This window comes from Cervus elaphus, chromosome 15 (assembly GCF_910594005.1).
Source record: "Cervus elaphus chromosome 15, mCerEla1.1, whole genome shotgun sequence".
Classification (NCBI taxonomy): Eukaryota; Metazoa; Chordata; class Mammalia; order Artiodactyla; family Cervidae; genus Cervus; species Cervus elaphus.
The window spans coordinates 73,424,724-73,496,812 of NC_057829.1; positions in this window are offsets into that span (position 1 = coordinate 73,424,724).

Below are 72,089 nucleotides of genomic sequence, written 5' to 3' on the forward strand. Positions count from 1 at the left end.
CTTCTTTTTTTTACCCCCCCCCCAGGGAAGGGCGGCAACTGGAACTGTAAACATTTTGATTGTGTTTTTTCTAGATTAGAGACTGAAGGAAAATATTAGCCTCAGCGCGGGCCTCCTTAGGGCCTCTGTGATTCTTTTTTCTTGGGGGAAGGGGGCATGGTGCTGGGTCTTCATTGTGGTGGGTAGGCTTCTCTAGTTGCTCTCCAGCATGTGGGGTCTAAGTTCCCCCACCAGGGATGGAATTCAAGTATCCTGCATTGGAAGGCGGATTCTTAATCACTGGACCACCAGGACATCCCAGAGGCTCTGTGATTCTTGATCATGAATGTAGCCTGGTTCCTTGCCGTCTCAGCCTCTCACCTTCTCTTAAGACATCAACCCCCACCTGAGCTATTCTGCCCTTCCTTTCCCTTCTAGGAGAGGCCATGGTCACCCAGTGGTTTCTCAACTGGCTCTAGATTACAGATGAGTATGGAGAGCTTCTCTTTTGTGATCACTGTGGGGCCTTCTCTGCAGGTATACCGCCTAATCATTGTACATTCATGTCAGTTAAGAGTGGCCAGCTCCTACATGGCTGTATCTCTCCCTATGACTCTGATGTCCTTGTAAAGCTCTTTTCTCAGGGTAGCATGAGGTCTTCCCCAGGAGGTGTCAATACAAAGGAATACCAAAGGAAAGAAGATATTCAACCAGCTTTATAATTATTTGGTGTTTAAGCTAAGGGATGTTTATTATATGTTTGTATTTGCATATATTTTCTTATTTCTGTCATGTTGGTTTCTCTCTCTTCCTCAGTTTTTGTCTCATTGCAAAGGAAATTTGGAATAACAGACCAAAGAGGTTAAAACAACAGAGAAGTTATAGCTCAGTACAGATCTTTTATTAAACAGACCCTCCCAATACATGGAAGCAGGCCAACCCCAAAGGCATCATCTTCCTCATCCATCTTGGCTTCCCCCTTTATATACTTCCCATCTCCTTCTTTTGGTTGTGCCTTGTGCAAAATAGGGCTTGTACCCACCACCAGTCAATGAAAGGGAATGCAAATGGGCATGTGCTCAAGGCCAGTTGACAATTGCAAGTTATATAGCAGTAGGCTCTGTTGTGTATGTCTTCCCACAATTCGGTCTGTTGTAATCAGATGTATACATGTGTAGAATATTTATGAAGGAGTTGGTGATGGACAGGGAGGCCTGGCTTGCTGTGATTCATGGGGTCACAAAGAGTCGGACACGACTGAACAGCTGAACTGAACTGAACTGAACTGAACTGAACTGAGTGGGCTCCTAGTTGCCTAAGGTTCCTTGGAGAAGCCCCTGTGGCTAGTTTGTATGCACTGTGTGCCTAGGGCACAGGTGCAGGAGTTGGAAAAGTCTCTGTGGTTATGTGGTAGCATACCTGTGAGAGCTCCGTGGTGTGTCTCGGGTGGGGTTTAGAGATCAGCTTGCATCTCTCACAGCCAGGCCACTCCTTACTCATGTCTAACTTCCCACTTAACATTTCCATGGTACAAAGCAATGGAAGATGAGAAGGAAGGTTAACGATAGGGTCAAGTTCAGGGTGTTGGGCAGGAAAGGGAAGGTATAGCATTGTTGAATTAATCAGCCTTCTGTCTGGCATAAGGTATATTTTGAGTCTCTCCAAAGGCCACAGGAAACAACACTGAAGAAAACATTAATCGAACTGGCGTACTTGAAGCCTGCGGTTCCCAAACTTGGCTGAGTGTTAGAGTCATGGGGAGCTTGCTGATGATATAAGCTCTGGGCCCTGTGCCAGGGAAGTCTGAGCCCCTGGTCTAGGGTGAGAATCTTTATTTTAGAAGTTTCCCCAGGTGGTTCTGATGACAAGTCAGGTTTTGGAACTACTAAGTTGGGCCACGCTTTCAGGGGAGATGGTCACATAGCTTCTACCATTAACAAGGCAGTTCAGGTTTATTTCTAAACCTTTGTTGTTCAGAAAACCACGCAAATCAGAAATGTGGCTCAGAGCAAACACCCCAGTGTTCACTTCTCAGTTGAGAAACAGATTTTTGCCAACATATACATTTTTGGGCAACTCAAAATCTGGAACATTTTTCTATTTCTAAATCATTGGAGCTATTCCATTTCTCTAGCACCTGAATTGTGAGCCTTGGTTTTTAGGTGTGCATCTCTGATATGCCAGGCTTTTCTATGACTCAAGGAGCTTAGTTTTCATCCTTCATAATCTTGCACTTGAAGCATCAGCTGCTCAGTCATGTCCAACTCTTTGAGACACCAGGGATTGTAGCCCACCGGACTTCTCTGTCCGTGGGATTCTCCAGGCAACAATGCTGGAGTGGGTAGCCATCCCCTTTTTCAGGGGATTTTCCCAACCCAGGGATCGAACCCAGGTTTCCTGCATTGCAGGCAGATTCTTTACCATCTGAGCCACCAGGGAAGCTGATCCTGTAATTAATCAGGAGTCAGAATTTTGCTTCAAACTCCAATTACTCTGCTTGCCTGCAGTGTGATCTTGGGCAAGTTACTTTACATCTCTGGCCCTTAGACTTCTCACCTATAAAATAAGAAGAAAAACAATATACACCTCCCAGGATTTTGCGAGCATTAAATTTACTGAGCAAACTCAATATTACCCAGCAATCTACAATTTTTCTTTCAGAACCTGTTTTCACTTTGCTCCTCTCCAAAGCATCTCTTCCCAGAAATTATCTCCCCTCTCCCCTGCATCTGGGCCCTATGCCAGAGGCTTGTGTCATCTCCATCTAGATAGAGACCGGCTCTCTTCTATCCTGACTTAAAAGGAAACAAGCAAACAAACAAAAAAGCCTCCTTGAGCCCCATCTCTGTCTCCTGACATCACCTTATTCTTCTGCTTCCCTTCATGGCAAAGGTTTTGTGATTACCATTACTGCTTCTTCACTCTGTGTTGCCTCCTTTAGGCTTGAATTTGAGCTTCTGTCATCCCTAAGCCACTGAGAACCACACTGGTCCAGATGACCTGTATTGTCTGCGTTGCTCCAGTCCAGTGATGGCAGCTGTGTTCTGAACTTGAGAGACGGAGACAGAACTTTTTAGGCAAGGGAAATCATAAGTGCAAAGGCCCTGAGATAGGGACAAGCTTAGTGGGTTCAAGAAACAGTCTTTTTGTTTGTTTTTTAAAAACGCTGATGTGGCTGGATCATAGAGAGGGAAGGGTGGGAGCTGAGAAGGCAGAGGTGTGCGGGGGCCCAATCACGTGTCAGCAGAAGTGAAGCTTCAGCTCCCAGCCTAGCACAGAACAGGTGCCCCACGTTTATCATTGTTATCATTAAGAGCTTAATAGTGCGGGGATGTCTCTGGTGGTCTAGTGGTTAAGAATCCACCTCGCAATGCAGGGGACTCGGGTTCGATCCCCAGTCAGGGAACTATCAATAAGATCCCTCATGCCGAGGAGCAACTAAGCCCTCGAACCGCAACTAGAGAGTCTGAGACAAAACGAAAGAGCTTGCCTGCCACAACTAAGACCCGAGGCAGCCAGATAAATCTAAAATAAAAAAGATATTAACAGTGCCAAGTGAGGGAGTGGGAAGGGCACTGGGCAGGGAATTGAAAGTCCCAGGTCTTGAAGAGCGTTCCACCAAGCTGACGGTCTCGACTATACTTGTCACATAGGTAATGGGACAAGCGAGCCTGTGAGCTGATTTCTTGAAGGTCAATCTGTGGTCATTGTATTCCCTCCAGCTCCCACCCCTCACACACTTTCTTGGTGAACTGTGTCCCATCCAGTGATTCTGGATAATGAAGGTTTAGTTTTTCACTTGAAAGGGAACAACAGTGGGCCAGGTATGAGTCCCAGTGAAGAAAGAGACGACTAAGAAGATACCAGCCGTGAGACCACAATGTGGACTGGAGACAGAGACCAGCCCTGTGGTCCTCTCTGCTTTCGCAGACTACCAAAGTCATCCCCTCCAGATAAATACTAGCTGGTCTCTGCTGTTTCATTTGGGCCCAGTTTCAGATTACACAAAAGGAATCAGACTCTGCAAGCCGCCGTTTGGACTCCAGATAGAGCACATGTGACCTAAAATAGGTGTGTCTTTATCTTCCTGGTGTCCTTGCCACATGCATCCCTACCATGGGCACATCTACAAGCACACACATACACTCACATACATACACACTTACACACAGAATCCACACACCTATACCCTCAACACCCAGACATCTAATACACACAGACGCTCAACATACACAACATACAAACACAACGCACATACTCAGTATGCACTCAACAGATGCAGACGCTTGATATAATGCACATACTCAACAGATCGCTGTTGCTGTTTAGTAGCTAAGTCATGTCCAACTTTTTTGCAACACTGCCAGGCTCCTCTGTCCATGGGATTTCCCAGGGAAGAATACTGGAGTAGGCTGCCACTTCCTTCTCCAGGGCATCTTCCTGGCCCAGGGATCAAACCTGCATTTTCTGCATTGGCAGGTGGATTCTGTACCGCTGAGCTACGAGGGCAGCCCTACTCAACAGATATACACAGGCAACACACACACTCAGCACACACACATTTAAATACTCATGCAGACATTCATGCACTATTGGAACAGTCATGATCCTAATGGACTATGAAATAATTCCTACTTCTATACCTTTCTTCTTGCCAGCAACTGAAAGTGGGCCAGTGTGGAAAATTAAAGGGAGTCAGGAAGGATTTTCAGTTATGATTTTATGCCACCTATCTGCCAGGTCAGACTCTGGGGGAAAGGAGATCAAGAAAGATGAGCAGGTAATTCTCACATGTGAAGACACAACTGACATAGTGCATTCTCTTTGTCTCTGTCTCTCTGTCTCTGATCATGGAAAAGTTGGCCCAGAAGGATAATCCATTTGGAAATTAGGTCAACAAAAGTGTATGGGTACCATGGATTTTAAAGGGGATGTGTTTGAAAGAGGCCACCCAAGTTTTCTCCCACAAAGCTTGTAGGTTTAGAGACTATTCCAGATAGCATACAGGCAAATTAATTGACATTGGATGATGTGAAACCAAAACTTTAGCTAAGAATCCTGTGAACAAGTGGAACAGATGATTTTGCCTTATCTAACATGAATTTGCTTTCATTTCCACACTCTGACGCTAGCAGAATTCTTCCTCAAAATGATAAGCCCATAGAGCATTCTCGGTTATTGCGTGTGAATGAGTCAGATCACTGTGTTCCCTGGCTTTGATTCTGGTAGACCACTCATATGGCAAGAAGTATGCTAGGGAAGAAAGAATTCCACTCTTAATCAGATTGTTTTCAGACTTTTCTGCCTGAGGACATTTTGTCATTACACTAGCTTTCTAGTGTTCCTCTTTTTCATGTCTGGTAGCTCTTTTTTAAAAAAAATTTATCATGCTCGATTTTCAGCATCCCAGGACAGCGTGATATCTTTATCTTCTCTATTTCTGACTCTAAAGCATCTGTCAAGTGCCTCAATGTGTCTGGCTTAGCCCAGGTGCTTTACTGAGGAAAATCTAAGAGTGCTAAAAGTCAAAGTGACAAAGGAGGACTCAGCAAGATTTCCCTGACAACTGTCCTAGTACTTTTAATGCTCAAATATTTTAAAAATTATATTAATCTTATTTTACTTTAGATCTTATCATATCTATCTGCCACTGATGGAAAACAACAGAAAACTGGTTCATCACTGGTAGATAGTCTGAGAAGCAATGAAATAGGCAACATTAAAACCAAGACATTCAGTTCAGGAAAAGACACATAGGGAGAAACAAGTCCCAGAATGCAGAAAAAAAATGTTTGCAGCACATTAATGGTTAAGGCAGTTATAAGACTCAATTGAAATAAAAATGGGCTGAACAGGTGAACAGGTATTTACAGATATTTAGGGTGAGAAGTCCAAATGCCCAGTGAGCACGTGAGGAGTGGTCAACCTCACTGTCACCAAGGAAGAGAATATTAAAACCACAACAGAAGCCACAGAGCCACCAGATCAACGGAAACAAAGCCTGGTAATTCCAAATGTTGGTGAGGATGCTGAGCAGCAGGAGCCCGCTGGCAGGAGAGTAAACCAGCTAAAGCCTTCGGAACACTCCTTGGCAGCGTTCATTAAAGCTGAGCATAAAAAGCTGGATTTGAGAGCCGCAGTTTCACTCCAAGTTCTAGTCCTAGGAGCTAATGACGTGTGCCCAAACCCAATGACAAAAGCAGCATAATTTGCAATGGTTACAAGATGGAAAGAAGCCCAATGACCACCAACAGTGGACCGGATAAAGAGATGCTGCGCTCTTCACAGCGTGAAACAGTAAACAGCAGCAAAGCCCATCAAGCCGCAGCTTCAGACAATGACGTCAACAAAGCTCATAGGATGCACTGCTGTCCGTCTGGAAATATCAGGGTATCTCAGGGTCAGACGCTCCTATCCATTCAGTAACATCCTCATGCTGGAGACATTCCTGTCTTCAGAGCACCTGCTTAGTACCCAGACGCCGTGGGGGTGAGAAAGTGTCCTTGAAAGGGTCTTGCGTGAGGAGAGTCCACGGCTATGGTGGTTGTGTCACTCCTGTTGAGGCATTTGACCTGCTGGTTCTTGAACCATAGGGGTGGGTTCAGATTGAGTCATTAGGCCTCCTGCTCCTCACAGACTGGCTCCCTGCCCTTCTCGGGGTGTTTTCCCCAGCTTCTACTGCGATTCTCTGCAGAGGGCCCTGAGTTACTGGGGCCACCTGCTCTGGGGCCTGCTGATGGTGAGTGGCCCATGAGACTCTTAGGTTCTTATATCCTTCATTCCTCTGTTTACTCCCTTTGAGCTTACATTTTTTTTGAGTTTAGTACATTTTTAAATGATTTTCCCAATTGTATCTCAAGTCATATACTTGTACAGAATAAGGTCCCCCAGAAGCCTTAGAGAGTGAAGCAGTCATGGCCCTAAACTCTGAAGACAGAGCCCAGGTAGATGATGGGGCAGAAGACACACAGGGCTTCCCAGGTGGCTCAGTGGTAAAAAATCTGCCTGCCAAGGCAGAAAAAACAAGAGAAGCAGTTTCGATCCCTGGGTCAGGAAGATCCCCTGGAGGAGCAAATGGCCACTCACTCGTATTCTTGCCTGGGAAATCCCATGGACAGAGGAGTCTGGAGGGCCGCAGTTCATGGGGTTGCAAAGAGTTGGACATGACTGAGCATAAACAGGGAAGACACACAAGGAGATGCTAATACCCTGCACAGAGGACTCAGGACTTACCTATTCCTCCTCTCTTCCTTCCCAGCTGCAGGTCTCTGTGGATCCACTCCTTAATCTCATCTGTCAGCCTCACTCCAAAGATCTCATTTTAATTTTGCCCAATTACTCTAATAGCTCTGGTGGTTTTTTTTTTCCTTCCAAGAGCTCTCAAAACTGACTCCCACCCTTACTCCTCACCCCTAATCATCATCCCAGCAGAGCAAGCCTCAGCCTCAGCTTTTGGAAGGAACCAAGCCTCAGATCAGCGCAGAACCCTATAGTGACTTCATATTGAAATGGGTGTGTGTTTATGTGTTTAAATGTTGTATTGCTTTTCTTCCCCTCAAGTTAGTTGATCTACTTAAAAAATAGAGAAAACATAAAGCACGTACGTTGTACAAAATTCAAAAAGTAGAAAGGGGGATGCAAAGTGAGAGAAAAGTCTATCCCTTTTATTCCTGTCTCCAGCCTCCCCAGCCCTCTCTTTAGGTCCAATACTGTCACCGGTTTCTGCCAAAGACAGCCTCTGTATGCGAGATCACGTGTGTATATAGCCTTTGTTGTTGTTGTTCAGTCATTCCGTTGTGTCTGACTGTTTGTGACCCCATGGACTGCAGCACCCCAGACTTCCCTGTCCTTAATAATCTTCCAGAGTTTGCTCAAACTCATGTCTTGAGTCACTGATGCCATCCAAGCATCTCATCCTCTACTGCCCTCTTCTCCGCCTGCCTTCAATTTTTCGCAGCATCAGAGTCTTTTCCAATGAGTCGGCTCTTCACATAAGGTGGCCAAAGTATAGGAGCTTCAGCTCCAGCATCAGTCTTTCCAATGAATATTCAGTGTTGATTTCCTTTAGGGTTAACTGGTTTGATCTCCTTGCCATCCAATATATAGTCTTCATCTTTTTCAAAACCTCAAACAATAACATATTACTTACAATGTTTGCCTTTTCACTTGAGAGTTCTTGGCAATTGGATATTTAGCTTTGCCTTGTTAAAGGTGTCATACTCCTCCACTGTCTAGAGATTCTGATTGCTAGACACTAGGGGTTTTTCTGATTTTTGTCTATTATGAGCTGCAGTGAATAACAACCTCTGTTTCAGCCGTCCTTCTCTGGACTGAGTTTCCTTAGGTAGTTATTAACATGCTTAACTTTCCTTGAAAGAGAAGAGGATGTAGGAAGGGAAGGGTCTTCTTCAGGCCTGCTGGGAAGGCATTTCTACTACCATATCCCCTTGAGAGATCATGTCTACTACCAAGTCCCCTTGAGAGAGCTGCTTGTCACGTGAAGGTTATGAGGGAAAACTCCCAGAAGGATCTGGATGCAATGCAATAACACGTTGGTCAAAAATACTTCATGAAACTGAAAACATTGAAAAGGTTCTTTAAATTTAAAAAATAAGTTTAAAAAATGTTAAATAAACATTTAGGACTTCCTTGGTGGTCCAGTGGTTAAGACTCCACTGGTTAAGAGCCCCAGTGTAGGGATTCTTTTTTTTTTTTAATCGTCTCCCTTCCCAGCACCCCCCTGGACCAGTCCCCTCGCCAGCAGGGATTCTGAGTTCAATCTCTAGTTGGGGAACAAAGATTCCACATGCCGCACATCATGGCCTAAAAAAAATTTTTTTTCATAAAATAAATAATTAAAATTTTAAAAATTGAAAACACCACTTAGATATAATATGGTGTGACGACAAAGTAATGGGTCAGATTCTACTGGAATCATAGACTGGAACCAGCCACGTTGCTTTATGCTTGGTTAGGTGAAACGCAGATTGAGAACACCTAATTCAGAATGACTCAGGGGAAACCTGGAAATATATCGTCTCACGTACCAGTCCATAGTATAGGCTTGGCTTTAGGAACCACCAGGCTTGTGTGCTCAGATGGTGTCACAGGACTCAATTTCTTGACCTTGGCTCTGTCTTCTGGCGTGTTGTCTCCAGTCTCAAAGGTCTCCCCCTTGTGGGGACAAGATAGCCCCAGCAGCACAAGCCTCAGGTCCCTTCCAGCTCTCACCCTACAGGAAAGAATCCTCTTTCCTTGCAGCCGAACTTGTCTCCTTGACCCTGACTGACCAGTCTTTGGTCAGGTGGCTGCCCCTGAACCAACCAGAGAATGTCCTCCAACTGCCCCTTCCCAGATGGAATGCCTTTTCTGAGACTCAAGGCAATGTCAACTCCACCGGAATCCCTTGGACTGAAAGAAAAAGAGTGGATATCTGAACATAAACCCTGTGCTATTTTGGCGTTTTACTGTCCATGAGCCTCTGCTTTCAAACTTCTAGCTCAGAGAGCCAAGTTCCCTTCAAGGGTTATCTTCGCATTTTGTTTTTGGTGGTGGTAGAAACAGCAATGGGCTTCCCTGATGGCTCAGAAGGTAAAGAATCTGCCTGCAGATTCAGTCCCTGGGCTGGAAAGACCCCCCTGGAGAAAGGCAGGGTAACCCACTCCAGTATTCTTGCCTGGAATATCCCATGGACAGAGGAGACTGGTGGGCTTACAACTCATGAGATCTCACAGAGTCAGACGTGACTGAGCGACTGACACTAACTTTCAGAAACAGCGATTAGATGCATGTATGGGGCAAGAGGAGCTTTACGTATTGAAATGACCTTTAAAAATGTTTCTTCCCTTATGAAACACAAGAAAAATTCTTCTTCCTGTCAAGTGAAGAAGTTTGCCCCATAAAGAATGAATTTAGTTCTTAATCAGAGTTGCAGGGAGAGCAAACACACACGACTAAGATCAGATGCAGAAAGCCCTGCCGTACATGGAAGGACATTTAAATCAAAGGGAAAAAAGAGCAATAATTTTTCTCTGTACGGCTGCATTTAAGCAGAACTCAGGCATGCCTTTACTGTCACAAAGAGAAAATGAAGGAGATCCCCCAACAAGCTACCCTACCTTCAAGCTTTGAAAGAACAAATAATGGGATGCAAATCACCCAAAATTATGCTAAGAAGTTAATGCTGAAATAACCAGTGAATGCGGACTCTCTGGTGGCTCAGACAGTAAAGAATCCACCTGCAATGCAGGAGATCCAGGTATGATCCCTGGGTTAGGAAGATCCACTGGAAGAGGCCATGGCAACCAGCTCCAGTATTCTTGCCTGGAGAATCCCATGGACAGAGGAGCCTGGCGGGCTACAGTCTATGGGGTTGCAAAGAGTCAGACATGACTGAGCGACTCAAAACAACAAACAAATGAGTGTGTCAATTCTCTCATCTTATTTTCTTGGCTTAGGCATTGATTTTAACTCCTTTCTGCATCTTCCTTCTGCCTATTCACCTGCTGTGTCCTACCCTCGTGTCTTCACATCATGGGAGCTTGCCAGTCTTGCCGAGCACACTGGTGTTTGCCGCCTGTGGACAGGTTGAGCTAAGGATGGCTGCTCAGGGTCTCACCTTTCATGCAAGTCAGCAGTTACCATCCTGCCCTCTCTTCTGCTTTTAGGGAGAGTGCAGTGACTCTGGGGGCAGGTGAGCCCCACCAGGCAAGCAGGCGGGGGCCGCAAGGAGTGCAGGTACAGAGCAGGCAGTCCGACAGCCACCGGGAGGAACCAGGTCCAGAGGGCTGGGTGCCCTTGGCTCTTTTTCTGGCTCTGTGCCCAAGCGGCTCTCAGCTCCCTCTAGCACATTCAGTGTTCCCCTACAATCAAGTACCCCAAGCTGTGTCGACTCTCAGATTTTACTTTGGCCAGTGACAGGTTGTAACATTTTAAACTTAAATGCGTTTGGGTAGGATATGTATATCTGTGCATTTCCTGTAGTTATTCATGCCCCCCCCCACACACACCTCCCTGTGCCTTTCACAGTCCTGCTCCATCATACTTTATCTGACGCTGACCTTCAGCTTGTGGGTGACACGTTAACTTTTCATTTTTTATCACCTTAATCCTCTTGCTTCTTTCTGTCTCCGAAGTAAACTTGAGTGTATACCCCCTCCCATGCCTCCACTGCTTCTCTGGGCCCCACTGGCCCCAGCTCTCCACGTGTACCTTTGTGTCCTCAAACAAGCTACCTCCCTCGGATCTGCACACATTCTGGCCCCACTTCCTGCCATGCCCTCAGCCTCGTCCTAATTAATTCACACTCAGTCTCCAGAGCTGCACCCACATGTCATTTCCCCAGGAAAGCCCTTCCAGACCGGCCCAGGCTGGATCCCATCACATGCTGAGTGCTCTGCAGTTCTGCTTCATTGCACCTACCTCGATTGACCTGTAATAATTGCCCGTGCAATTAGCTATTAACTGAGGTCTGCCTTCCTCCTTCCCCTCCCCCTCCCCCACCTTCTCCTCCCCTCCCCCACCTTCCCCTCCCCCTCCCCCACCTCTACCATCTCCCAAACAGGAGCTACCAGAGGGCGTTGACTCTGTCTTGTTCACAGTTGTGTCTCCACCTCCTGGCACAATCTGAAGGCTCATTGATTAGTGAAGGAGGAAGGGAGTGAATGAATGAAAGGATGGTTAGAACGTCATCAGGCTGAGATGGCATCTCAGGGGAAAGACAGCGTGAACAAAGGGCCCACAGTAGTGCAGCCTGGGGCCCTGTGGGGTCTAGTTTATTCATAAATTCTAGCCTGTGAATGAGCTGGACTTCCCAGAGGCCCCTCAGGGAGCAGGTTCCTTTGTACCATCATTCTTTCCTCCACCTGAGGAAGTGGGTGAAGGATTCCACATGCCCACCAGGTGTCGGCAAAGGAGGATTTCTCAGCTTCTGTGGGCTCTCTCACTTGTCCTCACTCAGTCCCCTTTGGCACCCGCTCTGGTAATCTTTCCTCTTCTCCCCACTCTGTTTAAAGTCCTTATTCTGTTTCCTCTTAAGATAAAGTCCATTCGGTGAGATGGTCCTTGGTTTCTCTATCTTCCATCTCAACTCTGACCCTTGACAGGAACAGTCTTCCCAGGAAAAGTTTTTCTAAACATTTGTGGTTTTACCTGAATTGTTTTTGTTTGAAGTTTAAATGGACCCATTGATTTTTCTGACCCATTCAAGTACTTTGCTATTTTTAAGTAAAAGAGAAATGTGCTAAGTAAAAGCAAGTCAAAACCATCTCCATTGGTGAAAATCACCTTCAAGAAGGACAGACCACCTCTCAGAGGCCGCCTGGTCAAGCAGTGGAGGGGCTCCAATCTGGGTGCGGGAGATGGCGGGGAGAGACCCTGCTGGTGGTCCTGCTCATCATCTGTCCTCTCTGCATTGTGAGGGACCTGGTCGGGGGATGGATCTCAAGCCCCCTCTGACTCTGATGACTCGCCTGGGTCCCTGAGCTCAGGGTCAGTGATGTCACTTTTTCCCCTTCACTGAAGCCCAGGAAAGCCCCAGAGCATGGGTCACCGGGCAGCAGCCGTGGTGGCTTTGCCTGTATCCTTGGACAATCATCTTACCCATCAAGGTAAGCAGTACATTATGAGGTCCAATTTATAGGAGAGGATTCTTGCCTGGAGAATCCCATGGACAGAGGAGCCTGTTGGGCTTCAGTCCATGGGGTCTCAAAGAGTAGAACACAGCTGAGTGACTGAGCATAAGGACATTAGAAAAGTGGCTCTTGGGACTTTTCTGGCAGTCCAGTGGTTAAGACTCTACCTTCCAATGCAAGGGGTGCGGGTTCGATCCATGGCTGGGGAACTAAGATCCCACATGCCACGTGGTGTAGCTTAAAAAGAAAGAAAGAAAAAGGGCTCTTTCTGAGTTCTGTGAAGATTCTAAATGAACCAACCTCTCACTTCCACCTAATGGGCCTGTGACTCAGAAATGTGCCATGTGATTGACGTTATGGATTGCAGTGGATTGTATGTTAATGTCCCCTCTAACAGCCATATGTTGCAATCCTAACCCCATAATGTGATAGTTTTGGGGAAGTGGAGCTTTGGGGTAGTGGCCATGAGAGTAGACCTCTCCTGAGTGAGACCAGTGCCCTTATAAAAGAGACCCCAGAGAGCTGACTCCCTCTCTTTCCACTGTGTAAGGACACAAGAGAAGTTGGCAATCTGCAGCCCAGAGGAGGGTCCTCACCAGAGCCACACCAGGTACGCACCCCTGATCTCGAGCTGTTAGCCTCCAGAACTGTAAGAAACAAATGTGTGTTGTTTAAACCCCCCAGTCTCCAGTAATGTGCTATAGCAGCCTGAGCCAAGTTCAGTTGGAAGAGGGATTCTCTGTATCCACGGGGTCTCCCCATAGTCCCTTCAGGGCTCCCCACATCTTGTCCCTCCTCCAGCTCTGGAACATGCTGACCTGGTCAGGTGGAGAGTGGAAGGAGGCCTCCTCTTCCTCTGCACCCCTAGTCTAAACAGAAAGGCATAATAATCACCAAAAAGATCACAGGCCTGGTCAATCATTAGGTGTTCATTCTCCCCTGGGGAACACATTGTGAAACAGAAGAAATTCCTGGAAAAATCATTGGCTCAGGAACACATGGTCTGGACGTATTAATATTAAAACACTAGGTTAATGCATCCCAGGACTAGAGCAGCTAGGATCCTTACCCCAAGGGCCCAAGAAGCAATGGCAACTGCTCAAAAAATCTGGTGGGTCATATCAGAACTTGCTGTACTTGCTGAGGGGGTCAGTGTTGGGCAGCAGGAAGAGAATGTAGATGGAGGAGGGTGTGAACGAGCTCTGGACTCCACGTGCCAGGTAGCGTAAGCCCTGTCACCAAGTCAGGCTGCCATGCTGGGTCTATGAAATGTGATGGGATTTACAGCTCCAACCATGGGGCTGGCCTTCTGGTTGCAGGTGTGACCCATCTAGAATCTTCTGCTCTTCTTAAGTGCCTTTCATTGGCCTTTCCCTGCTCATAAAATTTTATGAGTCTTGGGTTTTCCAAAGCAAAACAAATACGACCTCCTCTGTCAGGTCAGCACTCAAGGCTGTCCTGATCTTTCATGATGGAGCCCGCCAGCCCTTTCACTTTTGCCCTCCATGAGGCTTCCCCTGTGGCTCAGTGGTAAAAAGTCCACCTGTAATGCAGTAGTTGTGGGTTCAATCCCAGGCTGGAAGATCCCCTGGAGGAAGGCATCACAATCCACTCCAGTACTCTTGCTGGGAAAATCCATGGACAGAAGAGCCTGGCAGGCAATAATCCATAGGGTCTCAGAGATTCGGACACGACCGAGCATTCCATAAGGTAGCTGGCAGCAGTGAGGCACAAGCCTCCATGCCCACCCACTCATTTTCCTCTAGCCCTCACTCCTTTTTCAAGGTCCATGTCGAGGTTATCTTCCTTCTTGAAGACCCTTTTGAAGCTGGTCTCTGTGGGCCTCTTCTCTCTCTTAACTTCATTATAGAAAGAAAATGCTGCATCTCAGTTCCGATATGACCCACCAGATTATAAGCTGCATGACAGCAAGGTCCTCTGTGTTGTATAATTTCCATCATTTAGGACAGTAGCTTGCACATAATAGGTGCTCAATAAACTTTTGCTGATTTAATAATTTCCATTTTTTAATGTTTGTTTTGTTTTGTGGATACAATTTGGTTGCCCCAAGTGTACTGCAGGCTCTTCAAAGCTTAACCCTGGTTCCATAACAGATACCTGCAATATTCTTGACCATTGATGAAAGTGGCCACTGGAGCCCAGAGAGAGTAGTTACCACATCGGATTGGGTAAGGTTGAACATCTTTGCCAATGCTTTTTCTGGAATGCAATTTGAAATATGAATCAAGAGCCTTAAAACTATCCTCATCCTTGGATTTGGGAATAGGACTTCTAGCAATTCACCCTAAGAAAATTAACTGAGATATAATCCATATTAATAAAACAAGAGTGACTGTAGCTTATTAAGTACTTTCATGTGCAGAACAGTCCTCTGCTAGCCAGTTTTCACCTATCCTTTTATCTGATCCTATGAGTCACTTTATGAGATAAGTATTATGATTCTCATTTTACAAACTGAGGCTCAGAAAAGTTTATGAAACTTGACTGTGGTCACACTTGGTAAATGGAAAAGCCAGAATTTGATCTGGGGATATCTGACCCCCCAAATCCACGCATTACATCCTTATCATAATAGTAGAAAATCATGAGCAATCTAAATGCCTAGCAACAGGAAACAGATTGAGTTAATTACGGTATATCTACAATATGGAAAGTTAATAGCTATCAAAATAGTTCTTGGGGGACTTCCTTAGTGGTCCAGTGGCTAAGACTACATGCCCCCAATGCAAGAAGCCCTGGTTTCGATCTCTGGTTGGGGAACTAGATTTCACATGTTGCAACTAAAGATCCTACATGCCACGACTAAGATTCAGAGCAGCCAAATAAATAAATAAGGGAGGAAGGGACAGTTAGGGAGTTTGTGATAGACATGTATACACTGCTATATTTAAAACAGGTAACCAACAAGGACCTACTGCATAGCACGTGGAACTCTGCTCAATGTTATGTGCCAGGGTGGGATGGGAGTTTGGGGGAGAATGGATACAATGGATATGGCTGAGTGCCTACATTGTTCACATGAAACTATCATAACATTGTTTTTTTTTTTTTTTTTTTTATGACAAAACCCACTGCAATGTTGTGAAGTGATTAGCCTCCAACTAATAAAAATAAATGAAAAAAAAATTAAAAAAAAAACAAACTAAAAAAAAAAAAGAAACTATCATAACATTGTTAATCGGCTATACCCCAATACAAAATAAAAAGTTTAAAATAAAGACTGTACAAGTATATAAATGATTTTTTAAAGTTCTTGGGAGACTATTCAATGCATAGGAAATACTTTTGATAAAAAGTTAAGTGACATTAGGATACTGTGGTGGGTGGAATGGTGGTCTCTAAAAGATATGTCCACATCTAAATCCTTGGAGCCTGTGATGGTGACCTTATTTCAGAAGTCTTTTCAGGTGTAATTAAGGATCTTAAGATAAGATCATCCTAGATTAACCAAGCAGGTCCTAAATGAAAGGACAAGCATCCTTATATGAGACAGAAGAGGCAAAGACACAAAGGAATGTAGACTGTGATGTGCAAGAAGACGGAGGAAAAGATTGGAGTAATGTGGCTATAAGCCAAGGAATGCCAACAATCATAAGAAGGTAGAAGAGGCAAGGAAAAAAGTCATTCCCCACAACTTTGTATGGAGGGCGGCCCTGCTGACACCCCAATTTCAGACATCTTGCCTTCAGGACTGAGAGAATACATTTCTGTTGCTTTAAGCCACCAAATTTGTGGTGACTTCTTGTATCAGCCGCAGGAAACTAATACATATTTTAAGCCATATGTGCCTTTGGAAGCCTTCCTCTCTGTCATGACAATCCAGACCTGCTACACTGTGACTCCCACCTAGATGTCAAGTCAACAAGCATTCTGTTGATTCTGCCCCAGGAAATGCTGCCCTTTCTCTCCTGGGCCTGTATCCTTTGACACAGGGACTTCTGGCCACAGAGATCAGTACACATAGAGACACGTACCATACGCCTGACATAACAATCTGTACTGAATATCACCCCTGGGATCTGGTGCAGTCATCACTGAACAAGTGCTGAGCCCTGAGCTGAGCACCAGGGACACCCCCAAGACCCTTTTGCATTGTTTGGTGCTTTGGGGTTCGCAGGTCACATCCCTGTGCACTGGGCTATTTGATCTTCACATCACCCTAAAGGTAAAACATTTTATACCTGTTTTGCAGATGAGTAAACTGAGGCTACAGAGAGATTAAATGCATTGCTCAAAGTTACATAGAAAGGCAGAGCTTAAACCCAGATTGCCTGCCTATCCTTTCTGGGATACTAATCTCCCCCCACAAACTCAGTGTTTTGAAAGTCCAGGGAGAGAAAAGTGAAATATCATAGCAGAGAGACAGGCAGGGTTCTTAAAAGAGGTAGAATCAGAGGAGAGTCTTATAAGATGGTAGAATTCTGATAGATCAGGGGCAGGCAAATTACAGCCGGCAGGCTAAATATGCCCAGCCTCCTAGTTTTATAAAGTCTTATTAGAACACAGCTTCATTCACTTGTTTACATAATTGTCTGTGCTACAATAGCAGATGTGAGTATTTGCAACAAGGACTGTGCGACCAGGAGTCACTAAAATATTTACTATTTGGCTGTTAATAGAAAAATCATTCTGACCTCTGCAATAAACAGTTCCATGTGTGTGAGATGAGCCTGTAGGGGTGGAGGTGAATGCCTCCAAGATAAGAAAACCCACAGTTTCTGCTTAAAAGTGATTTTAATTCCTTGGAGTAACTATCTTTCAGGCTGTAATTATAACAGACACTGGTGGTGCCTATTATGTGCCAGGCAGTATTTTAACTGCTTTACACACAGCACCTCTTCATTATTATGAGTTATTGTTGTTCAGTTAAGTTGTGTCCTACTCTTTGCCACCCCATGAACTGTAGCTCGCCAGGCTTCCCTGTCCTTCACTATCTCCTGGAGTTTGCTCAAACTTGTGTTCATTGAGTCCGTGATGTCATCCAACCATCTCACCCTCTGCCGTCTCCTTCTCCTTCTGCCTTTAATCTTTCCCAGCATCAGGGTCTTTTCCAGTGAGTCTTCACATCAGGTAGCCAAAGTATTGGAGCTTCAGCTTCAGCCTCGGTCCCTCCAGTGAATATTCAGGGTTGATTTCCTTTAGGACTGATTGGTTTGATCATTATTATGATGCCCATTTTATAGATGAGGAAACAGAGACCCAGAGATCAACCTGCAGGCCCCAGCTTGCAGAGCTAGCAAGTGGCAGAGCTCGTATTCAAAGCTGGGCAGTCCCTGCCAGAGGCTGTGTGCAGAAACACCTGTATCTTACTTCTCACGCCCTTAGGAATCTTGGGCATTCATTAATTCACCCAGCAAGAATGCACAGGGTCCTGTTGGGCTGCAGGCCCAACGCTCAACGCCGTAAGGAGAGCTAGCTGTTTGTTTCTGCTCAGGCATCTCCCACCAGTTTCCTGACAGCACCCCGCACCCTGCCGCTCACCTGAGAGCAGACACACCATTCCCAGGATGGTGACTCTGTTTTGATGCACTGGCCTTGGGAGGTCAGGGAAGCTATGACAGAGTGGGTGCAAAGGCTTTTCTGGAACGGAGACAAAGTACAAAAGCCACGATGCTGTGATCAAAGACGGAGTCACCGGCTGAGTAAGGAAGGGAGGGAAGCTGTGGCAAGGGGAGGGAGGGTGGCTGTCATGACGCCCAGAGACTAGTCACCCGGCCTCAAGGGTGTCTTACATCCACTGAGGCTGCGGGACTCTGCCGAAAGCCGCACTGTGATTGACTGGAGAGGATGAGGGTGTTGGGCGAGTCAGCAGCTCCAGCCCTGTCAGCACCCGGCATCTTTGTTTGTCTTTGTTTGTCTGCCTAAATAGCCTATCATGGTTTATTTCTCATCCCTCTGCAAAGGTGATTGGTGCCAGAAAATGAAGTATCTGGCATCTTGTCCGGAGACACAAAACTTCATACTGATTGCATCTGAGGTCATGGAAGGGAGCGGGAAGAAGGAGGCTGCTCTGTGGGAGCGTGTTTAAAGGGAAACGAGCACAGTGCAGCAGACACCCACCTGCAGAGGTGAATTCACCTGTCCCTGGCCTCCTGCCACTCCACCCCGGGCTGCTGGGGAGACAGGAGGGGGAAGAGAAACTGATGGCTGAGGGGACTTCGTCTCCAGTCTTTATCAGCCCTCTCCACCCACACCCTTGCTCCCCAGGCAGAGAGCCTGGCAGGAGAAAAACAGGCTGTACTTTGAGCTTCTCTGTCACATACGCCTTTCCCCTACCCACCTCACTGGCCCAACACCAAGAAGAAGAAAGAAGAATTGATCAAGGCTCCCCGGCCCTTGGGAGGCATCACACACAGCATCAGTCATGCAGTCGTGGGTGTTAAGTTAAAAAAAAAATGACTCTCCACCCCAAACTAAATGGAATGAAAGAAGGAAATACTTGGGTATGAATAGCAGGCTGCCCTCTCAAGATAGCTCCACCATCTGGAGGCGAGCCCAGGAGGCAGGAGAGGGAACTGTTCCTGAGTTTCTTAATCACAGCTCTCAGGGGGCATCTGCTGCAGCCAGCTGCCCACGACCACAGCACACAGCTCCTGGCACAACTGCTGCTAATCAAGGCCCCAGAGGCTGCTCAAACGGAGCTTAATGTCTGCTGGGGGATGGGGGCGGTATAGAGCTGAAACAAATACAGAACCATAAACGACACTGTGCTCCTAAAGAGAAGAGCCAGGTGCTGGAAGTGTGGAGGCCACTTTGCGGTGGGTAGGATGCAGCTGAGGCTAGGGGTGGGGTGGGAGGGCAAGCTGTGTGGGCAGAAGAGACCGTACCTGCCAAGCCCACGGCTTTAGGCCAAGCAACAACCCAAGCTGGGTCCAAGGGTAGATGGTGGCATGAGAGGCAAAGCAGGGGCTTGGGTAGGCCCTGATCAGATGTGACTTTTGCTGGGATTTCCCCGGGGCTCGGGACTCCAGGTACCAAACACCATGGTCCCTAGTTCTTTCTCAGAAGATTTGCATATTGTTTGCTAGGTATCCCTCAGCTTTGTATTTTTCATTGCTTTTAAACCCAAACCCTGCAGCCTTTTTCCCCTGTCTGTGTTCATGTTTCACTGCCATCATTTCTTCTTTCCTTGAGTTATATTAGGCAGAAGTATATGTCTAGGGAGGAAGCCAGAAGACATGAGAGAGACTCTCGGAGGGACCCTAACTTGGGGTCTCCCTGGAGACCCCATCCTCTGTCCAGTGCCAAAGGACACATTCCCGACTCTGCTCCCAGCTGATTGTGTGACCTTGAACAAGTCACTCACCCCTCTAGGTATCTGCTGCCTCATCTGTGAAGTGAATGCATCACTTTAGGTCACAGGTACCCCACCTGGGATGCACAGGTACCCCACCTGGGATGCACAGGTAGGCTTTAAGAGAGTCCAAGACTCCTTGGAATTGTATGTAAAATTTAGTGGACAAAAGAGCTGTGCACTTTTCCTGCAGAGAGTCCAAGCTGCTCTCACTCAATTCTCAAATAGGATCCAGAACCCCTGCACCCCAAAATGAAGAATCTCTGCCCTGAGTGATGTCTGTGCAACCGCAGCTTTCCCGATCATTCAGTTATCAACTCCGAAGTCTCATTAGACATGGACTTACTGTAAAGCCCATGAGATGTGAGTTTCTGGGGCCCCGTGAGAGCAGGGAGATGCTGAGAGTGTTCTAGGCAGGGAGGGAAGCCCGTTACAAACAGGAAACATTTCTACACGTGCATTTCCGATAAACCACCTAAGGAGATCACTGAGGAAACAGACCCGAATCTGCAGAGTGTCAGCAATTTGCTGTGAGCTCTGTCCCCCACCCCCAAGCTAAAGAAATATTCACTTGGTACTTAGCTTTGTTCTCAGTTTTGTGTTCTTTTTGTCGAGGAGTGAGCCTGAATTATTAAGTCTTTGGACATCATACAACCTGAATTCATTCCTGGGTCTGGAATGTAACCAAGGCTGTGATGATCCAGTGGGCTCAAGCACTGGCCAGGCTGGTGGCAGTCAGACACCCAGAGTGGGAGTGGGGATCCCACACCACATGCTGCTCCAAGTGGCCGGCTCTCCTCTTACTTGGGAGCTTAGCCATTCTGGTTTCTGCTTCTTTCTCTTTCCTTTCCTTTTCCCTTTAACAGGGATTCCAGGGAGTGGGTTGAACTGACCCAAGCGAGGGGCCAACCTCCCTGGGACAAAGGCCCAGTATTTTTGACGTGGAAGTGGCGTCGGCTGTGACTCAACTCCATACTGGCCCAGGGACAACACCTCCTTCAGAGTAGCCGCTGCGTTTCGTTTCAGGCAGCCCAGCTGTGTTCTGCATGACCGAATCGGACACCTCTCACTTCCTCTGCGAACGGAACTTGGTGTTTGGATGACGTGCGGGCAAGTCGTTTGTACAAAATAGCACATCTCTATCGTTGGTCTCCCACCCCAACCCCCAGGCCTAAAAAAAGACAAGAAACAGAAAAAAAAGCAACCCCTGAGAGGAACCCGGCTTCCACGAGTACAGACATTCTTAAGAGCCCTGAGCGTTGCCTGCAGGGCTGGAGAGTGACCATGGTCACTCCTGACTGCTGCTCAAATCTCACATCAACGTCTTCCAGGCTGTGTGACCCAGGCCAGAAGGTCACTGAAATAACACTGGGCTTAACTGACTCAGCAAGGAGCACTTCCTCTGAGCCTTCATCTTCTTCATCTTCTCGGGACAACACGAGGCATACCAAATGGGGTGGCACAGGTGGCGTCCAGCACCCAGTAGGTACCTCCTCCAGGGCGACAAGAAGAGCTGGCCCTGCTGGAGGGTGAGATGATACAGCACCTCCCCCCTTAACAGTCCATCCTGCCCACCCCTTCTCCCACCCCGCGAGCAGGGAGGACACCACTAGGCTTTGGGCCATTCGAGGGGTGGCCCCACCCTCCAAGTTGGAGGGAAGCCTGGTCTCCACGTGGGTTGCAGGCGTCCCAGTGACCCAACCTGACACAACACACCCGGGACAGATGTGTGATCTCTGAACCTGCCCCTTTCCTTCCTGCTAGTAGGCTCAGTGGCTGGACTGTGACCCACAGTGATGAACGAATCCTCCAGGAATGAGACTCCTTTGGAGTTCTTGGCTGGTGAAAATAAGCAAAGGACTGCAGAGATCCACGGGTCATGTGAGGCAGTCTGGTCTGCGGCAGCTGACAGCAGAGATTCCGGGAGGTCGAGGAAGGCACCCACTCTCCTCCCACAGGTCTGGTGGGTCTGATTTGCCTGAAGCCAGTGGAAGATAAACAGGCAGTGGGTATGGTGTGTGAAGCCAGAGGCCCGCAGCCTGAGAACTGGGGTGTCACTGACGCTCTCTGGGCCTCCCCTTCCTGTCTGGGGGTGACTTTAACGCCCACGTCAGAGTGATGTTTGGAGGATTAAAGGAACATGATTTAGCACAGTGACTGGCACACAGTGGGTGCTCAGTGCGTGTTCATGCCCACCCCCCCTTCCTCTGAGCCCCTTCCCTTTCCTCTGGCTGCACTGCCTCCAGGATGAGGCTGTCACCTCAGGGACTTGCCAGCACTTGAGGTCTTATTCTCCCTCCCCGCCTTCCTCAGCAGTCACAGAGCACTGCAGATGCTCCTGCCCTTGCATCTGGCTTCCCAGCTTCTTCCCCAAGTGCGCTACTGTGCCAGGTCTCTTGTCTCTGGTCTGGATTCCAGCAGCAACTGCTCGCCTGCCTTGGGGTGGTTCTGTGCTCTCAGGCAAGATGCTCTTCTGCCAGCTCATGGGCTTTGTCTCCTTTGGATACATATCTACCCTCCTCCCTCCCACTCAGACCTCACCTGGGGTCCTTCCCAGCTCAGGATTACAGACCTTGCAAGGGATCAGCTCCACGTGGCAGCAGCCACCAAGAGTCCCCAGCTGAAGGATCCAGCCTCTGCCCACCTGCCCATCATACATGGAGGATCCAGGAATTGTCATCATAGGAAAGGCCAAGAGTCAGAAAGATCAGCTGAGCCCCACCCCCCCCCCCCCCCACCCCAGGCAGCTTCCTCATAACAAAGAAGAGGAGGAGCAGGAGGATGAAGTCATGGCTTCTAGAGGCCCATCCCTAGGATGTCCTAGTGGAAGGAGCCAGAGCTCTGTCTCCAGGGGCTTTGTGCAAGACCTGGGGTGGAATGGGGTCACCACCAGCCCCTATCCTTGGCCCCTCCCCTTTCCCCTAACTCTCTCTGCCTCAAGGTGGCCAGGAGCAGTCTCTAAGTCTCGTGCCACTCCATATTATCATCAGGTTGAGTTTGCAACATAAACCTCAGGTTTGCTGTTCTGGAATGTCTTCTGAATCTGCCCGAGTAATGTCTTCCTCTGGTTTTGACGTTTCTGCCAAGGAGGAGTGTCGCTGGAATGCATCCTCTACTGACACCCAGGCTACTGGTCCTCAGCTGTGAGGCTGACCAAGCTGGCTTACCCACTGGATAGTGCAGTTTGCCAGGTATGGGCCAGGGACCCTCTGATGAACCAGCCACATTCTTCCAATGAGCACGTCTCCAAAACAAGCAGCACAATTAGGGACACAGTCTGTGACCAGAATGATTACAACAGAAATGAACAAGTAGCTAGTTTCTTAAAGCTTGTCCCATATACTCAGCTCTGAGCCAATGGAAACCCATGCAGGATCTTATCTCATCATCTCAGGCAATCCAATTAGTTACCAATATTCCCATTTTACAGATGAGAAAAATGAAAGCTCTAAAATTGAGAAAACTTGAGGGAGAACAAGATGGTGGAGGAGTAGGTGGATGTGAAGTACATCTCTCTCCACGGACACACACCTTCAGACACAGAAGTGCATGCAGAACACCAGCTGAGAGTGGACAGGAGTACCTGACCAGAGGAAAAGAACATATAGACCATTCCAAACTCAGGATCAAGCCCTGAGCCCTTGGAGTGGGAGCACTGACTCCAAGACCCTAGACTACCAGAGAACTAATCCTAGGGAGTATCAAATTGTGAGAACTCACACAAAGGAAACCACTTGAATACAAGACCCGGCATCACCCAACCACCAGTAGCACCCTGTGCAGGACGCCTCAACTAAACAACCAACAAAACAAAAATACAAACCCAATTATCAGCAGACAGGATTACAACCTCAATCAGCCTTGCCCATCAGAGGAAAAACAAACAAACAAACAAAAACTCAGCACAAATCTCACCCTATACAAGCTTACATAAACCACTGGACCAAACTTAGGAGGGCAGAAACCAAAAAAGAGAAAGAATTCAACCTTGAAGCCTGGGAAAAGGAGACCTCAAACACAATAAGTTAAAAAAAAAAAATCATTATAAGGCAGAGAAAGACTACACAAATGAAGGAACAAACTAGAAAAACAGAAGTCCAAATAAATAAAGAGGAAATAGGCAAACTCCCTGAAAAAGAATTCAGAATAAGGGTAGTAAAGATGATAAAAAACCTTGAAAACAAAATGGAGAAAATGGAAGACTCAATTAACAAAGACCTAGAAGAATTAAAAAATAAACCTACAGAGACAAGCAATACAATTACTGAAAATTAAAATACTCTAGAAGAAATCGATAGCAGAATATCTGAAGCAGAGGAACAAATCAGTGAGTTGGAAGATAAAATGGTGGAAATAACTTCTGAGGAGCAGAATAAAGTAAATAGAATGGAAAGAACTGAGGACAGTCTCAGAGACCTCTGGGACAATATCAAATGCACCAACATTTGAATTATAGGGATCCCAGAAGAAGAAGAGAATAAGAAAGGGTATGAGAAAATTTTTGAAGAGATTATAGTTGAAAATTTCCCCAACATGGAAAAGGAAATAGTCAATCAGGTCCAAGAGGTGCAAAGAGTTCCATACAGGATAAACCCAAGGAGAAACATAACAAGACATATACTAATCAAACTAACAAAGGCTAAACACAAATTAAAAATATTAAAAGCAGCAAGGGAGAAGCAACAAATGACATACAAGGGAAACCCCATATACTTAACAGCTGATCTTTCAGCAGAAACTCTGCAGGCCAGAAAGGAATGGCAGGATATATTTAAAGTACTGAAAGGGAAAAATCTACAACCAAGATTACTGTACCCAGCAAAGATCTCATTCAAAATTGATGGAGAAAGCTAAAAAGCTTTTCAGACAAGCAAAAGTTAAGAGAATTCAGTACCACCAAACCAGCTTTACAACAAATGTTGAACCAATTGATATAGTCAAGAAATACAAAAGAAGAAAAAAGATCTACAAAATCAACCCCAAATAATTAAGAAAATGGGAATAGGAACATAAATATCAATAATTACTTTAAATGTAAATGGATTAAACACTCCAACCAAAAGACACAGAGTGACTGAATGGTTACAAAAACAAGACCCATATATATGCTGTCTACAAGAAACCCACTTCAGACCTCAAGACACATATAGACTAAAAGTAACAGGATGGAAAAATATATTCCATGCAAATGGGAGGTAAAAGAAAGCTGACGTAGCAATCCTCAGGCAAAATAGACGTTAAAACAAAGAATATTACAAGAGATAAGGAAGGACACTACATAATGATCAAGAGATCAATCCAAGAGGAAGACATAACAATTGTAAATATCTATGCATCCAACATAGGAGCACCTCAATACATAAGACAAACACTAACAGACATAAAAGGAGAAATTGACAGTAACACAATAATAGTAGGAGACTTTAACACTCCACTTACATCAAAGGGCAAATCATAAAAACAGAAAATTAATAATTACACACAAGTCTTAAATGGTACATTAGATGAGATGGATCTCATTGATCTCTTCAGGACATTCCATCCAAATGCAGAAGAATACACCTTCTTCTCAAGTGCACATGGAACATTCTCCAGGATAGACCACATTTGGGTCACAAATCAAACCTCAGTAAATTTAAAAAAATTGAAATTCATATCAAGCAACCTCTTTGACTACAACACTATGAGACTAGATATCAATTGTAATAAAAAAAACTGTAAGAAAAACAAACACATGGCGATTAAAGAACACATTTCTAAATAACCAACTGGTTACTGAAGAAATCAAAAGGGAAATAAAAAAATTTCTGGAAGCAAATGACAATGAGAACATGACAACTCAAAACCTATGGGATGTAGCAAAAGCATTTCTAAGAGGGGGATTTATAGCAATACAATCCTACTTCAAGAAACAAGAAAAACATCAAAAAGACAACCTAACTTTACACCTAAAACAACTGGAAAAAGAAGAACAAAACACCCCAAAATTAGTAGAAGGAAAGAAATGATAAAGATCTCAGAAGAAATAAATGTAAAAGAAATGAAAGAAACAACAGTAAAGATTAATAAAACTAAAAACTGTTTCTTTGAGAAGGTGAACAAGATTGAGAAGGCTTTAGCCAGACTCATCAAGAAAAAAACAGAGAAGAATCAAATCAACAAAACTAGAAGTGAAAAAGGAGAGGCTACAATAGACAATGCAGAAGTACAAAGGATTATAAGAGACTATTATGAACAACTATATGGCAATAAAATGGATAACCTGGAAGAAATGGACAGATTCTTAGAAAAGTTCAATCTTCCAAGACTAAACCAGAAGAAATAGAAATTATGAACAACCCAATTACAAGCACTGAAATTGAAGCTGTGATTAAAAAAAAAAAGTGCCCAAAAAACAAAAGCCCAGGACACAGATGGCTTCACAGGAGAATTCTATCAAACATTTAGAGAAGAGCTAATGCCTTTCCTTCTAAAACTCTTTCAAAAAATTGCAGAGGAAGGAACACTTCCAAACTCTCTCTGTGAGTCCCCCATCACCCTGATACCTAAACCAAACAAAGACAACACAAAAAAGAAAACCACAGGCCAATATCACTGATAAACATAGATGCAAAAATCCTCAACAAAATTTTAGCAAACAGAATTCAGCAAAACACATCAAAAACCTCATACACCATGATCAAATTGGGTTTATTCCAGGAATGCAATGATTCTTCAATACACATAAATCAATCAATGTAATACACCATATTAACAAACTGAAAGATAAAAACCATATGATAATCTCAATAGATGCAGAAAAAACCTTTGACAAAATTCAGCACCCATTTATGTTTAAAACTTTTCAAAAAATGGGCATAGAAGGAACCTACCTCAACATAGTAAAGGTCATATATGATAAGCCTACAACAAACATCATTCTCAATGGTGAGAAACTGAAAGCATTCCCCCTAAGATCAGGAACAACACAAAGTTGTCCACTTTCACCATTATTATTCAACATAGTTCTGAAAGTCCTAGCTATAGCAATCAAAGAAGAAAAAGAAATAAAAGGAATCCAGATCAGAAAAGAAGAAGCTCTCACTGTTTGCAGATGACATGATACTGTACATAGAAAACCCTAAAGATGGTATCAGAAAATTACGAGAGCTAATCAGTGAATTTAGCAAAGTTGCAGGATACAAAATCAATACACAGAAATCACTTGCATTTCTATATACTAACATTGAAAAATCAGAAAGTAAGGAATCAACCCCATTCACCATTGCAACAAAAATAATTAAATATCTAGGAATAAACTTATCTAAGGAGACGAAAGAACTGTACACAGAAAATTATAAGACACTGATGAAAGAAATCAAAGATGACATAAACAGATGAAGATATATTCCATGTTCCTGGGTAGGAAGAATCAATATTGTGAAAATGACTATACTACCAAATGCAATCTATAGATTCAATGTGACCCCTATCAAATTACCAATGGCATTTTTCACAGAACTAGAACAAAAAAATTCACAATTTATATGGAAACACAAAAGACCCCAAATAGCCAAAGCAGTCTTGAGAAAGAAGAATGGAGCTGGAGGAATCAACCTTCCTGACTTTAGATTATACTACAAAGCTACAGTCGTCAAGACAGTATGGTACTGGCACAAAAACAGAAATATAGACCAATGGAACAAGATAGCCTAGAAATAAACCCATGCACCTATGGGTAACTTATTTTTGACAAAGGAGGCAAGAAGATACAATGGGGCAAAGATAGCCTCTTCAGTAAATGGTGCTGAGAAAACTGGACAGCTACATGTAAAAAAATGAAATTAGAACACTTCCTAACACCATACACAGAGATAAACTCAAATGGATTAAAGACCTAAATGTAAGACCAGAAGCTATAAACCTCTTAGAGAAAAACATAGGCAGAACACTCAAGGACATAAATCAAAGCAAGATCCTCTATGACCCACCTCCTAGAGTAACAGAAATAAAAGCAAATTAAACAAGTAGGACCTGATTAAACTTAAAAGCTTTTGCACAGCAAAGGAAACTATAAGCAAGGTGAAAAGACAACCTTCAGAATGGGAGAAAGTAATAGCAAATGAAACAACTGACAAAGGATTAATTTCCAAAATACACAAGCAGCTCAAACAACTCAGTGCCAGAAAAACAAACAACCCAATCAAAAAGTGGGAAAAAGACCCAAACAGACATTTCTCCAATGGCGTTTTTCACAGAACTAGAATGAGAACTGTATGTCAAGAAGACATACAGATGGCTAACAAACACATGAAAAGATGTTCAACATTGCTCATTATTAGAGAAATGCAAATCAAAACCACAATGAGATATCACCTCACGTCGGTTAGGATGGCCATCATCAAAAAGTCTATAAACAATAAATGCTGGAGAGGGTGTGGAGAAAAGGGAATGCTCTTGCACTGTTGGTGGGAATGTAAATTGATACAGCCATTATGGAAGACAGTATGGAGATTCCTTAAAAAACTAGGAATAAAACCACCATATGACCCAGCAATCCCATTCCTAGGCTTATACCCTGAGGAAACCAAAACTGAAAAAGACACATGTATCCCTTTGTTCATTGCAGCACTATTTACAATAGCTAGAATATGGAAGCAACCTAGATGTCCGTCGACAGATGAAAGGACAGAGAAGAAGTGGTACATATACACAATGGAATATTACTCAGAAGAAAGGAACTCATCTGAGTCAGTTCTGATGAGGTGGATGAACCTAGAACCTATCTTACAGAGTGAAGTGAGTCATAAAGAGAAAGATAAATAGCGTATTCTAATGTGACTATATGGAATCTAGAAAAATGGTACTGAAGAATATATTTACAGGGCAGGAGTGGAGAGACAGACATAGAGAATAGACTTATGGACATGGGGAGAGGGGAGGAGAGGGTGAGATGTATGGAAAGAGTAATGTGGAAATTTACATTACCATATGTAAAATAGATAGCCAACAGGAATTTGCTGTATGGCTTAGGAAACTCAAACAGGGGCTCTGTATCAACCTAGAGGGGTGGGATGGGGCAGAAGATGGGAGGGAGGTTCAAAAGGGAGGGGATGTACACCAATGGCTGATTCATGTTGAGGTTTGACAGAAAACAACAAAATTCTGTAAAGCAGTTATCCTTCAATTAAAAAAAAAGAAAAAGAAAAAAATTAAAAGGGGGAAAAAAAAGCACTTAGAAAAAAACAAAATGAAATAAAATTGGGAAAACTTGTCCAAGGCCACACTTGTGTGCCAGGCAGCCCAGAACCTGTTCTAACTACTGTGCTTTGATGCCTCATGGAAATGGAGTTTCTTCCTGATTCTGAGCCCACACAGAGGTTTAGGACAGCAAGTTTAATCAGCACAAATGATTGAATGTGTTTGAGAAAGGCTGCCAGCAACCAGCCAAGGGATTCCCCTTCACCAGGATGCCAGGTGGAAAAACAAAACGGGGAAGGACTGGACCACTCCTTGCCTGCCCCTCCCAGCCTCTCCATTCCAGCCTCTCCATTCTGGCCCACTTTCCTCTCCCACATTTTCCAACCACCCACCCACCATCTTCCAAAATCTACCAGGAAGAAGGGAGAGCTATCTGAACACCTACAGCAAGCATGTCAGTTTCTCTTAATTGCATGTTTAGTCCTTATCCAGCTCTTTGAGATTGGGTATCATTTCTTCTGATTTTACAGATGGAGAAACTGAAGCTTTGAGAAGGCAAGAGACTTGCTCAAGATCATTTTGTTGGCAGAATTGGGTTTGAGACAAAGCTAATCTGATCTAGAGCCTGTGCTTTGTTGGCCACACCAGGAAAAAAGAGACTCCCTCTGAAGTAGCAGAAATGACTTCAGAAGTTTGAAGAGCAGAGCCAAGCCTGACTGGGAAGGAGGGGATGGCCAAGGAGAGACGTGACCCTCCCCTGCTCATTCCAGTTCGTCCACTCCCTGCCAAAGAGGAAGATGCTGTCTTCCCAGCATCAGACATCTGCAGGTAAGCCACCTGTCACCACCTCCCCTGTGATACACTTAGCACAAGGCATCAGTTCAGTTTAGTTGCTCAGTTGTGTCTGACTATTTGCAACCCCGTGGACTGCAGCTTGCCAGGCTTCCCTGTCCATCACCAACTCCCGGAGCCTACTCAAACTCACGTCCATTGTGTCAGTGATGCCATCCAACCATCTCATCCTCTGTTGTCCCCTTCTCCTTCCACCTTCAATCTTTCCCAGCATCAGGGTCTTTTCAAATGAGTCAGTTCTTTGCATCAGGTGGCCAAAGGATTGGAGTTTCAGCTTCAGCATCAGTCCTTCCAATGAATATTCAGGACTGATTTCCTTTAGGTTTGACTGGCTGGATCCTTGCAGTCCAAGGGACTCTCAAGAGTCTTCTCCAACACCACAGTTCAAAAGCATCACTTCTTCGGCGCTCAATTTTCTTTATGGTTCAACTCTCACATCCATACATGACTACTGGAAAAGCCATAGCTTTTACTAGATGGACCTTTGTTGGCAAAGTAATATCTCTGCTTTTTAATATGCTGTCTAGGTTGGTCATAACTTTTCTTCCAAGGAGCAAGCGTCTTTTAATTTCATGGCTGCAGTCACTACCATCTGCAGTGATTTTGGAGCCTCCAAAACTAAAGTCTGTCATTGTTTCCATTGTTTCCCCATCTATTTGCCATGAAGTGATGGAACTGGATGCCATGATCTCACTTTTCTGAATGTTGAGTTTTAAGCCAACCTTTTCACTCTCCTCTTTCACTTTCATCAAGAGGCTCTTTAGTTCCTCTTCACTTTCTGCCAAATGGGTGGTGTCATCTGCATATCTGAGGTTATTGATATTTCTCCCAGCAATCTTGATTCCAGCTTGTGTTTCATCCAGCCCAGCGTTTCTCATGATGTACTCTGCATATAAGTTAAACAAGCAGAGTGACAATATACAGCCATGGCATACTATTCTCCCGATTTGGAACCAGTCTGTTGTTCCATGTGCAGTTCTAACTGTTGCTTCTTGACCTGCATACAGATTTCTCAGGAGGCAAGTCAGGTGGTCTGATATTCTCATCTCTTTAAGAATTTTCCACAGCTGAGTAGCACAGACCAAGGGGCTAGACTTCTGGGTGCTCATTAAGCCAGGGAGCACTCAGCATTCTGTGACCTCGGATTATACACTGCCATCCACCTGACTCCCTGGCAGCTCATCCAGCTGGCCAGAGTTTCCATGCCAGGGAGCTGGGTTGGGTTCTGTGACTTCCCTACAGGGAGACGCCTTACTTGGGGCCACCCAGATCACAGGCACCGATACACTGGCCTGCTGCCTCTCACTGCGCAGAGGAAGGCAGGGGCAGGCCCATTGCACAGGGTTGGAGAAACTCCAAGGAGGTGCATGTAGCCGTGGATCCAGGGGGTGGCTTAAATCCCACACCTCTCATCCCTCGGGTGACCTTGGGTAAGCTTCCAGGCCTTGCTAAGCCTCAATGTTCACATTGGAAAAAGGCATCGACAATACCTGTCCACAGTCTTGGTTGAATCAGGAAATTTATATAAGCATCTATCCCAATGCCTGGCCCATAGTAGGTGCTCTCTAAGTTAAAGATTTTAACTTTTTTTTATTATTAAATGTCTCCAAGATTCATATCATCAGAAAGAAGAGTTTCGGGGTCATCCCAAATGATGAAGCATAAAAGGCCACAGACTGAAATGTCCTCTGTGACTAAGAACGAAGGATGGGCATTTAGTCTGGAAGTAAGAGGACGGCGATGAACAGGCACATTTTAGGTGCTGTGCTTAAACTACTCGTGTGTGTGTGTGTGTGTGTGTGTGTGTGTGAGTGAGCCGGAAGGGGAGGGGACACACATGCAACAGACTAAAACTTAGTCCCCACTCTCAAGCCATTTGCACAGAACTGGAATAGAAAGAAGAAAAGAAAAAATGCTGAAATTGACATATGTGAGATAAGAAGTGCTGTAGGAATACAGAGATGGGAGAGTTCACATTCCACTCAGGTGGAGGTCCTGAGTGATTTACCACGCTTCCTGGAGGAGGTGCACTTTGGAAGGGTTTTGAAGACTGGATAGGATTTCAACAGGTGGCAAGGCAGGTGAGGGAAGGGGCCCAGAGGATTGTTGAGAAAAGTCATGGAACAAGGGAAAGCAGAGTGTGCTCAAAGAACCTGTAGTAAGGAAAAATACCAAATATCAAAACATTCTTACTAGTGACCTCCATGTGGTGGAGTTTTTATTTTTTTACTTTTCTGAATATTTTAAAGTCTCTAAAGAAAGCATGGATGATTTCTATATTCAAGAAAAAAATCATTTTAGACTTCAGCATCAATAACAAAACTAACAGAAAGACATCATTTCAGGATAGAGGTAAAGAACTGAGAAGTTCTGAAACTCCATGAAAGATGACAGCAGACAAGGGGGCTGATGTCTGACTGGGACCCCAGCCTCAGCATTACTGACATTTCGACCCGCCTCACTGGGTCCTGTACTTGTGGCATCCTGACCTCTACCCACTACATGCCCTCTGCCTTGCCTTCTGCCCCAGATACAACCACCAAAAATGTCTCCAGACATTTGCCCAATGTCCCCAAGGGGCAAAATGGCCCTGGGTGAGAGCCCTTACTCTAAGCCCTGGAATCTTGCATGTCAAGGACGAGTCATTCTTGCAGAGTTCCTCACAGGCACAGGGAGTGGGCTCTCCTTCACCATGTCTTTCTCTCCTGAAATGCTTCCTTCTTTCATCAATACCACCCCAGACCAGGAGGCAGAAAGCCTGAACTGAGGTCTCAAGTCTTAACACCACCTAGCTACATGAACTTGGGTGAGTTGAGTGGCCACTCTGTGCCTCAGCTTATCTGTGAAATGGCTAGACTTGATGAGCTCTAAGATTTCAGGAACCCATGTGTCAATGCCAACTCCCTTATTTTGTAAGTGAAGAAAATGACATTCACATGTATTGTTTTGCTCAAGGTCACACACCTAACCATGGGCAGGGCCGTTACTAAAATGCAGCTCTCCTGATTTCTACACGTGCCGTCTTCCACCCCTATATTCCTCCTTCCATGCCATCTATGGATTAGAAGCATGGCTTCCTAGTGCTGAAGAAGAAAACTGGAGAGTGAATGGGCCAGCTAACATGTATGTGCCATTCAGCGCACAAGGCCACAGAGAAAACGCCTCTCTGTAAATAACAACAGTGCCAGCGATGTGACTTTCCGAATGAGCCAGCGCCACATGCAGAAACACAGGGCTAATTGGCCCTTGCGAGGCAGTGGAGAATCTGGAGGCGAGGCATTGCGTGCTATTCAACGGCGGGTTGCTGTGACAGAGGGCTGCAAATGCCACTCTGGGGATGTGTTAATGAAGGCTCGGCATGCACAACACGAGAGGCAATTATTCTGTTCTCCCTGGCGCTGGCTCCTCCTGGCAGGAGTGCTGCCGACCGGGTTGGAAGGAGTTCAGCGGAAAGTTCACCGAGAAAGCCAGATGGAGAAGGAACAGGACTTGCCGTCTGGACCAGCCATTGCCAAACAGATGGAGCGCTTGTCCATCTGTGTTGCCCTTCTCCTGGAGGACATGAGGAGGAGGTGGCTTGGTGGGAGGAAGACGGGAGACTCAGCTGGTGAAAGGAAAGTGATCCAAGCTGCTTCCGGCTGCGTAGAAACCTCCATCCCTGATAATTTTACAGGCTCTGGGGCTGGCCTTCCATCTTGGCCTGAGATGCTATCCAGATGGGGTGCTGGGAGCCATCCCAAGAGAGAACATGGCCAGGTAGGTGAGTCAGGAGAAGAAGGGGTGAACACAGATCAGTCTGCTGGTGGGTTGTATGACACTCATCTACAGAGCAGACTCTACCCCTTTCTCCCATCCTCATGCAGGGGAAGGCTGTCCAGCAAAGAGGCTTTCTGAGGTGCTGGAAGGGGGAATTTGTCACCTTCCTCTCCTGCTTGGGACCCCAGCCCTATTAGTGGAATTGTCTGGGCAAATGTGGTTCCTGCCCCATGTGGGTGAAGTCAATTTAAAAATAACATTGAGGGCAGATGTGAAGGCCAGGTGAGCCACCAGGGCTTAGGGTAAGGCAGTCCCACACCTTTCCTGGGGTGATATTGGGGGCAGGAGCAGGTTTTGGAGTCTGTGGGGGTGCGGATGAGCCCCAGGTCTTAGCAACAGTCTCTACCTACCCTGTGTGTGCATACTGTCTTTTCTGACTCTTTGCAACCCCAAGGACTGTAGGCCAACAGATTTCTCTGTCCATGGGATTCTCCAGGCAAGAATACTGGAGTGGGTTGCCATGCACTCCCCCAGGGGCTCTTCCTGACCTTACGTGCTGGCATTTCTAGGCTGGGAGGGATCATTCTGCCCCACTATGTCCCACAGTCCACCTGCCTCTGCCTTACGGAGTCAGGAAGGCCTGCCTACCTTGTCCTGTGTCACTTGGCTTCAGCCACATGCTGATCTCTATTTCTAAATGTGCTTCAGAAGGTGGCTATACCATCTAGCACCTCCACCCAGGAAATTACCATCACTAACTCTAGGGAAGAATCATCTCAGGCTACTGACCTGGCTGGAGGGGCAGTGCAGAGGGTGTGGACAGGCCGAGATGAGGTTCACAGAAAGGGAGAGAAAGGCACCTTCTGGGGACAGCGTCTCAGTGATGGAAGGATTGGGGAAGTTGGGGGCTGAGGGGTCCTTGGGATGAGCTGGCCACTGCTGGCAAGAACTTGGGCTGAAATAATAGAAACACCAGCCCAGGCCTCCTGAGGACTCCCCTATGGGCCTAGACAGCTCAGGCGTGGGGCTGAGAGCTAACTGATTGGGCTGTAGCTAACAAGCAGAGCAAGAGGACAGCTGGCAGGGGCTGGGGAGCCTCCAAGGGACACCCCTGCTCCCTGAAACAACTGCAAACCTCCTGCAAATCACACACTGCCACCCCAGGTCTCCTCAATTCAAGTCCCATGCACCCCAGCTCTCACCCTGCTCCCCACTCCCCATGAGGTGAAGCATGATGCTGGCATTTCACTCTACATGCATCAGAGCCACCTGAAGAGATGGTCAAAATCGAAGCTTCTAGGCTCCTTTGTTCCCCAAGGAAAATCAAAGCTTCTAGGCTCCTTTATTCCCCAAGGTTCTGATCCTGCGAGCCTGGGCAGGACCCAAGATTGCATTTTTATCAGGTATCTTGGGAAGTCTCCAGGCAGGTGGTTTCTGGACTCTACGGTGAGAACCCTGTTCTCAAAGCTTAAGAGCTCAGATTCTGAAGCCACACCAGAATTCAAACCCCAGCTCTGTCGCTCACCAGCTGTAAGACCCTTGAGCCTTGGTGTCCTCACCTGTATAATGGGAATGATAACATTATTGTCCTCTTGCTATGAGGATTAAATGAGGTGATTGATATAAAGGCCCATCAGACTGCATGGAAGGCAGGGAGCATGTAATAAACTTAGTTCCTATTCCTGGTGGATCCCAGATCTTCCCTGCTCCCCCCCCTACACATACACACAGCCCCCCAACCAAAGGTACTCAACACACAGTGACAGATGTCTGTGGCTCTGACTCAAAGCTGTCCTGTTCTTTATGGAAAATGATACCAGGGCTTTGGGGGGTGATTTGTTCCCCATTTGGAGAGCTAAGCCTCTACCATTCCTGAGGGTGGACCCCGTTTTCTCACTTCAAAGGTGAATTAAATCTTAAATTTGGCCATTTCCACATGGGAAAGTGAAAGTGTTAGTCGCTCAGTTGTGTCCAACTTCTTGTGACCCCATGGACTGTAGCCCGTCAGGCTCCTCTATCCATGGAATTCTCCAGGCAAGTTTACTGGAGTGGGTTGCCATTCACTTACCCAGGGTATCTTCCCAACTCAGGGATTAAACCCGGGTCTCTGGCATTACAGGCAGATTCTTTGCCATCTGAGCCACCAAGGAAGCCCTGGTGGAGAAAGAGCAAGAGCAAGAGGAAGAAGGCTCTCTGTTAGCACCTCCTCCCAGCAGGAGCCGTGTTGGCAAAATCTCTTTGACAGCTTGATGACTTTTTTGGCTTTGAAAAGAAAACAGAAATCAGCTTGTGAGCGGTCCCACCACTGCCCTCGGCAGAGCCTGCGGGAGTGTGCAGGGCCAGACCCAGCGGACGCTAGTGCAAGAGACTTGAGAGGAGGCTAAGGCTCTCCAAGCGGAGGCCGTTGGAGCCGTCTCCAAGCCCTGGGCTTTCAGGCTGGGGCCCCTTCAGATGAATGCTCCCCTCTCTCTAGGGCACAGCGCAGGCCTCGATCCACGGGGCTCCCTTCTCCCGGCTCTGCTCACTGCTCACCTCCTCCTCTCCGGCTGCTCCTTGCCTCCATACTTCAAAAGCCTGTGTTCTGGACTTTTCTTTTCCTTTAAAGCCACTCACTCTTTGATAATCATGAAACCGGGTCTAGAAACAGCATCTCATCCACACCCCAGGGCTCCCTAGCCCTCTCCGGGGCCAGGCCTGGCAGAGGTCAGCAGACCAAGGCCCCCAGAGCTGGAAGCTCTAGAAGTGGACCATTCCCTCAAGGACCAGAACATCAGGAAAGGCCACTGGACAGGGCAGGGGCCAAAGCAACCCAGGAAGTGGGGGTCAGCTTACAAAGCTGCTCAGAATTGCCGTTTGGCAGCCAGACCTGCCAGTTCAGTTCTGTTCAGTTCAGTTCAGTCGCTCAGTCATGTCCGACTCTTTGTGACTCCATGGACTGCAGCACGCCAGGCCTCCCTGTCCATCACCAACTCCCAGAGTTTACTCAAACTCATGTCCATTGAGTCAGTGATGCCATCCAACCATCTCATCCTCTGTCGTCCCCTTCTCCTCTCACCTTCAATCTTTCTCAGCATCAGGGTCTTTTCAAATGAGTCAATTCTTCACATCAGGTGTCCAGACCTGCCCAGTTTTCTCAAAAGCCTCCCCCAGATTTCTCTCCTGGGTCCATCCAGGTGAGTCTGAACTGTAAGACCTAGACACAGTTACAGAAGGTGATGACCCCAGGGCTTAAAAGCAACCATCCCATCTGATGCCTGAAACAGTACGGCTGGAGCTCTTCGCATCTCAGAGGCTTTGGACATCATTTACTTCTGCATAACAACACTGTAAACTCTTACTAGTGCATGTGCTGACACCTGTATGCCTTGCATACAATAAGCACTTAATAGTTGATAGCTAATGGCAGAAGCAGTGAGTGGTAGTTATCATAATGGTCTTTAACCAAACTTTAGCATCACCGAAATTCCATTTTATATATACACACGTAATGGCGAGGGGGGTTGATGCTTGAAACTTCTGTAGGTGTCAGCACCCTGATTCTATCATGGTCTCCACACTCATGGACACTGAGGAATCCTGTGCATGAACACCAGCTGAACTCCAGCTACACATCAGGGGCAGAGAGGCTCTGTCCAGATTCTATGTCCTGTTTACAATCCCAGCTCCTGCCAGGAGCTGATGTCACACTCCACCTGCAAAGCTGGAAGAGAAACCACAGCGTGGGGCCTCCCACGGGCAGTGTGGCAGGTGATAAAGAGCACAGGCCCTGGGGTCAGGTTTCAACTCCACCACTTAGCTGTGGCGTGACCTTGGGCAAGTTCCTTACCATCTGGGAGCCTCAGCTTCCTCTTCTGTCAACTGGGCACTCGGGTTGGGCTGGGCTGGAATCCAGCCCAGGCTCAGACCTGACATGATGGAAGGAAAAACCACATAGTTCGGTACATCCCCATCTGCCTCCTGTCTCCAGTTCAACGTTCATTCAAGATATTTTTACTTATCCCTTTATGAGGAGAGAGGGGAGAACACTTCTAAAAGATATTTGGGAAAAGAGACTCGATTTCTCAGCATTTCATGGAGACGCTGAGAAACTCCTGGGGGCAGGAAGAGCAGGCCTTTCCTCTGAAGGAAGCATGAGAGTGTTTCTCCTTTGAAGGCTGCCCATGGTGTTTGCTTGTCCCCAAGGGCCCCAGGGAAGTGGCGTGAAGCAGTTCCCGGGAGAATCCAAGCCCGTGTCATCAACGGTCCTGCAAGGCTGCGTGCTCCTCCTGACCCTGGGCTGACTCACGTCCCCAGCAGGAGCTGTGCCCCGGAGATTGCTGTCCTTTCAGAGAAAACCCCCTCCTGGGGATGGGAAAGGGGAAATAGAACGTCCCTGACCTTTACTTAGAAACTCCCTGTCTACTGCATCCTTAGTTATTTAAGGTCTCTCTTCACCCTGGGCTCCTGAGGTTTCCCTTGCTCAGCCCTTAGTGCTTAGGACAGTGGGCATTGCAGTAAGTACGTGTTGGAAAAAAGTAAATGAACTGATGGGCCAATACATGAATGGATAAAGGAAGAATTACGGTGCTGCCCTTGCCCTGAGCAGCTCACAGGCCAGGTGACAGGTCAAGATTCACCCAAAACAATTTGCAAGTGCAGAAAATAATCTTCGCTTAAGCATCAAATGGAGGGTGTCATTAGAGTTCAGTGCTTTGGGAAGGCTAGTGAGAATGAGCCTCGCAGACCTCCGGCTACAGGGGGTACACTTAGCTGCAGGCTTCAGCGCCTGTGTGCTGAAATGCACGGCTCCTGTTGAGAGGGTAACAGGCGGGAAGGCCAGGGGTCTCCAAACAGAGGAAATATCAGACATCAGAGGCTGCAAATGTCAGACATTTTTTTATCTCTCCCTTAAGTGGCAGGAAAAAGCAAACTACAAGTGTCAGATTTTTTTCCTTCTCCATACAAAATTAAAAGGAGGTTTCTCTGTGGAAATGTTTTTCTTAAGCTATGTTAATGAAACTATGTATTTGCTTTGGACTTTGCCTTTCTTCAAAATGGTTCCACCTAAGACTAACTTTTTTCTTTTCTCAAACCTTGGCTAATAATAACTCAACAAACCAGCATTCATATCAATTGTTTTATGGCTGGGAGATGATACACCTCGTGCCATCCTATCTCAAAAATGCATATTGTGGGAGAGGGGCCTGGTGAAACTCCCTCAGCCTCGAGGTGTCTCTCTTATCTGGTTAATGGCTTTGGAACAGACATAAAACAACTTGCTAAAGACTAGCAGGGGGACATTCTCTGTCCCCCCTTCTGATGTCTATGTCAGAAGTTTTCTATGTCCCTTTTTATACTTTAATAAAACTCTGCTACACAAAAGCTCTTGAGTGATCAAGCCTGGTCCCTGGTCCCGAAGTTAAATCTTCGGAGATCACGAATCTGACACCGTTCACCGTAAGCTATCACTGTGGGCTGCACTCAGCCAGTGATGGGGCATTATGGATGCTGCGCAGACCGTTCCTGGGAGACAACGGACTCCTGTGCCTGCTGGTTTTGGCTGAGCACCCCCGGCAGCCTTGCCAGGCTTTCCTTAAACAATCAGGGTTGCTTTCACCCTACCTCCCTTCCCTCTATCCTTCACTTGGATTAAGACTTGCATTGTTGGACTGACTTCTAGTCAAACAAAAGAAAGAGCGGACCCTTCCCTCCTTCATAGCACCAGAATGCCTTGTGCTTGCCTGTGTTCTTGAAGCCATCGCATTTGACTGCTACAGAAATAGTTGCTCGTTTATCTCTCCTGCTTGCTTTGTGAAGGCAAGGAGGTCTTATTCTGGAGCCCCAAAGACCCGGTTAATAGTTGGTGTGTCTGGGGGTGGGTTGAGGGGTGGGGCGAGAGGGAGCCTCAAGGGAGAGGGGGTATATGTCCACTTATAGCTGATGCATCTTGCTGTGCAGCAGAAACTAACACACATTGTAAAACAATTATCCTCCAGTTAAAAATTTAAAAAATAAAATCATAAAGCCCCTAAACAATAGTTGGTATTCAAAGAAGAAATTGATAGAATGAATACCCATGGCTGAGGAAGAGGCAGGTCATGAGGCAACGACTCAATTAGTTATAACAATTGAGAGGCAGTTCCTGGTTAAGGGTGGGGACAAGGATTTGCAAGGAAGTGCTCAGAGGAAGATCTGGCTGCATCCGGGCACCATGGCCAGCTCCTTTCTTACCAGCTAACATTTTATGGACTCACTAGAAACTTCTATCTGAGGGTATCTCATAGATTTCTAAGTCCTGCTACATACATGATTTTGTGGGTGCCTCTCAAGTCCATGGCACAAAGATGTTAGTGATTTTTTTCCCAATTTTACGGCCTGTGGTTTTAGGCTGCCCTCATCCATCAACACTTACGGTGGTGATGGTATCTTGGTTTTGCTTTGAGGAATACCCCCTCTCCATGGGATTGTCTTGTAGGACTGTCCATCAAAGTGCCCCACCCTTTCCTGGACAAAGGATGTTCATGTAATTTGAGAAAGCCATCCTGACACTCTTCTTAACATTTGACTCTTGCATGAAGAGACACAATAATTAAAAGCAAGCGGGGCTAACTATAGGACCCAGAAATTCCACTGTCCCCCTTCTGTCTGATCCCTGGAGATCACACAGGGATCTTCCTGTCCCTTCAGCCTGTAGGACCTAGTTTCGGAAGATGCTCTAAGCTAAGAGTAGGTAGTGGGGTGGACAACAGGGAGGAGACCCTCTAGCACCATAGAGGGACAGTCAGGAGACTAGCATTCTCAGCTATAGACCCAGCCCTGGCAGGGTCACTTGGTTTCCGCACCCTTAATGTCATGGTCATTCCATCTTTACTCAGCACTTACCAAGAACAGTAAGACAAGCAGAACATGGCTCCACCCTCCCAGGAGTCTGCAGGGCCATCCCTGGGGTCCGTCCCCCACCCCCGAGCCCTCTCTGCTTTCAGCCATGGCTGCGTTGGGCAGTACCAGGCAAACCCAACTGCATCCCAGCTTACTTCCCTGGTGCCTGCCCCAGGGCTCTCTGCCACCTGCGGGCACCTGCTGGGTCTGCAAGAGGGTATAGGCCTGCAGTGTGCAGGGGGTCACTCCCCCCAGAGCAACTAACTGCCAATGGCGGGTAGAGCCAGTGGGTGAACATGGAGCCTCCTTCCTTGGGACAGACAGGCCTTCTGAAGACTTCGCTGGTGCTTCTAGGGCGCTGAACCACCAGTTCCCACAGAGGACCATCTTGATCACTCACCCTTCTAAGGCTTCCTTCCTTCCCCATCCCTTGCCTGCAGCATCACCTCTGGCATAAATTACCCGTGCCCAAGTCCTTATTCAGGCTCCATTTGGAGGGAATCTAAGGTAGTCTCCTCGTGCATTATCTAAGTGGTAAGCCCTGAAATCAAGAGAGAAAGAGGGTGCAGGGGAGCACCAGCCACCAAGGGATAGGAAAGGCCCCCAGAGGTGGTAATGTTTGGTCTGAGTCTTGAGGAAGAGTTGGTCAGCAGACAATGGCTAGAAGGCTTTATTCCAGACAGGGGGCAGCCTACACAGAGACCCAGAAGTGAGAGAGAACTTGAGAAACCTTGGAAATTTTCAACCTGCTGAGTTCAAGGTGCCAGTGAGGGTGGGGCTGGAACCAGGAGGGACCACGGTGGTAATGGACCAGCAGCACTCATGTAGTGACTACAGGTACATGAGGGCCTGCAGTCAGGTCCTTCCAGTCCACCGGGGCCCCTGGAGCTGCAGGAGGAGGTGTTCTATTGATGTGTTTGGAAGGACAAGGAGGAGAAGCAGATACCAATGAAACAGGACTGGCAGTTGGCCATACCCTGAATCCTGTAATCGAGACACAGGGCAGCCTTCCTGACTTCCAGTAGCATTGAGGAGGGCATGACTTGAACCCCAGGGCAGTTTCATTCTGCAAAGCTCTCCTGGGTTATCGTCACAAGGTTGCTTGTCCAGCAACCCCCAGTGGCCTGGCTTTCTTCCTTCACTCCCTCCCCAGCCAGATGGGCCCAGCTGGCCACCCTCCCCGACGTGCACCTGCCAACTCACCACTGCAGAAGATTTCTTGGAAAGCACCCCTTCCCTTAAAGAGAACAGTCTCCAGTGCCCTTCTTCATCGAAAGACATCTGACCTGATGCGTAGCCCCATTTCATTGATGTTTGTATGGTTTTTAAGATAGCACCCATCTATCTAAAAACCATGTAGGGTTTTAGATGGCCTTTTTGTATTTTTATAAGAAACTGCTTAAAAGATGCTCAATATCCGATGATTATCAGGGAAATGCAAATCAAAACCACAGTGAGATATCACTTCACACCTCTCAGAATGTCTGTCATTAAGAAGAACACAAATGATGGTGAGGATGTGGAGAAAAGGAAACCACTGTTGGTGGGGATGTAAATTGATGCAGTCACTGTAGAAAACCGTATGGAGGATTCTCAGAAGACTAAAAATAGAACTACCATATGACCCAGCAAGTTAACTCCTGGTTATATATTTAAAAAAAGAAACAAAACACTGATTCGAAAAGAACCTGCACCTCAGTGTTCATAGCATCATTATTTACAATTGCCAGGATATGGAAGCAACTTAAGTGCCCATGAACAGATGAATGGATAAAGATGTGGTGTGTGCATACCATGGAATACTACTCAGCCATAAAAAAATATTGCCATTGACAGCAACATGGATGGATTTGGAGGGCATTATGCTAAGTGAAACAAGTCAGAGAAAGACAAATGTATGATATCACTAACATGTGGAGTCTAAAAAATACAACAAACTAGTGAATATAACAAAAAAGAAGCAGGCTCGTGAATGTAGAGAACAAACTAGTGATAACCAGTGGTGGGGGGAGGGGTAACAGGATAAAAATAAGGGTGGGCCAATAAGAGGTACAAACTATTAGGTATAAAATAATCAACAAGCAGGGATTCTCTGGCAATGCAGTGGTTAGGACTCCATGCTTACACAGAAGGGAGCATGAACTCCATCCCTGGTTGGGGAACTAAGATCCCACAAGCCAAGAGGCATGGCAAAAAAAAAAAAAAAAAAAATCTACAAGGATATATTATATACAGGGAATATAGCCAATATTTTTAAATAACTATAAGTGAAGTACAACCTTTAAGAATTGGGACTCGCTATATCATACACCTGTAACTTATGTAATATTGTATAGCGGTTGTAGTTCAATTAAGAAAAAGAAACTGCTTTGTGGGGCAGGAAGCATGGCCAGGGGCTTTGCTGTCTGAAGAGGTCACCTGGCTTGACCTTTCACGGACAGATAGGGATCTGCTACGGAGTTCAGGAAGGACTGAGCGAGCTGCAGGCCTCTGCTTCCCACCACATCAACCCAGAGCTGGGACACAGGATCCACACTTGTGGGCAGTGGTCACGTAGGTCCGCTTCCAGGTTCCATGGGAGCTGGTGTTACCTCTACTCTAGACCCCACAGGCTGCCTGTGGCTCGAGGGCCCCCACCTGACAGATCTGCACACATCTCCTTGGAGCAAAAGCACGAATACCCCCAACGAAGCAGCTCCAACCTTCACTGGGCTTCCCTGGTGACTCATGTGGTAAAGAATCTGCCTGCAATGCAGGAGACCTGGGTTTGATCCCTAGGTCAGGAAGATCCCCTGAAGAAGAGAATGGCTACCCACTCCAGTATTCTTGCCTGGAGAATTCCACGGACAGAGGAGCCTGGCGGGCTACAGTCCATGGGGTCACAAAGAGTCGGACACAACCGAGCAGCTCACACTTTCACTTTCCTTCTCCTTTCTAGGCCAGGCCCTGCGCTAAGCATTCTACCTGTGTTAGATCGTTTCATCCTTATAACACTGTATGTTACCATTATTATCCTCCTTTTGCAAATGAGGAAACTGAGGCACAAAGAGGTTAAGTAGGGAGCTCAAGATCACACAGCTAGCAAGTGGTGGAAAGGGGTCCTTGGGTCCCATGAACCCAGAACAGCAAGTTGGATGTTCCCATAATTGGTGGTTCTACAACCTGTGTGGAGGGGGGAAAGGAAGGGTCGGGGGAGGGAGGGAGGAGGCACACGAGTGAGTGAAGCTGGACGAGGAAAAATGGAGAGGGTAGCCATTCCCTTCTCCAGGGGCTCTTCCTGACCCAGGGATGGAACATGGGTCTCCTGCACTGCAAGCAGATTCTTTGCCATCTGAGTCACCGGGCAAGCCCATAGTCCGATAACGCCAGGGGCCTCCACTGGGCACTTAGTGTGTCTTGGGCCAGGGGCTTTAGCTGTACTTTCTCACCAACACCTTGATGAGGTGGGTACCACTGATGCCATCATTAGGAGAGATCCTTCCTCTTTCCTTCCTTCCATTCCTTCCTTTCTTCCCTCATCACTCCTTGAATTCTCACAGGGCAGTGGTCCCCAGACTGTGGTCTAGATTCCCAGCAAGAATGACCCTGCTCTGTCCTGAGTCCACAATAAAGAGATTTCTTGCCAGCGGCACTCCAGGGAGACCTCAGGTGCATCCCCTCCTCCATACACACTCCTCCCTCTTTCTGGACCAGCTGCCCTCCCAGCCCCCACAGCAGCTGCTGGCTTCCCTGGCTCCTCCCAGGCCAGCTCTCTGTGCACTGCTCACCCCACCTGCCGGGCCTGCCTACCAGCGGGGGCAGGCCCACACCCCTCCCTTCCCCAGGCTAGCTAAACAGAGTTGAAAGCAGCTGGGAAGTTACTGAGTGACAGCTCAGCCCACCTCCAGCACATATCCTTTGGGGCGCATGCTCTGTTCAGGCTTTGTTCAAGGTCTTGGCCAAGAGACCCCACTGTCTTAACAACACTACTGCCCATCTCTGCCCTCCTCCCCAGGGCTCGGCATCCGGGTGCCCATCCAGGAAGTTTGCCCTTCCTTTCTGGGCAAACCTGGCCTTGGCCAGGGAGCATCCCACAGTCTGATTTCCGCCAGCTTTATCCCATGACTGCTGCGCCATGGCAACGCTCCCCGCTGCACCCCTCCTGGCCCTGGCGCCACCTCAAGGCCACTTCCCTTGTGACCTTCCTGCTCCTGGGATCAGTCATTCCCACTCTGTCTGGGGCCCGGCCAGCCCCCTTCTGTCCCTTCCTCCCTCTCTGCTCTGTCCCTCCCACTCTCCGGAAGGGAAGAAGGTCTGTCACTGAGCTCCACAACTGATTAATAGCCCGGCTTTCACTGATAACTCCACCCCTGAGGGCTGCGGCCCAAAGTTTTGAGTAAACAGAGTGATTTTCCTTAAACAAACATCCTCCCCACAAAGCAAAGTTGGTGACCAGGTCAGCTGACCCCACCACTGTTTTCACCTCTGTGTCCTGATTCCCTCTGCTTTCCCCCACCGGCCATCACCCGCCTGTGGGAACGCCTTGGGGATGGATTCCCAGTGGGCCCCGGGCCCACCCTCTGCTTCAGCCACAGATTTCTAGACCCTCTTTTGCACCCAAGGAAGCTCCCCCTCCCAAGTCCACATCCCCACCTGCTGCCTGCAAATCCTAGCTGTCGGTTCCATAGGCTGACAGTTCCTGTCCCTGCAACCGCTGACCCTTTAAATGGCTCCCAACCACCCAACCCATCAAGGGATGGTGGAACCCAGACCAGCCTCCTGCTCCCTGTGCTTCCACTTTCCTCTCTCTTCCTGGCTGTCCTCTTAGCTCTCTTGGGCTTGGGAGGCCAAACATTCCTGCTTCTCATCTCCTCCCCCTCTGTCCCACCCCCACCTTATCTCTAGAATGTGTCTGGACCCACCTTCCTGCCTCCACCTCCATGGCCCTGGTTTTGCAACCTCGCCTTCAAATTCATGCCCTGCTTCAGGGGTGGGTGGAGGCCTGGGGGCCCGCAAACTCTGTAGGATTGAAGGCCTCGGGAGCAGGGGCTTGCAGAGCACGGGGTGTGGGGAAGGGTGGGGAGGGGTATGGGTCCTGTGACAACTAGTGAAAGACCCATGACTGAGGGTACACAGTGAAGGGTGGAGCGACCTCAGCTGAGCCCTCACAGGGATTCTTCTCCCTGTGGCCTTACTGAGCCCATCTCATCGGATGCTGTGGTCACTTAAAAAGCTACATAGTTTGGAATACTATTGTTTTCCCTCTATGTAATATCTCCTTTTCCTTCCTCTTATTCAAGGGGGAGTAGTCTGACAGTAATGCTGGATCTTTGTTCAAAAACCAAGAGCTGTTTAGGAAGTTTGCGGAGGTGATAAATGGAGAAGATTGACCGGAATGGACAGAGGTCCTGGGGGAGCTGACAAGAGCAGGCTTCCCTACATCACCTGCTCTGGGGCCTGGAAAACAATTCCTCCTGTGGGAGACAGGGAGGCTGCCAGCAATAGGAGCCCCAGCCGGCTCTGCTTCCTGGCAGTGGGTATGGAAACAGCAAGACCCTGGAGAGGAGTCCCCTCATGCTCAGCCCCTCTCCCCAGTGCATCAGGCTTGTGGAACCATCTGCCCTGGGTTCCTGACCTTGACCAAGACTTCTGTTTAGCATGGAGGCAGGGAAGTCAAAGACAGGGACAGTGGCAATTCCGGGCTAAGCCATGGAGACTGGTGGCTGATCCCATGTCTTAGCACAGAATAGGATCTTGAACATCTCACAAACCTAGAAACACTGAAAATGATGGGGATGACATTTTCTGCAGTCTGGAGGAATGGGTCTTGGAGTCAATTAATTCCTCTTCTAAAACAAATGACTTCTGAGTTTGTGCACCAAGGTTTATGACCATAATGACTAGAGGATTTGAAGGTAGCGAGTAACCTACACTGTTTACTGTTTTCATGCTGGGCCTTTGCACGTGCTATTCTCTGCCTGGAAAGCCCTTCCCACTTAGTCTGTTTGATGAATCTCAGTGGTCCTTTGAAAACAGGCTTAGATGGTACTTTTACTCCGGGAAATCTTCCAACAAAGGCCTAACTATTTGGGGGCTGTGTGTGTGCACACTCAGTTGCTCAGTCATGTCTGACTCTTTTGCAACTCCATGAACTGTAGCCTGCCAGGCTCCCCTGTCCAAAGATTTTCCAGGCAAACATCCTGGAGCGGGTTGCCACGCCCTCCTATAAGGGATCTTCCTGACCCAGGGAATGAACCCACATCTCCTGCGGCTCTTACACTGACAGGTGGATTCTTTACCACTGAGCCACCTGGGAAGCCCTTATAACTATCCATATCCTTATCCTTTCTGTGTGTTGCTTACCTTCATACTGTTGTATACTTCTCTTTATTTCTTTTTATCGAGATATAATTCACATACTGTAACAGTCATTCTTTTAAAATGTACAATTCAGTGTATTTAGCATATTTGCAAAACTGTACAACCATCACCACTAATTCTAGAACATTTTCATCATCCCCCAAATAAACTCCACACTGACTAGCAATCACTTTCCTTTCCCTTCTATCCCCAGTCCCTGGCGATTATTAATCTACTTTCTCTCCCTGTGGACTCACCTATTCTGGACATTTCATACAAATGGAATCATACAATACGTGGCCTTTTGCATCTAGCTTCTTTCACTTTGCATAATATTTTCAAGGTTTGTCCATGTTGTAGCATATATCCAGTACCTCATTTTTTTAAGCTAACAATATATTTTATTGTTTGACCAAGCTATTTTCCTGAATAAGATAACTATTACACAATAGTAAAACAGTAGCTTCTTATTCAAAATGAATTACTCTAGATTTGTTTAGTAAGTCACATGTATATACTAAACAAATTAAGTATTAAGTTTAAATAAATTTTATACCCATCTCATACTTTTTCATCCATTCCTACTGAGATGATTCAATCAGTTTCCATATAATTTTTTGCACTGCATGTAAAGATTGGTAAAAGTATAAATAAGTATTACAATTTTCACAGAAAATATTTATAATGTCTATAATAAGAGACCAGAATCTGTTTCAAATATGTGCTCTTGTTTTTGTAAATATTAGTTCACCATCACATTTCCTCATGTGTTTCTGTGCCCACCTTTTCTTGCTGAGGCAGGAGATGATAGAAGAAGGCAAGACAAGAACACTTTAAAGATTTTTTTTAAAAAAGACTGCATTTCTTGGACTAATAAAACGGATGACTTCTATGGTCATAAGAGAAATAGGAAGAAGAATAAATTCCCGGCATACTTATCAACCTCACCTACCACCATCAGGATGAAGGGTTTATATGAAAGATTCAGTTAAAAAAAATAAAATGTCATCTTCCTAGATAATCCTCTAGCAGTCCCAGTGCTCTTATTTATTTACCTGTGTGGGTTATTTTTTCTTTTAAATTAACTGGAAGTATATAAAAAAGAATCCAATGGAAAGGTGATATGTGTTAAAAATAAATATTGGCTAAACAGAAATTCCTTGGCAGTTCTGCTGTTAGGACTCTGTGCTTCCACTGCAGTAGGCATGAATTCTATCCCTGGTTGGGAAACTAGGATCCTGCATACCCCACAGTGTGGCCAAAAACAAGAATTCAAAACAAACAAAAATTAAATTGGATAAACAGATTAAAAAATTAAATATTAAATCCCATTTTTATGGAGGAAAAGAGAATACATTTTCAATTTAAAATCTTGAAGTTTGTCTCTTTTCAGAAATTTCCCTTGTTCTTAGTGTTCATTTCAAACTTTTATAATTTTCATTTGTAAGAAATTAATTGCTTTACATTCCCTCATGGAAAAAGATGGAAATTTACTACACTGAAATAGCTTCACTACTATCAGTTGAGTGTACTCCATTCATTTTTATGGGTGAATAATATTCTATTGTATGAATATACCATGTTACTTATTCATTTATCATTCAGTCAATGTTTGGGTTGTTTTCAGTTTGGAGCTATTCTAGACAATGCTGCTAAGAGCATTTGTGTACAAGGTTTTGTGTGAACATATGCTTTCAATTCTTTGGGGTATATACCTAGGAGTGGAATTGCTGGATTATATGATAATTCTATGCTTAACATTTTGAGGAACTGCCAAACTCTTCCAAAATGCATTTTGCATTCCCACCAACAGTGTATGAGGGTTCCAATTTCTTTACACCTTTCCAGCACTTGTTTTTATCTGCCTTTTAGATTATAGTCATCCCGGTGGGTGTGAAATGGTATCTCTTTGTGGTTTTGATTTGCATTTCTCTAATGACTAATGGTGTTGAACATGTTTTTCTGTGTTTATAGGCAATTTATACATCTTTGGAGAAATGTCTATTCGAGTCCTTTGCTTATTATTATTATTTTTTTTAGTTTACTGTCTTTTTACTTTTGAGTTGTACGTGTACACACTTCTACCAGTATCTTTACCATAATGTTCTCTAATTTATGTTTTATGTGTCTGAGTTTCCTACTAGACTGTGCCTAACGTGGGCAGGACCTGGGTCTCAGTCAAATGTATGCCCTCCTCATGGGTATGGTGCAGGGCGTACGTGATGCATTCTCAGTAAAGGCTTCAGGACTGGTGACCTGAGTTCTTTAGGGAGTTGTGGTCTCAGCCAAAGTTCTTTCTTCGCAAAGTACTTACATTTCTAGGTGGAGGCTCATGGTGGGTCTGGGGTCCTTTTTTGGAAAGGAAGGTGGAACGGAGAGGTCTGAGTTCTGGGGTACACTGCCACCCTGCCTAGGAAGGGCCCCACCCAACATTTAGCCTTCCATCTGCCTGTTTCCTTCGGTAGAGGTGATGGGGAGGAGAAATGGTTACTTTTGAGACAAGGTTAAATTTTAAATAAAGGAAGAAAATCTCCATCTCTCTTTTGTGACACATAGATCCCAAGATACACAGGTCTTTCAGCCACAATTTCCAAGTCTGTAAATCCTGCCAGATTAGTCAGTGTTCTGGGGACCTTCTGACTACTGCCCTCCCCTCCCCATCCACTCTCTAACCCACCTCTGTGCCCCAAAGCTGACCTCTGTGGATTATATCAGGGGCTTTCTTGCTGCCTGGCTTCCAAATAGATTTGTCCAATGGGACGCTGACTGGAGATTGGATGGAAGGAGGAAAAGAGGCATGAGTAAGCTGGGAATATTTATTCCCTTCTTGGAGGGTCACTGCCTATGTCCCTTCATTGAAGACCACAACTCCTGCCAGAGGGTGCCCCTCTACATAGCCTCTGGGCTCAGGTTCCCAGAACCATCCCCTCCCATTCGTGCTGGCTCCAGCCAGGGGTACCGTAATCTCATTTGTGGCTCCTGTAACTCTGCTCACACCTTTGCATGGGGTCCCTTAATCCATCCTCCTTAATAACCCAACTTGAGTGTGCCATTTCCTACTGCAGCCTGGCTGAGACAGCTGGAGAATATCAAGTGTAATGGCCACGAGGCAAGGTTTTGATCTCAGGCTGTCATACCTTAGCCGTATTACTGTAAGTAAGTTACTCCAGAGCCTCCACTTCCTGTCCCTTCTTCTTGGAGTTGATGTGAGCAGGAAGTGAGGCAATGGCTATTCGGACAGTGCCCAGCACAGACGAAGGCCCCCAGCAATGGAAGATGCTGTTGTTGGGAAGACCAGAGCTTTGGGTATTACACAGGGGGCTGATGGACTCATTTTCCTTGCCTGCTTGACCCCAATTGGTTTGGGATCAACAGCTGAAGAGCAAGTGACCGAAAGAGGAGTAAAAGGAGTGTTTAATCAGTGTCTATTTAGGTCAGGAGCTAGCAGGAGGACCCAGAAGTCTAAGAGAAGACCTTGCTCTTAAGGAGCTGACTACAGAGAGAAGTTGAGTCAGAGCCCCAGGGAACCAGGAAACAAGAGTTCCACTGAACCTGGATGATGGCAGAGTCGGCCCCTCGGGCACTTGAACCATCTGACACACGTCCGGGGCTGGGATTAATTCCGTGTAGTTCTGGGGGCAGAGCTGGTATCAGGAAGCAAATGTTTCTTCCAGCTCTAGATCCTGTGCAACTCCCATTTGATAAAAGCCAGCCTCTTTCAGGTTTATCTCAGAAGCTGCCGGAGTGTGACAGGAAGGGCATTGACCGTGGAGGCCGTCAAGACCTGGGTCTGCTGCCTGCTGCCATCCACTGCCCTCCGCCCAAGATGCTGGGCAGGTCACTTAGCCTCTCTGTACCTCAGCTTCTTCATCTGCATGGGATACACCGAGAAGCATTTTCAAAGAGGATAATGGCCATTCTAACTTATAACAAGAAAGCATCTAAGGGCGGGAGGATAAGCGCTCTGGGAGCCCCTGAGGGATCAGAGCCTGGGCTGGGCTGAGTGTTGAAGGCCCAGTGGGTCTGGTCGGGTGACTGGGGATGGCGACTGTAACGGGGCAGGGGGTCCAGGGCACCTGGCCAATAATTCACCCTCCAGTGAGTGGAGTTGAGGGAAGCGCTGTGGGGTGGCTGAGGTAGAGTGAGAGACTGGTGGTGTCTGACCCGGGTTTCCTGATGGGGCCAGGGCCTGGGACCGTGGGCAGGATGAGTGGACAGACAGGGCTGTGGACAAATGCCACAGACTGCCCACAGAGGCAGGCGGGCTCCACAGACACAGCCACCGCTTCATTTGCTCAGCCATATTCAAGAAGTATCTGTTGGTGCCCGTGACATTCCAGACCAACCACAGATTCGGGGACACAGCAGGAAAGAGCCCCAAGGCCTTGTCTTTAGGAGATCACAGACTGAGACGCCTTTCACGGTTGGCCCAGGGTCCTTTTGTGAGCTCTGTGATCCGGGCAAATGACTCACATTTTCTGGACTTTTACCTCATTGGTGGGGACAGTGATTGGACTTCCTCATGAGGTTGACTGGAGGAGTAGCGATGTGTGAGATTATGATGGAAAATATTTAGCCATCCCTGAGCACTAATAAATGGCAACTTTTTACTGACATTCATTCTTGTAAGCTTGTAACCTTAATAAGTAAATAGACGTTTTCTTAAAGAAACTCTTCTGCATGTGCAAAAAAAGGAACTTATGCTGAATTGTCTGTTAAAGCCAAATACTTAGAATAGCCCAAGTGTCCAACAGCAGGGGAATATTCAACTGTTCAACATGCATTCTCTGACACTCGACACAGCAATGTAGATGAATGAGTTGGCTCATATGAACTGATCTGGAAAGAGCTCCAAGAAATAGCACCAAGTATAAAGAGCAAGTTGCAAAATAAGTAGAAAATGGTTCCATTTCTGTGCACCTACCAAAATAGATCTAGAAGAATCCACACAAAGTGATTTCACCATCGTTACCCGCTGGGGAGGGGATGTGGCTAAGAAGGGTGGCCCAAAGCGTTTTCATGTTATCTGTATTGTTTAAATTCAAGAATACTTGTTACACTTCAGGTATCAAAAATGATGTTAAAGGAATGACTCTTTCCCCACCTCTCTGAGCCTCAATCTATTTCTCTGTAGAATGAGCAAGCTATTCTCTACACTCAGAGATATTTAATGGTCCTTGCATTAGATCTTTCTTATTATAGTAAAGCATACGTAAAACTTACCATTTTAACCATTTTTAATTGCACAGTTCAATGACATTAGTATATCTTCAGAATTTTCTCATTACCTCAAACTGAAACTCCATACCCATTAAACAGTAACTCCAGTTTTCCATCTCCCCCAGCTCCTGGTAACAGCTATTCTACTTTCTATCTCTGTAAATTTGTCTATTCCAGGTGTCCTTTATAAATAGAATCCCTTATAAAGGAATCACATTTGTCCTTTTCTTGTCTGACTTATTTCACTTAATGTGTCTTTGAGGTTTATGTTGTAGCATCTGCTAGAATTTCTTAAGATAGTGGGTTGGCCCAAAATTTCATTTGGTTAGTGAAGTGAAGTGAAAGTCATTCAGTCAAATACACTGTTTAATAAAATTCTTCGTGAAAATAAAAAATGTGTCTTTGATTTTTTAAAAGTGAAAGTCACTCAGTTGTGTCCAACTCTGAGACTTCATGGGCTGTAGCTTGCCAGGCTCTTCTGTCCATGGATTTTCCAGGCAAGAATACTGGAGCGGGTTGCCATTTCCTTCTCCAGTGAACCTTCCCAACCCAGGGATCGAACCTAGGTCTACCTGAATTGCAGGTAGATTCTTTACTGTCTGGGGGCTTCCCTGGTAGCTCAGCTCGTGAAGAATCCGCTTCGAATGCAGGAGACCCTGGTTCAATTCCTGGGTTGGCAAGATCTGCTGTAGATGGGCTAGGTTACCCACTTCAGTATTCTTGGGCTTCCTTCATGGCTCATCTAGTAAAGAATTTGCCTGAAATGCAGGAGACCTGGGTTTGATCCCTGGGTTGGAAAGATCTCCTGGAGAAGGGAATGACTACCCAGAACAGTTTTCTGGGCTGGAGAATTCCATGGACACGACAGAGCCACTTTTACTTTTCTTTACCATCTGAGCTATCAGGGAAGCCTTAAAACCAAACAAACTTTTTGACCAGCCCAATAGAATTCTGGGGTCTTCCCCAGTGGTCCAGTGATTAAGACTCTGTGTTTCCAATGCAAGGGGCACAGGTACAATCCCTGGTCAGGGAACTAAGATCCTACATGCCACACAGTCAAAAAAGAAGGAAAGAAAGAGTACCATTCCACTGTTTGTATACAGCACATTTGCTTATCTATTCATCTGTCAGTTAACATTTGAGTTGTTTCCACTTTGACTACTGTGAAGAGTGCTGCTATGAATGATGGTGTACAGACATTTATTTGAGTCCCTGCTTTCATTTCTTTTGTTTATATACTCAGAAGTGGAATCTCTGGATACATAAGTCTATGACGAACTTTTTGAGGAACCTCCATACTGCTTTCCACAGAGGCTGCACACTTCCCATTCCCACCAGCAATGCACATATTTCCAGTTTCTCCACATCCCTGCCAAACACTTGTCTTCTGCTTTTTTGATGAGAGCTACCATAATGGATGTGAAGTGATATCTCCTTATGGTTTTGACTTGCATTTTCCTAACGATTTGTGATGTTGAACATCTTTTCATGTCCTCACTGGCCATTGCTTTATCATCTGAGGGAAAAGGTCTCTTCAAGTTCTTTTGTCATCTTTGAATTAGGTTGCTTTATTGTTAAGTTTTAGGAATTCTTTATGTATTATGGATATGAATCTCTCCTCAGATATTTATTTGTAAATATTTCATCTCATTCTGTGGGTTGCCTTTTTACCCTGTCAATTGTGTCCTTGCACAAAGTTTTAAATTTGGATGAAGCCCAATATACCTAAGGGCTTTCCTGGTGGCTCAGTGGTAAAGAATCCACCTGTAATGCAGGAGCCGCAGGAGACTCAGGTTCAAGCCCTGGGTTGGGAAAAATCCTAGAGGAGGAAATAGCAACTCACTCCACTATTCTTACCTAGAGAATCCCATGGACAGAGGAGCCCGGTGGGCTATAGTTCATGGGGTCTCAAAGAGTCGAACATGACCGAAGTCATTTAGCATGGGATTTACCTAAAAGAAAGACCTTAAAATACTTACAGTATAAAAGAAGACAATATCGTAAAGCAACTATACTCAAATAAAAATTAATTTAAAATCATATTGTAATAAATAAAAAAAGAAACAAAGTACAGGAAGGTGAGGCAGAGCCAAGTGGAACAAAAGATAGATGCTGTGGTCCCTGGCCTTTGTTCCTGACCTGACATCACCCGCATGTCAGAGGCCCCAGCCCGAGGGCACAGGGTGACAGCAATGGGCGGAGGGCGAGGTGGGGTGGGCTCCGGTAAACCCCAACCCCAGCCCTGTCGGCCTGCTTGCTGGGAGTGGGCGTGCATGCGGAAGGGCTTGTTAGCCTGGGGTTTCCCTGAGATATGTACACTGGGGACCGGTGGGTGGGCTCAAAGGCAGGAAATTCTTAATAAGGAAACCCGTGGGTTCGCCCACCTGACACTCTCTCAGCCTTGTTAACTGCAGGTTAAACTCCAGGCCCAGAGCGACAGTTTCTAAAGAGCATCTGTCTCTCTGCCCTTTGCTCCCTGTATATCACTTGTCACCTATCACTCTTCACCTTTCCTTTGTTTCGTGAGGTTTTCTCTTTTTTTTTTTTTATTCTAAAAATAAGACATCTAGCAAACTGACCAGAATATAAAAGGAAAAAACTAACCACGAGGTCACCATCCTGTGGTGATAAGAGTCAGCAGTCGTTGAGTGCAAACTCTGCCGGGAACCACACTTCAAGGACGCCCCCCACCCCACCACTCTCCACACCGGCCCCTGCCCCCTGGCCCTTCACACTGATATGAGCCCCGTTTTATGGCCATAGAAACTGAGCCCTAATAAAGAGCTGGTGTGAGTAGAACAGGGCTCAACTCAGGTTTGTCTGGTTCTAAAACCCATGTCTATCTTAGCCTCTATCTTGCTACTGTTAATATTTGGACTTATTCTTCCTATCCCTAAAAATAATCATTTTGCATTTCAAAACATTTCTTAGAAATGTAGAGTTGTTTGGTTATTTTAGGAATAATAAGATATGCTATTTATAACATGGTTACTCATGAAATGATCATGTTGGGTGTTGTTTAAACTTGAATTAAAAAGAATCGGGCTTATCACCGCTATGCTGCTTGCTGTCCATTCCCACCCCAACCCCTGCCCTGCTAGGGCCACCTGGATAGCCTTCTCCCCATAATACATCACAAGGGTGAAGTCTTACTTACTCCTTAGGTGTCAATCACTGGATGAAGTGTCCTTGACCCACCACCTTCCGAAAAGAGGCTAAGGGTATGGATTTCCCAGAGGCTGCTGGGAAAGTGCCCCACTGGCCTCTGGTGGGATCGCTTCTCACCTCCATTTGCTGTTGGTGAATCAGTTAATCACTATGGATTGGCAACATGTCAGACAATTATAGAGGCTTGTACTGTTTGATTTGTTAATTCTGCTTATAGGAATTTATCCTACAGATCAAAAGTGTATTGCTTATCATGACAGATGACAAATTAAATGTCCCCTAAGGCGTGAAAAAAGTAAAAATGTTTGTCTCTGAGTTGTGTCTGACTCTTTGCAACCCTATGGACTGTAACCCACCAGGCTCCTCTGTCCGTGGAATTCTCTAGGCAAGAATACTGGAATGGGTTGCTATTTCCTTCGCCAGGAACTCTTCCTGGCCCAGGGATCGAACCCAGGTCTCCCACATTGCAGGTGGATTCTTTACCATCTGAGCCACCAGGGAAGCCCCCTTAGGATAGGATTGGATGGTAAATTACGGATTGCCCACAGACAGAAGGCTATGCAGCTGGGGAAAAGTTCAGGAGGCTCTCTGTGTACTAATGAGGCAGAATCTCCAGATATCAAGAGAAAAAATGGTGCTGGAGTCTTTTTCACCATCATCCATGGGGTTGGCCAGCTCTTCCTCCAAAGACTCATCCTGAAGATGACAGTTCCCCTGAGGTCCTCCATCCCCAGCGTGCTCTCCAGCCCGGCTCAGACTCTGGAATTCACTGGCTTTGCCTACTGAGCCACGGACACGTGGAGCACCAGAGACGGGGCGGGGGCTGCTGCAGGGTCTCCCTCGCTGCTCAGGACTACTGGTCCTTCCTCACTCCTATCCTGACTTGTACCCACAGGCCTAGCCAAGCCTTCAGTCCTTCCCTCCAGGTTTATGCCCGCTGTGTCCAGCTTTTCCCACTGTTTCAGGGACCCAACTCTGGGGGCTGGGCTCCTTTCCAGAAACACTCGCCCTGTGACCCAGCTTACCTGTAATGATCCGCCTCTGTCCCCACCCCAAGCCCAGGCTGCATTTGACAAATCTGCCTTCTCTTAAGAATCACAGTAGCCTGGTGGGTACATACAAGGGCTCTGATGGTCAGCTCCTGGGCTCCAGTCTTGGCTCTGGATTTGCTGTATATATGAGCTTGGCAGAGTCACCTGCTGTCTCTCTTTTAAGGGACAGAACTGCTCATAGCTTCTCCCTTCAAGATCTACTTAATAGCCCTTGGCACGAAGTACCCAATAAATGTTGCTATCATTTTATGTGCCATGTGGAAGCTAGCTGGAACCAATCCACAGAATACTGGGAAGAAATCTATTTCCTCACAATTTCCCTCAACGAAGCTCAAGAGGAGGAGAAAATCATATGGCGACTTTCTGCCCAACAGCCTAGCAACTCTGTTGGGGGAGGCAGCCCTGTCTGCCCTATGGGGCCCTGTGTTTCAAGAGCTGAGGCTGGAATCAAGATAAAGCCCCAGGTTGCACACCCACCCCAGTGTCAGCCAGCCACCCTCCCTGGATGAGCAGCAGTGGGGGACCCTTCTCTGCTGCAGCCCACCTTTGGCTGAGGATGAAGGTAACTCAGATGGTAAAGAATCTGCCTGAAGTGCGGGAGGCCCAGGTTCGATCCCTAGGTCAGGAAGACCCCCTGGAGAAGGGAATGGCAACCCACTGCAGTATTCTTGCCTGGAGAATCCCATGGACAGAGGAGCCTGGAGGGCTACAGTATATGGGGTCACAAAGAGTCAGACACAACTGAGCAACTAAACATAGCAAGCACAAGAAGCAATCAAGAGTGGGTGGATCATATGGCAGTTCTATTTCCAGTTTTTTAAGGAATCTCCACACTGTTTTCCATAGTGGCTGTACTAGTTTGCATTCCCACCAACAGTGTAAGAGGGTTCCCTTTTCTCCACAGCCTCTCCAGCATTTACTGCCATATGACCCAGCAATACCACTTCTGGGCATACACACTGAGGAAACCAGATCTGAAAGAGACACATGCACCCCAATGTTCATCGCAGCACTGTTTATAATAGCCAGGACATGGAAGCAACCTAGATGCCCATCAGCAGATGAATGGATAAGGAAGCTGTGGTACATATACACCATGGAATTTTACTCAGCCGTCAAAAAGAATTCATTTGAACCAGTCCTAATGAGATGGATGAAACTGGAACCCCTTATACAGAGTGAAGTAAGCCAGAAAGATAAAGAACATTACAGCATACTAACACATATATATGGAATTTAGAAAGATGATAACGATAACCCTATATGCAAAACAGAAAAAGAGACACAGAAATACAGAACAGACTTTTGAACTCTGTGGGAGAAGGTGAGGGTGGGATGTTTCAAAAGAACAGCATGTATACTATCTATGGTGAAACAGATCACCAGCCCAGGTGGGATGCATGAGACAAGTGCTCCGGCCTGGTGCACTGGGAAGACCCAGAGGAATCGGGTGGAGAGGGAGATGGGAGGGGGGATCGGGATGGGGAATAAGTGTAAATCTATGGCTGATTCATATCAATGTATGACAAAACCCACTGAAATGTTGTGAAGCAATTAGCCTCCAACTAATAAAAAAATTAAAAAAAAAAAAAAAAGAGTGGGTGGAGTTGAAGCGCCAAAGCAGCTTATGTCATCCAGTATGACCTTTCTTTTAACAAGGAAGGAATGAGTTTATAACAGTGAAGACTTTGGAGGAGGTGGGTTACGGGATCTGAGAGAGAGTACGAGAAGAGGGGGAGGGAAGGAATGTCTTTCCTGTGAAGTCACTGAGACGACAGTTGGTGGGCCTTTTAATTCCAGTCTTACGATTGCCACACAGGTGAGAGGACCTAGAGTCATAAGGGGTGTGGGTGCACGACGCCCCCTCCCCCGCGCTCTCCCGCTGTGGCTCCCTCACTGAGCATAGAGACACCCCCTGGCCTCCTCGTCCCCCAAGTCCAGAGAATATCCCTGCAGAAGCCGGCCAGGTCACCCTGTTTCTGGGCAGGAAGCCCCCCTCAGAGGGCCCCTTGCAGTCTCCAGCCTCCGCCACCCACTGCCTCCTGCTGCCTCACTTCCTCTCTGCCTCACACAGAGGCCCAGGCATTTTCTTCCGCCTTGCACAATGGGGTGCATGGCTTTATTATACTAATGGCCCCCAGATTCCTGACAGCACAGGCGGATGAGGGAGAATCGTCAGGTACTCCTAGCATGATGACATAGCTGCGCCAAAAGCCGCTCTCTGGAAGCGGGGGACAGAAGCCTCACCAGCAATTTTCCTTTAAAAATGTGACCTAGAGGCTTTGTGCCGTCAAGCAGTTTGTAGCTTCCTCAGCTTTTCCAGTGGTCATGTATGGATGTAAGAGTTGGACCATAAAGGAGGCTGAGCGCCAAAGGATTGATGCTTTTGAATTGTGGTGTTGGAGAAGACTCTTGAGAGTCCCTTGGACAGCAGGATCAAACCAGTCAATTCAGAAATCAGTCCTGAATATTCACTGGAAGAACTGATGCTGAAGCTCCAGTGCTTTGGCCACCTGATGAGAAAAGCCGACTCCTTGGGAAAGACCCTGATGCTGGGAAAGATCGAAAGCAGGAGGAGAAGGGGATGACAGAGGATGAGATGGTTAGATGGCATCACTGACTCAATGGATATGAGTTTGAGCAAGCTCAGGGAGATGGTGAAGGACAGGAAAACTTGGCATGCTGCCGTCCGTGGGGTTGCAAAGAGTCGGACATGACTTAGCCACTGAACAACAACAGCTAAGCTCTGAGAAGGCTGATGGGATTAGGGAGAGACCCAAATGGGCACATTCAACTCCCCCAGACTGGGGTGTTCGCCAGGCATCAACTGGCAATTAATCAAGGGCAGTTTGAGCCCTGGGATGGGAACTCCTGCCCTTGGGTCAGTAATGGGCGTTGGCTAAATACACAGCCTGACCCTAGATGGACACCCTTTGCCCATCCACTCAGTGGGTTCACTCTCTCACATCACCATGGGGACTCGCCTGTCCCACCGGAGGGATACTGACACACATGTGGACTCGCACATCCGGCAGATGTGGATGTGGGTGCCCACATCCAGCCGTGACACGCAAAGCAGACTTGCCGAGACAGCCTTGCTCCCCACTGGCAGCCCCCACAGCGGACAGAGCCGCGTAAAATTTACACACAAAACAGCTCCTACACTCACACCTCCCACCTCTTTCACTTCCACCCACGACATGCATACATCGCAGGTTCACAGACACCGAGAGAACTCCCAGTTCTGACCAGGTAGGGAGCAGACCATTCTCACAGCTCTCACTCGTCCACGGGCAGCCCGGAATCCCACCTCCCCTCCTCTCAGCATGGCCGGGTACACGTGCTGCAGGGTGAGGATGCTCTGGGCTTCTAGGAAAGCAGCCTGGCAGGCAGCCTCCACCCTCTGTGAAGGCAGGGAGATCCTGGTTGAGGTCGCCCCACACTACCACCCCTACCACCCCTGACAGCCCCGTGTGAGCTCTTAGGGAAACCTAGGGAATAGGGGAACCTACTCAGCCTGAGCCCCTTCAATCCTGAGCAACCCCACCCCCGCATATTGATCACCACCTCAAAGAGGTGGGGGCCTGGCTGGGTAAAAGAAACCCCTACCTCAGCCTGAAGGCAACTCATTTCCCCTGAGTTTGCTCTCGGTTTACAAGTCTACAGAATTGAGTGTGACTTTTCCCCAGCAAGCGGTCTTGGGCCCCAGGGGCTGGTCTCCACCCCTGGCCGCTGTCTCCTCTCTTCCAAGGCCTCCAGCCTGCAGGTAGGGATGCAGAGTTTCAGCAGGAAGCCCGGAGGCAGAGCAGGGAAAGTTGTGCAGCACGCCTGGTTCTAGGAGTAGATATTGCTCCACAGGTATGCTTTGGAGGGGAGGGTTCAGGTGGGACCCCCTGCCCAAAGTGTCACTCACCACCCGTCCATCCACCATTAAAGCTCCAGTCCTTAGGGTTTTGAGGAATCATCTGTCACCTGTCTGGTCAGACATTCCCCCTACCTACCTCCCTCAGAGGACATCCACCCCCCAGGCTGCCTCCATCCTGTTCTTCAGGCCCAGGGAGTGTGAAATGGGGTGGGGGCGGGGAAAGGAGGGGCACGGGAAGCCAAAAAGTCAACCCTCCCTCTGCTGGGTATTGCTGAAGGTGGAGTATCCCCATAGGCTGCCCTGTGTGTGGCTTGGAGCACAGAGACAGGCTTTCAAGGAGACCCACCCAGCTCTGCATCCTGTCTTACCACTTGGTAGCTGTGGGACCCCAGGCAAGTGTCTTTACCTCTCTGAGCCATTCTTTACCCTTAAAATGGGTTTGCTATAGGATGGAGAATGAATTGGGGGAATGAATCAGTTAGTGCGAGTCATCATTCAGTCCGGTGACTGGTTCACACAGGAAGTGCTCTGTAGGTGGCACCTGTGGTTCTAAGCTTCGGGCCCTGGAGTGGGAAGCCCCTGAGTTTTTCTTCTCCCAGAATTTCGGGGATGCTGATTTTCCGCCCAGGGCCCAGGCTGGGAGCGCCTGTGGACGGCACTATCTCATAATCGCAGGCCTGAAGACAGCACCGTTGGAATTAGCCATGTAGGGCCAAGTGGAGGCTTGGAGCAAGACCCCTGGAATGGCCCCTTTGATGGAGACAGGATGTTCATGAGTGTGGGCGGGAAGACGCAGAAGTTATGGGTCAGCAGAGAGGGAACTTCCTGTACACTCCTCTCAAGGACTTGGCCTATAGTCTCCTCCTTTCCCCTTTCTAGACTGTAGGCTGGCTTGCTTTGTGGATTTAAACTGTTTATTTTTTTTTTTAAATCATGTGTGTGTGCTAAGTTGCTTCAGTTGTGTCTGACTCTTTGTGACCCCATGGACTATAGCCTGCCAGGCTCCTCTGTCCATGGGATTCTTCAGGCAAGAATACTAGAGTGGGCTGCCATGCCCTCCTCCAGGGGATCTTCCTGACCCAGGGATTGAATCTGTGTCTCTATGTCTCCTGCATTGTTGCAGGCATGTTCACTCACTCCTGCGGGCATGTTCTTTACCACTAGCACCACCTGGGAAGTCCTTTTAAATCATAATCTCAGCCAGTTCTCACTGTTGCCTTTTAGAGGTAGGAATTCTGAATTTCCATTTTTACAAGATGAGAATCAGAAAAGTGAAGGGACCCGCAGAGCTCACACAACTCTTAGTGCAGAACTGAGAGTTCAAGCTGGATCTTCCAACGGTGATGCCAACTCCCTGCCCATGGCCCAGGGGGCCCGTCAGGTTTCCAAGGACAGGTGAGGTTTGCTCCTCAGGAACAGCAGCCTTGAGTGTCGACTTTATTCGGTAGTGAGACCCTCCTCCTCCTGACGCCCCCTCCCCATCTTTGCCACCATCAGTTTCTTGGGCGCACCCCAGGAGGTGACCATAGAAAGAGTCCCAGCTCCATACCACTGCAGCCCACCAAGTTCTGGCCTCTCCTCCTGACCTGGCTTCTCCCTGTGTCTCAGGACCACCCTGAGAACTCAGGACCCTGAGTGCCTCACGCTGCCTCCCGTCTCCATGACCTGGCTCACACAGCTCCCTCTTCCTGGAAAGCTCTCAACTGCATTGCCAACCCAGCTAACTCCGTTTGTCTTCACAGTCAGCTCAGGTGCCGTGTTCTCTGGGGAACCCTCCTGACCCTTCTCCCTAAGAAGCTTGGCTACATGCTCACCTTTGTACTGTTCTCTATCTGGGCACTGGAGAAGACTCTTGAGAGTCCCTTGGACAGCAAGGAGATCCTGAATATTCATTGGAAGGACTGATGTGGAAGCTGAAGCTCCAATACTTTGGCCACCTGATGGGAAGAGCCAACTCCCTGGGAAAGATCCTGATGAAAGATTGAAGGCAGGAGGAGGAGGGAGTGACAGAGGATGAGATGGTTGGATGGCATCATCGACTCAATGAACATGAGTTTGAGCAAACTCCAGGAGACAGGTAAGGACAGGGAAGCCTGGTGTGTTGCAGTCCATGGGGTCACAAAGAGTCAGACACAATTTAGTGACAGAATAACAATAACTATCTGGGCACTACACATTCACCACCAGAAAGACCCTTTCTTGTCTTCCCCTGGAGTAGTCAGTGTTGAACTCTGCAGGGCCGAAAACCTTGCCTTACTCTCTTGGGTCAGCAGCATGGTGGAGAGGAGGTTCTTTCTCTGCAAGTGTAAGAAATCCATCTCACACTGGCTTAGGTAAAGGGAATTGGTTGGCTTATATGGACTGAAAAACCAAGAGTCTATTTGACTTTAGACAAAGGGGAAAGCTGAAAAGATGTGATCAGGAATCTACCTCTGTCTCTTACACACACACACACACACACACACACACACACTGCTGCTCCAGGCTTCCATCCTACAGCCGCCTATAGAGAGCTCCTCTTACCCAACTCTTCCAGCCAAAGTTTCAGGCCTGGTTCCGATTGGCCAGGACCAGCTTTCATGCCCCCTTGGGGATCTGCAGAGCGGATAAACCCCACAGAAACACATCAAACTAGAGTGGGGGTAGGGGCATGTTTCTTGCAAAGAAAGATCACTTGAACCAGAAGAAGGGGGAATAGACCTGGGGCAAAAAAAAGCTATGCCCATGAAAGTGACCCTGTTCAAATTTCAGTGAGTACACAGATCTCTCAGGGATTTGTTAAGATGCAGATTCTGACTCAGCAGGTCTGGGGTGGGGCCTGGGGGTCTGCATTTCGGACAAGCTCCCAGATGATGTTATTGCTGCTCTCCTGGGAATCAGGCTTTGAGTGGTGAGGGTCCTAATGCACTTAACACCTGGCCCCAAATGGATTGAATGCACAACAAGAGAGGGGATCAAGATGCTGATGAAACTGGGTTCCACTTTGACCTACTTTGGTTCTTCCTGAACCCCTGGGCCCAGCTGTGCCTCTTAGATGGCTCCTCACTGTAACTGGCTAGGGAGACAGGGCAGGCCTTCTTATTTCTATCTTGTAGATCAGAAAATAGCAGCTCCAATAGACTCTGTGACTTTCCCAAGTCACGCCAATGCAAGGAGTGTAGCTGGTCCTGGGTACCTACCTTCTCTGAAGGAAAGCAGAGCTCTCTCAAGGCAACCCCCTCCCTCTTACAGGAACAGAGCTCCCCACCCCAGCCTCTCCCATTCTTAGGAAGGGGTTGAAGGGCTGCCAGAACAAACAGAAAGAGAAGTGGTCCACCTTGTTATGATCATATTTCCCCAGGATTGGAAATTCCCAGACCACTGAACAGAAAGCTGTGTCAGCTGACGAGGTGATGAGGTTTTTACAGTCCAGGTGACCTCCCAGCAGAGCTATTTGTAAATCGAAGTTGTAAAGGGCTAAGGTCACCCTGGCAACCTCTGCGCCCTGGGTTATTTTTAACCTTGTTTCTCTTATCAGTTTTCTCTCTCCAGCTCTCCAGTTATCTGTTATCTTTAACAGAGGTAGTCTCACCATGGGTGGGGCCAGTCACACCTGGGCTTCCAGGAACAAAGTGTGGGCATCTCCAGCCCCTGACCCCACCTCGAATGGGTGCCATGGGAACCTGCAAGTGATTTGAAGAAGGAATCCTTAGCGGATCTATAGGCTAGCACAAGAGGAAGATTGTTGTTGCTATGGTTACTGTTTAGTCGCTAAGTCGTGTCAGACTCTTTGCGACCCCATGGACTGTAGCCCTCCAGGCTCCTCTGTCCATGGGATTTTCCAGGCAACAATACTGGAGTGGGTTGCCATTTCCTTCTCCAGGGGATCTTCCCATCCTAGGATTGAACCTGGATCTCCTACGCTGGCAAGTGGATTCTTGAAAATTGAGACACCTGGGAATATAAACATGGAATGAGCTCCTGGAGAGGGAGGGAGTTCCCCGTCTCTTATGAGTTGAATTGTGTGCCCCCAAAATTCATATACTGAAGCCCTAATCGCCAGTGCCTCAGAATGTGACCTTATTTGGAAATATGGCCTGTGTAGATGTACTTAGTTAAAATGAAGTCATCCCGGAGTAGGGTGAGCCCCTAATCCAGTATGAATAGTGTCCTTATAAAGAGGGTAAATATGGACACTGAGAAACACACAAGGAGGTCACATGCCATGTGGAGATGAACAGGGATTGGGCTGATGCATCAGAAGACAAAGAACAGAAGGGATTGGCAGCAAAGCTCCAGGACAGGGGTGTGAAGGAACCCTCTGTCTCAGAAGGAACCAGCCCTGCTGCCACTTTGAGTTCAAACTTTCAGCTTCCAGAACTTCGAGATAAGGACTTTCTCTTGAATAAGCCACCAAGTTTGTGGCATTTTGTTATGGCAGCCCCAGGAAACAAACACATCAATATCTTGTTGAGGCTGACAGCCACTTGGAAGGATGTCATCCAGCAGAAATATGACGCAAGCCACCCATGTTGTGGGTGATTTTCTAGTAGCTTCATGAAAAAAAGTTAACAGAAACAGATGAAATTAATTTTAATAATATATTTTGTTTCACCCAGTAAATCCAAATTATCATTTCAACATGTAGTAAATACCAAAGAGAGTTTTATCTGATGTGGACCATTTTTAAAGTCTTTATTAAATTTGTTGCAATTTGCTTCTGCTATGTTTTTTGGGGTCTTTTTTTTTTTTTTTTTTTTTGCCAGGAGGCATGTGAAATCTTAGCTCACTGATCGAACATGCACCCCCTGCATTGGAAAACAAAGGCTTAACCATGACTGCCAGAGAAGTCCCTAAAAAGAGCTTTTAATGAGATGTTTTACATTCTTTTGTTTCACAGTAAGTCTTTGAAACCTACTGTGTGATTTTCCACAACAGCACAGCTCATTAAGGATTAGCCACGTTTCAAGGGTTCATTAGTCATACAGAGCTAGTGGCCACCATACTGGGCAGGTAGGTGCAGTTCCTGTATACACAATTTACTGAGCACAGAGCCTCAGTTTGTTCACCTGCAAAATGGGGACAATAATAATACCTCCACCACACGGTTGGCACAAAGACTAAGTAAAAATGATATGCCTGGCCTGAGAGTGTCCCTGGCACAGAGTGAACCTTCATAATCAAGAACTGTTATTACGATAAGGCCATCAGACTGGATATTTAAGTACCTCCCCATTCCAAAGGCTCGTACATCACCACATTTCTCACTAGACTCATCTCGACACTCCTCCACACTCAGACCCACCTCCAGGCTCCCCACTCAGACCAACTTGACTACATTTCCTTCAGGAAGCTTGCTGAAGGGCCCCAGTCCCCATTTTAAATCCTCAGAGCTCCTTGAGAGAGCCTCACAATTTAACACTTAACTGTTAATTGCGTTATTACTGGGGAGTGAGGTTTTAAATCCCTGGAGGGCTGGGGTGTGCCTCTTGTGTTTCCTCCTCTAGCCTCTGAGCTCTGAGCCTGTTCAATCACACAGTTGGGCAATAAGCCTTTATTGAGCACCCAACCCGAGTCAGCCATTGGGTCCTGCAGGACTTAGAGTAGGTATCAGTTAATAACATGCGGGTCACCTCACCCATGACATCACTCAGAAGCCCTCAGACAGATGGTCTGTGAGCACCAAGGCCCAGGGCTCAGGATAGAGGAGCCATAGCTTGGACCAGCCCAGGGCAGCAGAGATCCTGGAACCTTCCAGGAAAAAGAGGTCAGAAATGATGCTGCACCCCAGGCAGGGAAAGGTATCCTGCGTGGGCTGTGGACCTCATGCAGGAGCCCAGAATGCCAGGCCCCAGATGCCCCTCCTGGATGAGACTTGGGTCCGGCAGAGACCCTTTGAGCCACCCCTCCCCCCTCTCTCATCTCCCCCCAGCCTGGATGGCATCTAGGAGCTTGTTTACTACAATTTGCACCCTAATAGAGGTCCAACTGGCTGCGAAAGGCATTAATACATAGATCCCAAGCACCTCCATGAGAGTCTTAATCACGCCAGCCTGGCCCGGGCTCTCCTTGTCCACTGCCCTCCAACCCCTACCCAACACACAGCACTTATATGGGTGTTGTCACTAGGGTTGAGCCTGGCACAGGACAGAGAAAGGCCAGCTGAGAAGACATGTCCTGTGGGCAGACAAGGTCTCACCCACCCCTGCTTCTGCACCCATCTCCTCCCTGTCAGCGCTCTAACTCGACCATCCTTCATACAGGTTACCTGGGTGGAGGCGTGCATTTGCCCCTTGCCCCGCCCCCCAAGTCCAGTCCTGTGGTCTAGAGGTCTCCAACCACTTTGGCATCAGGGACCAGTTTGGTGGGGGCTTCCTAGGTGGCTCAGAGGTAAAGAATCTGCCTGCCCATGCAGGAGACAGGGATTCAATCCCCGGGTGGGGAAGATCCCCTGGAGAAGGAAATGGCAACCCACTCCAGTACTCTTGCCCAGAAAACCCCATGGACAGAGGATCCTGGTGGGCTACAGTCCATGGAGTCTCAGAGTCGGACACGACTGAGCAACTGAGCACCCACACAGCAGTTTCATGGAAGACAATTTTCCATGGACCAGGAGGCGGGGATGGTTTTGGAATGACTCAAGTGCATTACATGTATTGTGCACTTTATTTCTATTATTATTACATCAGCTCCACCTCAGAGCATCAGGCATTAGATCCTGGGGACCCCTGCTGTAGACCCATCCCAGTCTTCCCGTCACCTCCTCTCTTATTCCCTAAAGACAAAACACCTAGGTTTGTGTCACTCTATGCCCCCTTCTAGCTGTCTGACCTTAATAAAATTGTTTAACCTCTCTGAGCCCCAGATTCCTCAATCACAAAATGAGGAGAGCAATAACATCCACCTCGTCAGGTTGCCATGACGTTTAAATGAGACACTTTCCATCACAGGCTTGTTGTAGTGAGTGGCATGTTAACAAGTGTGCACGTTAAGTGTCCTTTTATGATCACAGTGATGACTATCATTTGCTTGTAAAGCATGACAGGAGGCTTATTCTGCTACCCAAACGCACATTCCGAGCCATTGCAAAGCTAGGAAATGTGACGTCAACTTTACCTGCTGTTTTTGGGATTTTGTAGCCTATGACTTTTTGTTGAGGAATTTGTACTGACACAAGGCAACTCATTCATTCCACAAATATGTACAGAGCACCTGCTAAGGAGATGACGTATTCTTGGCGATCCCTAGAGCAGAACTGGGTGATGTAGACAAGAGGCTTTCCTGGCAGCTGCCCAGACCCACATCTTGAAAGTTCCTTTCATGCTTTTCTGAGGTGATGGCAGGTTCTTTGTCTGTATCCTTATACCAGACCTAGCATGGCCGGGAGGTGATAACCAAGGAGAGATGCAGAAGGGGCCTGTGCCCAGGAATTTGGACCAGGTTTGGGGTTTGGGTTCCAACTTCTATCTCTTGTGACTCTGAGAAAGTCAGTTAGTCTTATAGAGCTTCAGTTTTCTTCTCTTAAATGGGCACAATAACACCTAGCCTGTAACCTCACAGGCTTGCTGTCAGCATGTGTGTGAAAGCCTTTTAATAACTGTATTTTTCCTTCCTTCCTTCCTTCTCACTCTTCCTCACTCATCCATCCACTCAGCCATTCAACACTTTTTTCATTACCTATTCTTTCATCTAGAAGTAGAAGGGACCTAGACAGACCCAGGGAGGCCATCCCCACCAGGATTCTCAGCCCTTCTCCCCATCTCTGGATGTCCATGTTGGGGCAGGACGACAGGAGCCATCAGATACATTCTTGAGGGGCTGATCCTTCCTCAGTCCAGCCAGGTGACTGGTGGCCTCTCTGAGCCAACCTGGTCTGGGTGAGGAGCAGTTCAGGTTCCCAGGCAGATGCCCAGCGTGGAACTCCCCTCTTCTTGGACCCCAGCCAGCGCTTTAACTGGACTTTTGACCTTGTGTTTTCCCATCCTCGGCAGGAAATGAACCCTGAAGGAAAAAGACTGAGTAAGCGTCAGACATACCCATGCTTCAGACAGGAAGTAGGAAGAAAGGGATGTTCCAGCCGTGTCTGTCCCCTTCTCTCAGAAAAGCAATGCTTTTAGACAAATAACCACAACAGACTTAAGCTTAGTTGTCTTTGGAAAGGACTGGAACCTGTGACCACTATCCGCTGCAAGAAAGGCTGGGGGAAAAGGAGCAGGGTGATTATGACTGGCTTACACCAAGGTCGGCAAACTTCTTTGAACGGTTTTGTTCTTGTTTAGTCACTAAATCGTGTCTGATTCTTTTGCAACCCCATGGACAGTAGCCCATCAGGCTCATCTGTCCATGGGATTTCCCTGGCAAGAGTACTGGAGTAGATTGCCATTTCCCTCTCCAGGGAATCTTCCCAACCTGGTAATCGAACCCGCATCTTCTGCTTTCACAGGCGGATTCTCTATCTCTGAGCCATCAGGGAAGCCCCTGTGAAGGACCAGGGGGTAAATATTTTAGGCTTTGTGGACCAGATCCATCTCTTTCGCAACCACTCAACTCAGCCTCTGTAGAGTGAAATCAGCCTTAACTGCTACATAAACAGATGGGTGTGGCATGCAACAACAAAACTTTATTCATGAACACAAAGTTGAATTTTGTATAATTTTCATGGGTCACAGAATATTACTTTTCTTTTGATTTTTTTCAACCATTTTGAAAGTGTTTTTAAAAAAAAAAAAAAAACCGTTTGTTTGTGGGACATACAAAAACAGGGGCAGTCAGATTTGGCCTCGGGCAGTGGTTTGCCAACCCTTGGCTTGGACCAATCATATGCCGTTCCTTGGGGCTGAGCACACTGGCACTCCAAGGAAAGGTGTGCGTGTGTGTTTACTAACAGACGCTGGGGGCAGGGGTGATGTGGTGGGTACGTCGTGTGAGTGACTAACGGCCTTCACCACAGGCTGTGCCACTGCACGGGAAAGACAGCAGGAGTTGAACACAAACCATCCAAATTCCAGAGTTGGTAGCCTCCGTGCTAACAGCCTCTTCTTAGCTGTGAAGGGTGTATACGGCGGGGCTTTAGGGGGTGGAGCAGGCATATCAGAACGCGGGGATGCAGGCCTATGTACTCCTGAGACCCTCCAGTGGCCCCTTCTCTGGCAACGACCCGGAGGGGAGATCCCAAGACCGGCTGTGGGCGGGGCAGAGGAGGGGAAGCTCCGCCTCCCTCCCTCCTCTTGTCCGACTCTGCTACACCATAGACTGTAGTCTGCCAGGTTCCTCTGTCCATGGGATTTTCCAGGCAAGAATAGTGGAATGGGTTGCCATTTCCTACTCCAGGAGCGCTTCCCATTTTCCCGAGCCAGGGATTGAACCCGCGTCTCCTGTGTCTCCCGCATTAGCAGACAGATTCTTTACCACTGAGCCAGTGGGGAAGCCCTCCCCCTCCCTCCGCAGACGAGTGCATATGCCGAGGCTGGGGGTGGAGTGGGGGCTTCGCTCCAGCCCTGGAGCAGGATTTCCTTTTCCGTTGACATTAATAGACGGGAAATTGGGTCTTATTCTCATGGGTGAGGAGAAGCCCTCCCTCTCCCCCTGACTCCCCTCTTTCTCCTGGCCTTCTCTTCCTGCCCAACCCCACCCCACCCCACCCCACCCTCCACCCCCACCCCCTTGCATGAAGGAGATTCAAGGAAGCATTTAACAGCTGAGGGAGCCTGAGAAAATTAGAAAACTCAGAGATGTCACCCTTTCAGCCATTACCAGATCTTTTCTTTAGCTCCTCTTCTATGATTTATTATTTTTAAAGTTCATTGGTTCCCACTGAGCGCAAGCTAGGCGTTACTTCAGGGACTTCTACATTCTGTGATTCATGTAATCCTCCCCAAACTCCTGCGAGGTAGGGGCCCTTTGACCCATCTCACAAAGGTGAACCTGAAACCCTGAGATTCTACAAAATCAAGGGCAGAGTGTGGATTTAACCCTGGCCCATTTGGCTCCTTCTGTCTGCTGGTGAGTCTGCTTCTGCCCAAAGGGGTGCCCTGGGAGGAAAGGGTCCATGACGTATCTGAGTTCAGAGATCAAGGCTCTGGAGTCAAAGAGACTTGAGTTCAGATCCTTGGTACAGATGTACACTAGCTGCTTCCTTGGGGAAGGTCATTTAATATCACTGAACCTCAGTTTCTCCCTCTGTGGTGGGGGGGGGGCAGGGAGTGGTGGTGGAAATTGATTCTCTCTTCCTTCAGCCCACGATTTCTTCTGGGGAAACCACTATTCCCCAAATCTTCTTTCCTATGGTTTTCCTGTCAATGACCCAGCTTGCGGAGGGTAAGAGTCAACACGTGCCCTACGCCCAGCCAATCAGAGCATCTTGTTCTCTCAGACTAACTGATGCATTTGGGGATAAGTACATGTGACTAAATCCAGCCAATGAGAATTATGTCTGGGATTTTTGCTGGACCCATTAAGAATGAAAGGCTCTCTTTTGGCTTATTTGGACGTGAAGCTAGAGCTTTGAGTGGTTGTCACTGAACAGAGAGAGCCTGCCTGAGAGTAAAGCAAAGGAAGAAAACAAAAGAGGCAGAACTAAGAAAGCCTAAGAGGAAGAAGAGTCCCAGTGAGATGAATTAACCTGAGCTTTGGCTCCCAGCGTGCCTAAGACACATCCTCTGTTTCCTTAGTTGTATAAGGCTCCATGTGTGCCCTCTCGGCCAGTCTGAGCTGTTTCTCTGACATGTGCAATCGATCAATAGAATAAAAACCCCTCAAGGGCAAGGATTTTTGTCTGCTAAATTAATGCATCATATCCAGTGGCTGGAACAGTGCCTGTCACAAAGAAGGTCGTCAATCAATATTTGTTAAACAAATATAACATTGCATCTCATAAGATGTTTTGACGATAAAGGGGACAGATGAATGTCTAAGGTGTCTCTGATGCATGGCCTGGTGAACCTCAATAACTATGGCTCTAAGCCAGAACCCCTGCCCTCCAGCAGCTTCTAGTCTGGTGGACTGTCCTCTCCACTGGCCCTAGGCAGGTCAGGGAAGGAGTGGCTTTTTTTTTTTTTAAGTTTATTTATTTATTTGTCCATGCCAGGTGTTAGTTGCAGCAGGCAGGATCTTTAATTTAGGCATACAAACTGTCAGTGCAACAGGTGGGATCTAGTTCCCTGACCAGGGTTTGAACCTGGGCCCCCTGCATTGGGAGCAAGGAGCCTTACCCAGTGGACCACTAGGGAAGTCCCAGGGCAGGAGCAGTCTAAGTAAGGAGCAGTGATCAAAGACTATGAGTGGGAAATGCATTACTCAAAGCTGTAGGAACATAAATGGTGCTGCAGACCTGGTCCGTTCCCTCCTGGACTCTACTTGGCACCCTTCAGTCTCTGTGGCCCCCTCACAACTCTTTGGCTGGGATGGCATCACCTACCCACACCTCCACCTGTCTCTAGTAAGAGCAACGGGCCCGTGGCATTTCCACGTAGCAGAGGGAAGAATACCCACCTCCAGTCAGGAAGGGGGAATGTCATGGGGGGCAGGCAGCCTTGTCTCCTCCCAGCTGGCATGAGAAAATGCAAAAAAAAGAGTGACTTTTGGATTTGAACAGATAGGATGGTGTAGCAAAATAGAGCACTGGGTTGAGTGAATTGAAGGGCAGATTTCACTCCACTATTAAGGACCCGGGGCCAGAAGGTCTTGTGTTGAGTCCTAGTTCTGTTTTCTGTGCGTGGGGGAGACTCTCTCCAAACCAAGCTCGGGTTTCTCAAGGGACCATATGTTCTACTTCCTCTCACCTCCAACCTTGTCTACTGCAGAGCTCACAAATAGACAGCTCTAGCTGAAGAGTCAGGATATTTGTCCTCACCTTCCCTGATGAGAATCAGGTAAAGAATCTGCCTGCTATGTAG